This window comes from Xenia sp. Carnegie-2017, unplaced genomic scaffold, assembly GCF_021976095.1.
Source record: "Xenia sp. Carnegie-2017 unplaced genomic scaffold, XeniaSp_v1 HiC_scaffold_6, whole genome shotgun sequence".
NCBI lineage: Eukaryota > Metazoa > Cnidaria > Anthozoa > Malacalcyonacea > Xeniidae > Xenia > Xenia sp. Carnegie-2017.
In genome coordinates, this window is record NW_025813526.1 from 6,003,371 (window position 1) to 6,075,459 (window position 72,089).

At 35.3% G+C, this 72,089-nt stretch overlaps 4 protein-coding genes and 2 long non-coding RNA genes across 10 annotated transcripts in view; 5 read left to right on the forward strand and 1 right to left on the reverse strand.

The window, feature by feature from the left end:
• Positions 1–964, forward strand: part of LOC124457723 — a 2,295-nt gene extending 1,331 nt beyond the window's left edge. The window contains exons 3-4 of the long non-coding RNA XR_006952751.1: positions 1–405; positions 619–964. The exon at positions 1–405 is cut by the window's left edge and continues 306 nt beyond it. This is a non-coding gene — a long non-coding RNA (uncharacterized LOC124457723). The remainder of the gene's footprint in view (positions 406–618) is intronic.
• Positions 965–6,393: 5,429 nt separating this feature from the next.
• On the forward strand, positions 6,394–9,517 carry LOC124457008. Its single transcript, XM_047007308.1, has 4 exons — positions 6,394–6,566; positions 8,325–8,457; positions 8,628–8,821; positions 9,413–9,517. Exons 1-4 carry the CDS (start codon positions 6,399–6,401, stop codon positions 9,515–9,517), a joined length of 600 nt encoding a protein of 199 aa, XP_046863264.1. The 5' UTR covers positions 6,394–6,398.
• A 323-nt stretch (positions 9,518–9,840) lies between these two features.
• LOC124457577 lies at positions 9,841–12,106 on the forward strand. Its single transcript, XR_006952666.1, has 3 exons — positions 9,841–9,872; positions 10,241–10,312; positions 12,011–12,106. It is a non-coding gene; the product is annotated as an uncharacterized LOC124457577 (long non-coding RNA).
• A 9,097-nt stretch (positions 12,107–21,203) lies between these two features.
• On the forward strand, positions 21,204–26,959 carry LOC124457641. Of its 4 annotated transcripts, XM_047007858.1 has the most exons (15): positions 21,204–21,695; positions 21,854–21,962; positions 22,226–22,449; positions 22,898–22,947; positions 23,103–23,187; positions 23,383–23,559; positions 23,643–23,803; positions 24,389–24,497; positions 24,619–24,702; positions 24,908–25,088; positions 25,611–25,769; positions 25,841–25,910; positions 26,115–26,183; positions 26,336–26,477; positions 26,579–26,959. In XM_047007858.1, the coding sequence occupies exons 1-15, from the start codon at positions 21,234–21,236 to the stop codon at positions 26,612–26,614; spliced, it is 2,118 nt and encodes a 705-aa protein (XP_046863814.1). In that variant the 5' UTR covers positions 21,204–21,233; the 3' UTR covers positions 26,615–26,959. The 4 variants fall into 4 exon arrangements, with proteins under 4 accessions (XP_046863814.1, XP_046863811.1, XP_046863813.1 ...); XM_047007855.1 differs by having other exon boundaries at positions 26,336–26,959; XM_047007857.1 differs by having other exon boundaries at positions 25,725–25,769; positions 26,336–26,959.
• A 1,238-nt stretch (positions 26,960–28,197) lies between these two features.
• On the reverse strand, positions 28,198–33,921 carry LOC124457642. 2 transcript variants are annotated; one of them, XM_047007860.1, is made up of 8 exons: positions 33,749–33,921; positions 31,864–31,996; positions 31,500–31,693; positions 30,756–30,903; positions 30,438–30,506; positions 29,990–30,061; positions 29,392–29,869; positions 28,198–28,293 (listed from the first exon to the last, which is right to left on the reverse strand). In XM_047007860.1, the coding sequence occupies exons 1-7, from the start codon at positions 33,914–33,916 to the stop codon at positions 29,517–29,519; spliced, it is 1,137 nt and encodes a 378-aa protein (XP_046863816.1). In that variant the 5' UTR covers positions 33,917–33,921; the 3' UTR covers positions 28,198–28,293; positions 29,392–29,516. The 2 variants fall into 2 exon arrangements, with proteins under 2 accessions (XP_046863816.1, XP_046863815.1); XM_047007859.1 differs by lacking the exon at positions 28,198–28,293 and having other exon boundaries at positions 29,147–30,061.
• A 24,314-nt stretch (positions 33,922–58,235) lies between these two features.
• Positions 58,236–59,236, forward strand: LOC124457009. The gene is made up of 3 exons (XM_047007309.1): positions 58,236–58,329; positions 58,732–58,999; positions 59,122–59,236. The coding sequence occupies exons 1-3, from the start codon at positions 58,236–58,238 to the stop codon at positions 59,234–59,236; spliced, it is 477 nt and encodes a 158-aa protein (XP_046863265.1).
• Positions 59,237–72,089: the final 12,853 nt, after the last annotated feature.

Here is a 72,089-nt window from a genome sequence, read left to right on the forward strand (position 1 = left end):
ATAAGATGTAGTACATTTATGTTATTTGTGCTGTGCAATGATACATTATTATGAGGCTACATCCATTAGATTTTGAAATAAATTGAAAGGTTCTTCTGGGCTTTTGGGATATTGAGTGCCTTCAGTTTCCATTAAATGATGAAAATATTGCTGATAATCTTCTTCATAGGTCTGATTTTCATCATCAACTTTCAGTTCAATCTTAGCAATTTGAGCTTCTGACACTCTGTGCAAATTGTTTATACCTCCAAAACATTCTGGAAAATAAAATAGTACATCTGGCTGTCCAGAAACACTACCATGCCTTGATGGGCGGTTAAGATGTGAGTTCCAGCTGGTTTTAACTTTCTGAAAGTCATCATTCAGTACAGCATGAAAACAAAACCGAAGACATTCCCTTTCAAGGTGAATGCTCATAGTTAGCACATCAGAGTTACACATATCTTTAAAGAAATTTATCCACCAATGGGTTCTCATCTTTCGCAAATGAGACCACCAGTTTTCAATTCGTTGATTTTCAGTAGATACACCATACTGATGTGCTTTTTTCTGCACAATATTTATCATCGCAATTAGCTCTAAAAAAACACTGCATTGCTGCCATTGTTCCGTTTTCAGGTCCACAATATGTTCTGAGGAAAGCTGAGCAACCATTTAACTGCTTAAAAAACTCAAGATATAACCATGCAGGAGCAGCTGGCGACTTGTTGGATTTTACAACTTCTAACCATAGTACTTTCCGACTGTATCCATCACATGCACCATGCACAGGGAAGCCAAAGGGCTTAAACTTGTTATAACCTTTCACAAATAAAAATAGATATGTACTGCTTCAAAGCTATCTTAGACAATAATTTCTATTTGTATTTATACTGTTATATATTCCTTAACACAAATTTTTCTCTTACCATCTGCATGCCAGCAGTGATTTGGTCCAGGTGACAAATATATTCTTTTCAACTTTTTTGCTTATCTTGCTTCACTTGCTGCAGGGTTAAGTTCATACAAAATTCTGCAAACCATTTCTCGGGGTGCATGTAGATTATATATTATCCTTAAAGCATGCCAAATGGTCCTGTATCCTGACTGTTCTCCTGCATTTGCCATCTCCATTTTAACCAGTTCTCTTACAAATGCTTCATCAACAGATACATTCTTTCCCTTCAGATTATACTCTATTGAGTGTTCTAAGACTCATAGATACTCCATGATGTATTGTCAAGAAGTCAAGTATAACATCATAGGTATAGCCACAGTTGAAGTAAAAAGTAATGGCTTCTCTTGTCTGATCTACAACAGGTTGGTTTGCAGCTGGAAAATTAAGAAATACATAATATTTAAATTTTATTCAATTCAAAACATTCAACAAAATAAAGTGATAGTAACCATAAATTGTTCATAGACAATACAATAATGTGAAATTTGTTTTATATATATGTATAAAACTAATAAAGAACATCTATCATTTAGTTGAAACGTAAACATTAAATAGTAATATTCAAATGATTAAAATTATTACGATTTGTACAAACCTACAAGCTGCACAAGCTGATGTCCACATTCATCGCAAAATCTGTTTTGTCTCGACATATGTTTAGGCAATTTTCGCAATTGATCATTATAGCTGGTCATTTATGCATCTTTTATTTCTTAACTGGTAACCGTTATCGCCAAACTACAGTCAGTTGACAAATTAAAGATCAATAGTTAGGTGCAGTTACACCACCCCCACCCCCCGACGTTGAGTGTGTGCACGTGTATTATTTTTGCAAAGGGGTAAGAGAGTGTTCGGTATGTTTATTTGTATAGATAAAGATAATTTCAGCATGGAGAAGGGATTATTTGCTCTTAGCAACCTTTCTTTAAGTGTGGGGAAGTAGCATTTCAACAAGCAGAAGGTTAACATTTGTGTGGAGCAGTTCGTTTTCCATGGCGCAACATTATATTCATACGGAGAACACTCGGGTTTGTACGGAGAAACTTGATTTGTATGGAACAGCTACATGTTTCTTCGCAGAAGCTGTGGCACATACGGGCCACCGTACAATTGCAAATACAAAAATAATGCATTAACAAACGTTCTCGAGATTATCTTCATAATATTTTTCAGAGCATTACCTTGTGAAATAAATTGTTGATGTTTTCGCTCGTTGGATAGAATCTTGACTTTTATTTGCCCTGTCAAACTCGTTCATATCATTGTTGTTGTCGCGGCCCATGCTGGCAGCCACTGACCTGAATACTAATTACCTGGACGGGACATTCACATCCAAAATACTATATTTTATTAACGTGCGGCGGGTATCAAAAACATGGATGCCGTCATACCAAATATGGAAAATTGTGGGTAAAAATGTTAGCGGACACGCGTGCATTGGCTCGCAAAATAAAAATTTTTCAGCCCACCCGGATTTTCACTCTCCATTTATATTTTGTGGGTCGCCGCTGCGTTTGTGGTAACCACTATGCTTCACTGAAAAAGTGCCGTCCTAGTGACCTGCATCTGTTTTGCTTGTTCTAAATGGGTATTAGCCAGATATCTAAAATATGGAATGCCGGATTTAACAATCTAAGGTTGCTCTCTCCATTACCTAGCGGATGACAGTGGCGTATACTATAGGATATTGACAAAAAGTCGTGATACTTAGGGCAATATTAACTCTTCGCTATTTCCTTCTTTCTCTCATTTCAAATTTAATTTGAAATAAAATAAAAAAATTTAAATCTTTATCATTCATGAGGAACAGGGGTCCGTGGGCGTTTTGTACATTGAGGAATTAAATTCACAAGTTCATATATCACGCCATGGGCCAACTTGGAAAATTGTGATTTTTTCATGTGCCATCGAGGAACCAAAAAAATTTCTTAATCATCTTGTTGCTGTTGTAGTACTTATCAACTTTAACATGTACGTCAATCGTATAACTTGCACATTAAAGAAAAAAATCGATTATTTTATTTAGAATTTATGATCAGAGAAAGGTGAAATAATGTTGTGTTTTTACGTCTTAGCCAATCAAAGCAAGGAGAGTCTTACCCTCAACCAATTAGGTAGCGTCGGGGCGAAAGATCATTCACTACACTTGGTAAACAATGGCTAACAACAAAGCTTACTGAAGTTGCTCACTCGGATGACGAGTTTCTTGTGTTATGCATGTCAAAAATAGTGCTAACTCAAAATTAACATTACTTGCACTTGCTTCTTGGTCTATATTTCTATTTTTCACTGCTAAATGTTGAAAACGTTCGTGTGTTTGAGCCAAATGGTGCAGGCCAGGGGCGGATCTAGACCGATGCAACCGATGCGAATGCATCGGTCAAAATATTTAGATATTAAAATCTGCGAGTTTGCATTTTAATGAAATAAACAGCAAATATTATTTTCGAATTATTTAAAACGCACATTTGACAGTGATATATTGTTTAGTTAACTTATAGATTTAGCAGTTTTAAGCTAAAATTTGTTCTAGAAATAACATTTGTGTTCTCCGATAATTTTGTCGTATTCCATGACACAAATAGCGAAAGAAAAGTCGATAAAATTTAGCGAAATTTTGTCGTGAATACATAATTAGTAAGTAATTTAATAGTATTCTGCCAGCACGTCACGGTAGATGGAAGAGGCATCGCCACGTCACAGTAGATTTGCGATGCATCGGTCCCGAGTCCTTTTCCGCGTGAAATCTACTGTGACATCAGCAAAACCATTGTTTTAGGGCCTCACGTCACGGTAGATTTTGCCGCTGAGCGATGCATTTTCCATAATTTTGTGATTGTGGGCACATGGCACCGATGCATTCAACTTTGAACTTCAAAGTTGAATGCATTGTTATTTGATCACTTGATATAACTCGCAATCATCGATCGAAGTCATGGCTGTCGAGAATATCAAACACGATCTGTGTACTCTGCTTCGAGAAGAGAAGTCATTTGATATTAATGGAGTGCGTCGAACCTATGAAACGAGAGCTGCTACTTTTATTTCAAAATCCTCTCCTTGGAATCCTTTTCAAAGGGTAAAATGGGAGAGATATGTCAAGTGAAATGTTAATACCTAAGCACTTGACAGTTCATTGGCAAAGTGGAGAACTAAGAGCTTTAAAGTAAGTAAATTTACCTTTATGCTTGCATGTTTTAAATGTAAATAGTGTACTCATTTCAGACTCAGAGTGTAGTCGTGTAGATAACGACGAACAATCATCATAAAATATACACGATGTCATATTACTTATGCAGCACTTATACTTGTATTCATATGTAATATAATACAAACTGTAATATGCAGGGGTAGGTGCGATTTTAGTTGCATTTTAGTTTATGTGTTGTATGGATTACATTAAAAATGTGAGTGTGAAAGATCCGTTTCTGCCCTTCGTCGAATGAAAACTTGGTTACGTTGCACAATGATCAACGAAAGGTTAAATGGATTAGCCCAAATGCATATTAATGATGATATTAAGTGTGATGTCGAAGAAGTGATTAATACCTTTGCTAGACAAAACCCAACGAGGATGCAATTTCTTGATATCCTGGAGGATAAAGAAACAGATGCTTGACGATGAGCTCCATGAGAAATTCTTAATGCTGATAAACAACCTACATTTTCTTTGAGAGTTATCTTGTTTTCAGCCGTTATTGAGAGGACGAAGACCACGTTTAAACATTGATTTTCTTAAACATTTCATCTTTGCTGTGGTTGGAAGAAGACGATCTTTCAACATTGCTTTTATAATTGTTGTCATCTTTGCTGCCGTTAGAAGAAGACCATCTTTGAACATTGCTTTCATTAAACTTTTCATCTTTTTTACCGTTGGAAGAAGACCACCTTTGAACATTGCTTTTATCAATGCTGTTATCTAACAAAAGACGGCTCATGTTATTTTTTCGATAAAATTTACGCTTAAGATTTTTCTGTCACCTTTCCCAAATCGCTGGAAAATGCTTCTCGGATAGTGAAAATTCAAAAATTTTCTGGGGGAGCATGCCCCCAGACCCCCCTAGCGGTGGCTCGCGCCTTCGGCGCTCGCAATGCATCGCTCAGCTAAGGAGCTGCATCCGCGCCTGGTGCAGGCATTCATGGCAATTTCTGGGGTTAATTGATGACTTTTACTTTGACATTTTGCCTTTTGCTGAAAATGCTAGCTGTTCAGAGTGTTTTGTACAAACACCGGTAATCTGCAAATTCCATTACAATTGTTAAAGTCGCTTTTTCATTGTCCAAATGCTGCGAAGAGAACAGAGCAGGCACATAGGAATAGAGAAACAAAAACAACACAATCAACATAGAGAAATTTCAGTTTTAGCGACTTGTAATTTAGTATGTATGACATTATTTGGTACGAGTTAAATCTGAAAGCTACATTTCCTTTCGATTTGACTTTATTTATTTCAAATATTACTCAGACTAGTATTATTCTACGTTGCTCTTTTTTGACTCGATAAGATGAGAAATGCATTTTGTATGAATTACTAGTGCAAAGTTTCCATGGGAACTTTGTAGTATTGTGGTGAGTAGCGAAAATTCACAAGAGTCAGTAGTCAGTCAGTGAATTAGTCAGTGAATCAGTCAGTGAATCAGTCAGTCAGTCAGTCAGTCAGTCATGTACGACTGTATGGCTTTGTCGATTTTTATGTACTCGCTATAAAAGTGCAAATTGGAAATAAATGCTCATTCACGAAAACTTGCCAAAAACTGGACTTGTTCATCAACTGATGTAAATTGTACGACGTAAATACTTATCGAATATCGTTGCGTTTTACTATTCGGTCCCTTACAATTTAATTAGGTGGATATCAGCGCTAATAATAACGCAAACACACCCGTTTCACCATTTCTAAAACGCTTAAAGCGTCAGTTCTAATTTTTAGAAATGCGTTACGAGGTTAGCACTATTTTCCACCCAGCAAACCGCCCTTTACTTTGAAATATAATATTTTACACAATATAATATTTTACGCAATCTAATATTTTACACAATATAATATTTTATATAATATTTTACACAATCGTCGAAAAACGACATTTTCCAGCCTGGATTATAAGTTTATAACTTAAGGTGGTTGCATGAAAATTTATACTGCAACATTTATCTCTAAATATTTTCATATGTTGATATTAAAAACTGTATTATAAAAAGATAAAATTACTCGCCATCTCAAAACGACCTAGCACCAGTGCATGCATGGTTTCCTTTTAGCTTTTGGTTCTTTCCCATTAGCCGGCATCTTTAATTTATTTCCGATTGTGTAAAGTAAAGGGCGGTTTGCTGGGTGGAAAATAGTTAACCGCGTTACGAAGCGTCAATAAAATGTATTTCGCGCATTCTGATGTATGGGATTCACGAATTTATGAAATACTTTATTTAGTCATCTTTATATTCCTGTTCTGTGATCTGGCCATGGCGGAAAACGTTCGACGTTCAGCATCTTATGATATTTTAAATGACGAACAAAAAAAGATCTTGAAGGATTATTATGATCAAGGAATGATTTCAACAGCAGCTAGTATGAGGGATGTCATCCAAGAAGCTGCGAACCAAGCTAATATGACGTTTGAAAGAGTCAAGGTAAACAAAATGCACGAGTTTATATTTTTTACCCGCGCTTTCTTTTTCATTAGCAACGAGTGATCTTCGCCAGTATTTTTTGATTTGATGGGTGTAGTTATTGTTGCTGTAACTGACATTAAATATAGTGTGCATTTTATATCTTCTAATTATACCCTTAACTTATATATTAGACAGTTTACAAGATGTCAGAGATATATAAACAGATATACTTAGGATTTTCCCTTTATTGGGGAGAGCATTGTTTATTCTCTCACTGTACCACAATACCAGTGTGTTTATTTTTAGTATTGCTTGACAATTGAAAATTGCAACGTTTGCTGACGATATTTGTGAAATTTACTCCACTGTTAAAATTTTAACTTGGTCTATTAAACATAAAATTATTATATTTTTATACTCACACTTGTTTTTACTATGTACAATAAAAAACAGTCTTGTTTTTATTTGTATTCAACCCTCTCAAGCTTTTTATCTTTCTCTGTTGTCAGATGTAATATGTATGTACCACTAGTTACTATATCTTTTTGCATTAAATCGATCTGTAGTTTTCTTCAATAATGCAATTTCTCCTTTATAAAAGTAATAAGATCATAGTATTTACGTACATATACTCATTTCATAATATTCATATCATAGTATAGAGGTGCCACAGGTAATACATCTTAAAGGGGTGGGAAAACTTGGTAATTTTTCTATTTTGAGTATGCCTTCAAGACTGTTGATCACAAATTTTTCGTAGTATTCTGAGTTTGTTGGAACTTAAGGACAGGCATTCTGTAACATTCTCACAAATCTTATAATCAGAAATCTATGGTTTTCCCTTGATTTTCACTTAACAATGGTTTTCCAAAAATTAAATGATTAAAATGCGCATTTTCTCTATAACAAATTTTTAATGCCCACTGGTGTTTCCATTTTCCATGAAAGACTTGCCTGGGATTCATGCTATAACAAACAGGGACCTTATCATTTTGCAAATAATAATCCTGAAATGTAGGTAAATTTGAGAATATTACCATTAATTAATTGTTTTTTAGAAATACATAGTTTTCACAGCAAGTGAAATTTTGCGTTGCATGAATAAATGACTGAGCAGACTATGCTGTATTCATTGCATGTTTTTGAAAGTTTGCGAATGACAGAATCTTTGCAGTTTATGGAGACTCAATAATGTTGAATCTACCTTAAATTGTAAATGCTAGAGATGTTTTTCTAATTTCTACTCTCTGCTAGTCGCCCCATTATTATCTATATAATTGCTTTAAAGGTTTAATTGCATTGGGTGCATACCATTGAAGGTGATCAAGGCAAAATATAAATTAATATACCTTAACAAATTTTCTTATTAATTAGGTTAATAGTCCCTAAAAAATTTATCTTGTGCAGGAATAAGTCACATTTTTACTTTTTTGGCTCTCCTAATTTACGAATAATTTGAGAAAGAAGTTTCATATAGATGGTGGTTCTTAGTTACATACTTAATGAATTCTGTTACTGGTGAAATAAGCTCATGCTTATTGCAGAATTTTCTAATGAAATTGTTTGATTGTCTAGTTTGCAAAGAAGCATTTATATTTTTTAACGTAATAATTTTTGTTGTTTAGACTAAGTTAGCATATCTTATTCTTCAAATAACTTGAAGGCTTCATGTTAGTACTCTATTTGTTCATACACCATGTAGTGGTGTAGTTGGTGTAGTTGGTTAACAAGGTTATTTACTAGCTTTGCTAGCTTTTTTATTGTTATTTCTTCTAGAAATGGATTGGGAATAAAAAGCAGTCCAGAAAAAGAAAAGCCAGCTCTCATCAAGATGAGGAGTTAAGACTGTGCCCTTCAAAGCGTAGAACTACAGCATATAATCTTTTTTGCTCACATATGCTGAACTCAGGTTCTGATCTATAAACTGTATGTTTTTTATGGCCTGCACAATAGGTATCATCTTTATCCCACCAAAAGTGCTAAGACAAAACCTGTGCAGTCGTCATTTAAACCCAAAAGAGTATTTTGTTTCTTTCTGTTGTTAAATGCCTTTTGTAAGTATGCATTTTGTAATTTTAGAGGAATGCAAGCAGCTAAGCTCTAATTCTGAGAGGTTGAAGTTAGCTGTAGACCACTGGAACTTGTTAGGGGCAGAGGAACGTGTGATTTGGGCAGAAAGAGCAAAGGCTGTTCAAAGCAATGACATTCATGACTTGACATTTAAGCAGCGCACAAACCAAGTAAAAAAAGGGAAAAAGCAGCTTTTGTCACAGGTACAGCTGTTATTACCCACTGTACATACAGTATGTACAGTATTATGATATAAGAGAATGATTTTTACTTCAATTGTTTGTGCGTAGATTTAGTTGAACATCTCTATAAACATAACGTGATGGTTTGTAAATTTCAATCCATTCTAAAGGAAAGACAATTTACCTAAAGAAAACTTCTACTACAAAAAAATTTGTAAAAGTTGTTATGAATTGTTAGAAGTAGCAAATAAATGCTGAAATTTAGCCAAGTCTACTGGGTTACAGATCCACAAAGTTAGCATTTTGTAACGTTTGCAATTTTACTGTGGAAAATATTAGCATTGATAGACCAGTGTCATGGATGTGAAGGGGAGTATTTTGTAAGAAATTTTGCAATCCCCATAGCTTTAGATAGATTAGGGTGTACGAGGGCTCTAATTTCCCCACAAAATAGTAGTATACGTATCATAAAATAAGGCCAAAGCTATTATGATAAGTGTTTAATTAAACACATTGTAGATGTGTTGATTTTATACTTTTGTTTACTTAGAGAAAAATTTGATTTGCTGAAAACTTATGCTGTGTAAATTCAATTAAATTTCTCTTTGCTAGCTTACTTACTTAGAAAGTCTTGGTTGTGAAGCAGTTGTTTTATTCTTGGAGCCTGGTGATTCTTGTCTTCAACAGTTTGGAACAGAAAAAGGAATCAACTTTTGAATAAAATGAAAAATTGGTGTCAATTTCGTTGAGTATTTGGGTAAGTGCTGTACCCACACAGTTATTTTCAGAAACTTGTGGGTCTTGGAATACCAGTGCATTATTTCTCAAGCATTAGTGCTGTTCCAAGAATGTTTATTCAGTTGTGCCCTTCGGATTTCTTTTGAAAGTAAATTGCTTTCAAAAGTAATCACTTGGGCTCAGCTGGATATATGAATAATCTCCTCCTTCTTTCCATACATTTTACACGGGCTTTATTTCTTTATCAATGTTTTTTTATTAAATAGATTCTCCAAAACAGGTTGTCAGAAAGTACGGGTGTGTGATGTGATAAAACTATTCAACCAGAATTACAGTAAGTGCAAATTGCATTTGAAATGATTTTCCATTTTCTGAGCTTGTGTCATGGTTGATATTTTTAGTCCATTTTATACACAATTCCTTTTTGACAATCAAGTTATTTTAAGTCAGCATGAATGTTTTACACCATTGTGAAACATTTCCAAACTTATTAAATCAAATCATGGGAAAGAATGCTGTTTCGTAAAAATGAACAATGTGCATTACAGTTTACATATTTAGGAAATATCATTTATTGTGTCTGTCCTCATAGTTTTGTACGTATTAAAATCTCTCCCCATAAATATGCGGGACTTTTGTTATTGTCATTGATTGTTGCTAGCTACATTTATGTATTACCCATCATTGCAATTTACTTTGAAGGTGAAGCTTGTGGGAAAACGTGCCGAGTACCTTATTTAAAAGGAGGATTTACTGTTACTGGTTTGCCAGAAGGTATTACGTTTAAAAAACCCAGTCAGTATGGTATTAAACAGATTTCCAATATTATGAAAAATGTGCAGAATATTCATTTCAAAATAATCGAATCACCGCAAGTAGAAAATGTTTTGACAGAGAATCGTAAATATTCTGATCAAGAGAGAGAATGTTACCGATCTGTGTTGAAGAAAGTTGTTTTTGAAGAAGCCAAAGTATCAATGTGCTTGATACGTAACAAGCTGATTGAAGAATGCGATTTGGTGGTAACTGATATAGATTTGACAAAGTCAGACCTCGATTTGTTGACTGGGAAACTTAAAAATTTTTTCAAACCTGATGCCTTTGCGACTCTTATTGCCAACTGTAAAAGCAGTCGAACACACGAAGGATACATTCTTCCGGTTTATACTGACTCTGATCAACCTTATTGTCTCTTCTATTATCCTGGTGCAGCTGAAGGCATTGAATCATCGTCTACTGAAGATTAGATTTGGGGATATTGGTTAGACAAGACGACGAGCTCAGAACTAACTTATAAACTCATTAAAACCAAGAAAACAAACATTATTGGATTAAACCTAATCTGTTACCAGGACAAAGAATTAGGAACTTTAAGGTTGAAAACCAAAATGTTTACATCCCAAATAAGCATACCTTTCGATTTTCACACGTCTGTTCTGGAATGCCTTGCTAAACAGGATTTCCTGTAGTGTGTTAAACTTTTTTTGTATAGCATGTTCATGTTGTTACCAATTATTGTATGCACCTAAAATATTTGTATTCTTATATTACGCACAAGTGTAGTTTGAATGTTAAGAAATAACTATCGGGGGAAACGAGTAAAAAAATTTCCAAATGTTCTTGTTTACGTTTTGTTGTTTTTCTCACGCTATTTCAACACCACGTCTATTGTCTCCACTATATATTGCCTTTGCTCATTGAATTTATGCCAACTTGTGATTTTGCATGACATTCAGGTACCAGACCAAAATACTTAAAAGTTTTGAGGCTCACAAAAGTCTCAAAAATCTCTAATTTTGAATCAATTAATTAAGCCCATTTTCGTTCTTTGCCAATTTTATTTGTGGATTGTTTAATAAAGCTTCGTAGCTACCCCAATGATAAGTAAAGTCATGTGGCATTTGTCAGAAAATGGGTAAAGCACATTGCAGGTTAAAGGATTAACTAAAAAATATAGACATTGTCAATTGTTAACCCATTACCCCTTATACTAGTGTATATCATTTACAAGAAAAGTTTTAGAGATTTGGTAACAGTTTTACAAAGTTATTCTAATGGAAAAGCAATCATTTCAAATAAAGTATGCAGTTTTAATCGCTTTAGTAATCTATGTTTTTTTTCAAAATCTGTTTATTCTCCATAAAACGATGGAATGTGCTGTAAAGATGAGTTGCAAATGAATTTGCAAACATGTGAAAGATTGGTAAATGTGTTGAATAAGATTGCAAATAAAGATGAAAAGGAAATTTTATTTAAAGTTTTGTTTTCATCTACTGAGAAACGCATTATCTTTGAACGTGATTCAGATAATAAGTTAAGTTAGAAAACACAAAAATCATACCAAGTTGTGGATGAAAGTGGAACTGTTTATGTTAATGATGATGATGAGGAGGATGATTGTTTCAAACCCACTGATCTAAATGATATTGCAATGATTGATTGGACGGATGAAATTTACAAAATATATTTAAGAAAAGATGACGATTTAAAAACTATATCACAAAAATTGCGACAATTTGTTGGATTTTGTCGTGATTTATTAAAAAGTAAAGAAGAAAAGAAAAAATCAAAGGAAAGGAAGCTAAAGTAGAAAAAGTAAATAAGAAATGCCAAAAACTGTACCAAGTAAAAAATGACAAAAAGATATTGAAAATAGTAATGACATTTAAGCTATTTATGTATTGAAAGAGTTTTCTAATAAATTGGATATTCCAATATATGATTGCATTGCTTATCATAGTGAATTTATGAATGAAATTTTAGAGGAAAAAATTGGAAAGAAATATGATTTTATAGAATTTTATAAAAAATATGGAAATGATAAAATTGAAAGAACATATAATGATATATTTTTTTCAAAGTTGATTTTCATCATCCTCCAACGTTTGTGAATGATGATGAGGAGGAGAACGAAGAAGAAAACTAATAATTTAATAATTTAATTAACAATGACTTTATAAAAAGAGCTGCAAGATTATTAAAAGGTGAACATTTAGAAGATAATAAACAAAATATACATAATTTGTATCAAAAAAATATAATCGTTTAAATATAAATGTATGAAAAAAAATTATTTATGGACTATTAATTTAGCTGAAACAAAAGATTTGGCAAGATATAATGATAATTTATGTTATTTGTTATGTGTAGTTGATGTTTATTCAAGATATGGTTTTGTTCAGTTATTGCAAAATAAATCTAGTAAAAATGTTATGGAAAAATTTGAAGATATTGTATTGAAAGAAAATGAATTTCCTAAAGAAATAATATCACACGAGGGAACTGAATTTCAAGGGATTCGAAAAGAATTGTCAAAAAAATATAATTTTACAAATTATAATACTTATAATTTATAAAATTATAGCTACTCATGCTGATAGATTTATACAAACAATAAAACAGATGATTGGAAAACTATTGACTTGTTTCAAACAAGAAACGGAAAAAACATTTACTTATGAAAATACTTACATTTAATTGTGGAAAGATATAACGAGAATCCTTATCGTGGATTACTTTCTGACAATCTTTCACCATATGATGTTTATTTAGATGGAAAAAAAATTACATCAAAAGATTATCTAATATTATGAACAAAAAAAGAGATAAAAATTTAAGTATATTAAAGAAAAATGATAAAGTGCAAATTTCAAGAATTAAAAATAATCTTTTTGAAAAGGAAAGTTTAAGACAGTGGGTTAATGAGACTTTTTATATAAATAAAGTTTTGTTGACGGATCTTGTTACTTAAAAGCTTTGTGATAACAACGATGAAGAAATTCAAGGGAAACTTTATTGTGATGAATTATAAAAGGTTTCAAAATGAAAAATATTACATTAATTAGTAAAGTTAATAATAAAAATTGTTAAAAAAAAACTATATTAATCAGTTTGCTACAACATTACCTGGTCAAATTGATGCATTAAATAATAAAAAATACATAACAGTGTTAAACGTTTTTTATCCGAAAACAGCAAAAACATTAATGAAGATGAATTCTGGTGTGATTTAGAATTAAAATTTTCGAAATATTTTATTCAAACGGATGTTACTACTAAAAATATTGATATAAGTTTATATCCAATTTTAAAGTTTAATTTACCAAGAATTAAAATACCATTGGGAACATATAACAATAAAAAAATTATATCGCTTTTGAATGATTATTTAAATGATTATAATATTTTTTTAAGAATAGAAATAGTAAACAAATATGATTTTAACAAATGGATATACTTGTTACTATGTTCAAGGAAAAAAATCTTATTCTAATCAGGGTAAAAATATGATGTTAAAAATTATATATGGATAAAACCTATACTAAGCAAAATACAATATACTGATTATGCTTCAGGAAATGATACAATTGAAATTAAATTAAATTTTTCAAAAAAATTAAGTTTTATGTTGGGGTTAGACAAAGAAGTAATAAAATATACATTTGAGTCTGGATTTGATTCTAAGAAACGTGAATTTGTAAAAAAAAAATTATTTCATTGTCCATATCTTCCTGATGAGACAGCTGGAATCAATAAAATGTTTATATATTGTGACAAAATTGATAGAGAAATTGTTGGTGATTTAAAAAGGGAATTGTTATGTATTGTTCCTTTACATTATGCAAATGAAAGTGGAGACAATTTATTTGTGTACAATCCTTCAATTATAAAAAAACAATTAATTTCTTCATTTATTAAGAATTTAACTATAAAAGTATTGCATCATCAAGGCAATTATACCATTTGATTCTATAAATATAACGTTGGAATGTCAAATTGATTAAAAAATGGAAATTAAATTACGACCTATTAAATTACCGCAACAAAGTGATACTTTATCTCGAAACTTTTTATTCCACAGATGGATATATTATATCCATTTAATTTAACAGGAATTAATAAAAATAATATTTTATATTGAATAAAGAGTTTAAAACCAAAAAACCTCAAAAAAGGAGTAGTATTAAATTAAATATTTATTCAGCACTTCCATATAATTTACTCATTTTACAAGTGGAAATGTACAAAAATCCAAGAACTTGGTGAAGTAACTAATGTGCAAAATTGTTTACCAAACAGTATAAGAAATTCCGATAGCAAACCAAATAATATTTCATCTTTTTTATTATTACATGAAAAACTTTTTTAATTTAAATGGTGGATTATCTAAACTAGATGCTAGTGTTAATTTTAATATACAATCAATACAAATAATGAAATATGAAAAAGCTCCTTTGATTCTATTTTCAAAATATACAATATTTGAATTGGAGTATGATGATTCAGATAATAACTAATTACTTACAAAGAACTAGATATACTTCTGGACTTAAAATTTGAAGAGACTCATGAATTTCAATGAAGAAAGTAAAAATAATTTGTATAAATACAATGGAGATGTATTAGAGGGTAATAGAATGAATATTGTAATGCATATTATAATTATATAAAATATAAATTTAATTCTATCACTGAAAAAAAGGAATTTTTTTAACTGATACTGCACTTAATTCTTTATTATAAAAACAATTATTAGAATATGTTGTAAAAGAGAAATATAAACTTCCTATATATATATATAAAGTGTATAACAATGTGACCTCCGGCTATCACCCTAGTAAAATGGTGAATGCTGCACTTGGGACACAGGATGTACGGTTACACATTGTATGGATTGTTTTGTAGAGTCCCCAGAGCGCTCAAACCCATAAAGGTGAGCTTTGCATAAAGCGAAAGCGTTCACTATTAATAACTTATAATTATATATATATATACACGTGTGTATATGGAATTATTCTAACTCGGTGTCCGATTCAAAATCTGAAAATTGAAGCAGTGATTCGCAGTCAGTCTCGCTATCAACTGAACTGGTTTCAATCTCTAATGTATCCTCAATTATGTTTGTTGGACGCAAAATAGATAATGCATGCTCTGCTTCTATCTTGAAGAATGGTAATTTACTCTTACTAGCTTCTGTTAAATAGTCATTTAACATATGTTTCAGTGAATACAGTGCATTATTTATGTTAATTAAATCTTTCTTAAAATTTGCTACAGTTCCTCTCACGATTTTGCTCTGAACTTCCCCATTTACATTGATATAGGACTCCAGTTCTTGTTTCTTGTCCAAGTAATAGTGTACTGGTTTTTCTGTTTCCATTTCTAACATCTCTTGTTCCTCTTTGCATCTTTCAAAAAAGTTATGCAACTCAATAGCAGAACGTTTAGCAGTGAACGGTACTGTATCTTTATTTGTTTGAAAGTTAAAATCACAATAAAGTTGCGACCTTGGATCTTTTGCTTCGTCAAATTCAATTTTTCTAGGTAGTCCTTCAATCCAATCTTCCAAAGACTTTAGTGATGCATTATACTTGGCTATTGTAGTTTTAATGGAATTTGTTCTCTGCGTTATTTGTTTGGAAAGTTTAACGGCTATTGCTTGGCCATCTGAAACGCAAGATAACGCTCGGTTCAATAAATATAAGTTAAAGTCATATAGCATTCATAATTTTACTTAAGCAGTATACCACCAATACAGTTTCTATAAAAACTACTATTCAATGGGGTTTTTTTCATAATTCCAATTCGAAATATTAAAAGTATTAAATGACACTCACTTAAAAGGACTGGGCAAGTATGCACGCACTAAAGTGAAAGAAATATACGTTTGAGCATTTTTGTACCTTTTTTGTAAATGTGGTTGACAAAGGTGCTGCGTAGGCAAATATCAAGATGGCTAGAATGAAACAGATCCTTATTGGGCCTGTCCTTGAGTTGGTTTAAGGACTGGATGTGTCTTAGCTACAATACAAAAAAATGACAACCTCTAAGGTTGTTGAAATGTCAGTCAACAACAACAAAAACAGTCCTTCTCAGGACTATACCAACCTGGACGATCTACATTTACAAACATGTCGCGATACTCCCGGGTTCAAACTATTTTATTTACTTTAATGCAAAGAAGCCAAAGGATTTTTAAAAACCAAGTATGGGGCTCAATGAAGGCAACTCCTGGCCTAAATGGATTAATTAGAAACCATTGTCCCACTTAAAAACTCCGTCATTACTGGTTTTAAAAATTCTCAGATCTAGGTCGAGTATCGGTTGTAAAATTGCAGGCAGATGGTCGGTGGCTGGAAGAGAACAGGAAGCTGAGATCAGTGATTAGTCGTAAAGAATGATTGAAAGAGGAAGCTGAAACTAGGGTAGAAGTTGCGGAAACGAGGCATGGAGTTGCAGATAATGGTGAGACAGTTACAAAGAAGTTTGATGGTGTAAAGGTTAAAGGTAGATTGAGGGATGTATAGGGAAATATGGGTGGTCGTGAATACTTTGCTAGTGGTGCAAGGGGTAGGGTAGCTGAAATTAATGTATTCAAAATATGGATTTGTTGATTGCTTGAGTGTTACCCTTTGAGTAATACCCTTTGAGTATTCAACATATGGAGTTGTTCATATAAAAATGATAAAGTGCTTGTAAATTAGACATGTAAAGCTTTCGCAAAAAAATGAGTTAAATACGTTTTCTGTACTTTTATGTTATCAGCTCAAAGATATTTTAGAAGTTAATAAATTGTACAACCTGGATGTCATCCATAACATGAACAGACGTATGAGAAAATTTCCTTCTTCTAATGAAAGTCCTACGTCTCTTGCGAGTTCTTCTGGCCTTTTCTTAGCATGCTTGATTCTTCTGTCATCCTTAACATATTAATATTGTTAGAATTCTCATTGCTCTATAAACTTAAACTAACAGTGTCTTTTCAATTAAACGTTTTTACGACCATGGATATATATGCCAAAAACTGGCATACTTTATATTTCTACCATATTCTTCTAGAAAATTTAATACTGTTTAAATTCTCATCAGTCTTTTAAAATGAAACTAACAATGTCTTACTAATAAAACGTTTTTACGATCATGGCTGTATATGCCAAAAACTAGCATAGTTTGATTTTATCCACATTCCTCAAGACCCTTTAATACTGTTTGAATTCTTACAACTGTTTTAAACTTAAACTAACAATGTCTCTCTAATAAAACGTATTTACGACAATGAGTGCATATGTCAAAATCTAGCATAGTTTAGATTTCTACCACAATCTTTAAGACACTTTAATACTGTTTAAATTCTTATCACTCTCCTAATCTTAAACTAAGAATGTCTCTCTAATAAAATGTTTTTGCAACCATCGATATATGTTGTAAACACTGGCATATTTTATTATTTTACCACATTCTTCTAGACTTTTCAAAACTGTTAGAATCCTTATCACTTTTTTAAACTTAAACTAACAATTTCTCTACAATAAAACGTTTCACTGCCTTGGTTGTATATGCCGAAAACTGACTTAGTTTAGATTTCTACCACATTTTTGAGACATTTTAATACTGTTAAAATTCTTATCAGTCTTTCAAACTTAAACTAAGAATGTCTGTCTAATAAAACGTTTTTACGGCCATGGTTGCATATGCTGAAAACCTGCATATATTATACTTCTACAACATTCTTCTAGACACTTTAATTTTGTTAGAATTTTCATTAATCTTTTAATCTTAACTAACAATGTCTCGAATAAAATGTTATTACAACCATGGATATATATTCCGAAAACAGGCATACTTTATATTTCTACCACATTCTCCTAGATACTTTAATATTGCTAGAATTCTCGTCACTCTTTTAAACTTAAACTAACATTGTCTTTCTAATAAAACGTTTTAACGATCATGGTGGTCTATGCCGAAAACTAGCATAGTTTACATTTCTACCACATTCTTCTAGACAATTTAATACTGTTTGAATTCTTATCACTCTTTTAAACTTACACGAACAATGTCTCTCTAATAAAATGTTTTTACTGCCATGGTTGTATATGCCGAACACAAATTTTTGAAGGCATATTTGACCTCCAGACACGCGTGTAATATGCATAGAAATAGACATTTGGAATGAAAACGACAATACATTTTATAGATACAAAATTGAAACCTAAGTCCCAATCTCTTGCGTGGTTTGTACGTCAGTTCCAGCCCTTCAAAGTAGAATAATGAAGGGGTTTGTACTTCAGTTTCATTCCCCTGAATCTCAAACGTACACGGCAACAATGAATTTGAATACAAATTGCAAAAGCATAAACAAGTAAACAACGTCTTGACAAACAACATTTAAAGGCCAACACTACGTAAAGAATTTTTTTGTAGTTGACACTTTACTCCATTGAGTTTGTTTTAACTTTTACAACTTGTAATTGTAACTTTTACAACTTGTAATAAGAAGGAAAATTACACTGTCTGCTGAAAAGACTATACAATAAAAAAGTATGATAAGAATGTATGTACCCAAAAATTTTTCTTTTATCGAAGGAAATTTTCAAGCGGTGGTCGACAGTGTTTGTCTTTTTTGTAATTTCAGTGGATTTAAAGATCTTTTTTTCAAAGTTCAAGCAAACGCAAGAAAAAAACCCTTAAACGTCCAGTTTCATAAAAGTATTGAGTCTTCAACTTACATTTTTTTAAAGAATTTGTAACAACAAATATATTTGTAATTTTCATCAATTTGATTGTGCTTAAATTAATAAATGGTTGTCATCTACATATCAATAATTAAATATCCTTAAATATTTTAATATGTTTTAGAGGAAAACCACAGCTTAAGAGCATATTGACGATGTATGGGAAAACTATTTCGTAGATATAAGATGTTTTCATTCTATATGTAAATTTTGTGTGAAAAAATTCATAGTAACAAATCCTTTTTATTTCTTTGAAAAACTTATTAACACTTTCGTACTTTAGATAACTTAAAATTTAAAAAAATATTGTTCAAAAGATTTTCTTCATAAAGATTAAGCAGACTAGTAAAATCAAATTAACTAAGGTCAAATTAAAGATCTAAGATCAGAAAAAATGCAAACTGTTTACGAGCGCGCGAGAAATACGAGTGAGGACGAATGGCGAAGACCACTATTTTTCTGGCTTCAATTTTAGGGTTCAGATATTATTCAAATTTTCTAAATATTGAGTTTACTGGCATGAATTCGAGTACGAAGTACGTCATTTTAGCGCGAAAATATTGTTGTGACGTCAAAAACACGTAGCTGTGATCAATTTGAGTGCGATGTTTTGTTAAGGATGGTTTTACTACGACATAATTCGTCGTAATTCATTGTTGCTGTCACGCATCATCGTGCCATCACACTATTCTTGATATAACTCGACCTATTCCCTCGCGACCTTTATACTGGTGAAATCTCAATTTGTGTCTGTCTGTCTGTTAACAATTCCGGAGGGTTTACGGAATGAGGGAGAGTGCATAATCACAATAAGTTAGAGCATTTCGGAACTTCTGTAACTTTTTACTTGATTTTAAATGTCTGGAATCCGAATAGTTATGCCGCTTAAACAACGTGATACAATAGATACTTTAATCAAGTGATCACCGAAATCAATTATATATCTCGTTTGGCGAAAAACACACGAAATGGTTCACCGTGCCATATTTAGCCAACTAGGTTCACATTTCTTATCTTCTGCTGTTTGGTCACACGATTAAAATTAAGTGAGTCCTTTCAAGCGTGTATTGAGAATTTCTCTAAAACTGGTAAAAGTACAACTGACAGTTAATTAGCTAACTCATGAGGAGCGCCCTCTTTGTGGATTTTGGGCAATCCATTCATTGTGTCGTTTAATTTGACAACATTTCTTTTAGAAGCATTGGGTTAGTGCTCTCTACTTAAAACAATTCTTTTAAGAGCCATTACATTATTACTTTTAGCATTCGCCATGGTATTTTCGATCTTTAAAACGATTTTAAAACAGTAGTAGTACAACATTCAACTAGCAATATTTTACAACTAATTAAAGACGTCGTGTGCACTGCAAACAGCTGTGAATGTTGGACATGACTGCCCATTTACAATATAAAGAGGATAAAAAACAAAAAGCTGAAAAATTGAAAAAAAGACTCATAACTCAACAAATGGCATAACATAAGAAGGCAAACACTGCACCTCAGATACCACCTTTTAAAATTATATATTAATATTGAAATGACAAATTGCACTCGTTAGTTTGAAGCAACAGTGATAAAAATAGGGATCCAAGCAAAGTGCAAATTTTTCTAAGAAAAATTCTTCCTAGTTAAGGAAAATAAAATTAGTTTCAAGAAAGATTGGTATCAAACGTTGGCGTTTCAAAAATTCAGGAATTTTTAAAATTTCAAAACGACTATGTAGTTTGTTTTTTTGGCGAATAGCTAGAACTTCCTACAAGATTGCGTAAATAAACGTTAACTTGTATTCGCATTTAAGTGGCGAAACATAACAAGGACATTTGGCACGCCACAATCACACATTCTTCATTCACACATCAAATTCTTTTATAATTACTATGCAGTATACAACATATATATTACGAAATCACTTATAATATACTTTCTTTATTTTGGTTATGTTGCATTTTTTTTATTGCTCAGACACATATCTCAAGTTCATGTGTTCGGAACAACAAAATGTTTTGTTTGCCACCCGTTTCACCAATTCTAAAACGATTAAAGCGTTAGTTCTAATTTTTAGAATTGCGTTACGAAGCGTCAATAAAATGTATTCCGCGCATTCTACAAGATATGTTACACTAGGTTCCAGTTCCTTTAGATAATGTGTAGCTCCGTGCAGCTCCGTACATTTGGTTCAAAATGGCTACTCGCCCCTCAAAGCGATTCAAATCTTGCAAACTTCGCGTTCGATCTATCTCTACGAGTGGCAAAAAAATCACGAAGAATATTGCTCTGAAAGCTTCAAATCATATTTCAAATGAATTAAAGTCAACAAACGTCTCTTCTAGTGCGATAGAACGACATAATTTGTATGAGTTTGATGAAGGTGAAGGTTACTGTGATGAAGAGCATACTTATGCAACAAACTATCAGAACAGACGGGAAAAGGAATTTCAAGGCTGGCAAACCATACGAGAGTCTTTGTTAAACGGAAGAATTGTAGAAGAAGTTTTTCTTAACGAAGAAAAAGGCTCTGAATGTGGTGTGATTGGGGTAGAATTTCGTTGTAACGAATGCGCACACGAAAAATATTTTTGCAAAGGTTGTGCTGACAGCACTCACGAAACAAGCAACTACTTCCATGTGCTTGAACGGTTTAAGGTATGGATGGAAAGAATAAAGATAAATTCAGTTATGATGACGTTTTGTGGTGTATAAGTTTAGTGATCAAACGTTGATTTCAATTCATGTCATCATGGTCATTGTTTCATACATTTGTATGAACTGCTATTGAAACATAGCTTGCATTATGTTTTTAGGATGGGTATACATTACCTTACTTTCCCAATCATAGTATTCTTGCAGCAAGGCATCAGAAATCTTGCCATAGTGCTCAAGCAAGAAATGTCATTTGCATTGACCAATATGGTTTGTTTACTAGCTTAGATATAGTCACTTAATGATTGATAATTTATCAACCTTAGCATTTTGTTGATACATAAGGTCTTTGCATGCTCATTTTTTTAAATCAATATTTCTTCTTTAAATACTAGCTTCATGGTAAATTCTAAATTTTATTGCAAAGTTCATGTTTAATTACTACCTACCCTCTTTCTTTGTGATCTTAGTATGTTTCATTATGATGCTGATGATGATGATAACCAGAACTTGCAGTGTATTTTTTCAAATAGGCCGGCAACATCAGAAACAAATTCTGTTTTTTGAGTGTGAAAAAGATTCAATAACGTTAATAAGATTGAAACTTTGGCCTGGCAGTGCTACTCGTCCCTCTTTAGCTTTTCATTTTAAGATGATGGAGTTGGCTGAAACCTTACTTCTTGAATGTCATGTTTCACTTCGAAAATTCTGCGATGCTCTAAAAATATGGACAAAGTGCTCCTCTTTACCATTGTGGGTAAGTATTCATTTCAACTGTGTAAAAAGAAATACATGTGTACCTTCATTCTGTGTTGCCAACAAGGGGGTACTGCCCCCCTCCCAATATTTCTCCCACATTGGTCTTTATTTATAGATCTTGAAAAGGTGTGTGATATCAAACAGTGCATTTTATGTTTAAGGGACATTTTGGGAGTGTTTCCCCATCTCTCCCCCCCCCAAAAAAAAATCCTGTTTCCACAGCTGCCCATGATATAGATACCCCGGCGCAGTGCAACAGCTTGTTAAAAGTTTGTAACAATTACTAGTTACCTGCCTGAAACATAGAAAAACTTGGTTTTCTTGAACTGTAACCTTAATCTTTCATAGAAAGGCACATTACAAAAGATTAAATATTTCACCCTGCTCCTGCTCTTGTTGTGCAAGCAATTATTTCATATTGTTGTAATTGTTTTATTTCATTATAGATTAAGAACATGTATTCAACACTGAACAGCAACTCATTTGATGAGTTTCGGTTTGTAATATAAATTAGTTTCATAAACTATAATTATTGTGTAAACTTAGATGCGAAACGTACCGTAGAAAGACTGAGGGATGTGATCTTGAAGTCTCATGATTGCTCTGGTAATAGTGCATGTTTGAATTTTTAGTGGTTTCTTTATTTCGCAGGTATCATCGGCATTTGTTGAGAAATGGTTACCCGCTTGTAAACCAACATGTCCCAGGGGGATATTTGTGCCCTCTTTGTCCCAAAGTACGAAATTTATAATTGTGCATCTCTTGCAATTTGTTCAAAGCTAGCTTTCTTATTCTAAAAATTTAATAGACATTTGTTCTGCGGAGTTGTACACATTTAGCCATTAAACACAATATTTAAAAACAGTTGTAGGGAAGTTGTTAATGTCTTCATTCTAAAAGCATCATTGTTATTCAATTCATCCATTGATAGCCTGATGAAGCTGGTACTCTGATTGAATCAATGGATGCTTATTTTGGTCTTGTGAGAAAAAAGACTTCAGGGAAAGTTCAGTTCTTGTCAAGGCATAATTCCATTTTGTTCCACAATCAAGAAGAAGTTGATTCATTTGTTGATAACTACACTTCAAGTGCTGAACAAGCTAAAACTGTAAGTATTTGGAAATGTGGTTGAATTTCAGAAATTGTCTTCACTCGAGTTTGCTATTTTATGTACTTATGAATATTACGAAGCCTTTTATTGTTAAGGATTGTCATGAGTTTAAGGCAGGTGAAGTAAATGACATGATTCGATCAAAAGGTAGAAACAAATTATTCGATGAGAAAGGTGTTTTTGGTTGTGTCTGCCGGCATGATTACCCAAAAGGATTTATGAATATCAAACATGGAGAAAGGTAATTTTTGAAGTCATTAACATATTTTCTTTAATGTTTAAGGCAATCGTTATCCACTTACCATGACCGTACCACAATGACCTACAGCTTATAGTCTGGCTATCTAAGCATCATTTATTACAAACCTGCTTTCATGTGAACATACTAGCCCCACCCCATCCTCCCACCCCATCTTTGTTTCAAATATTGCAATGATTTATAGCATGCAAGATTGTCTAACCCCATTAGAGTTGTCTGTTAATAAAAAGTAGAAAGTCTGGTAACAGTCATGACATACTTTCATCATGCAATGAAGTGATCTTTTGTGTACCGTTTAAAATCTTTGCAAGTGGCAGGCTCTTTCTGTTGTATAGCTTTAGTCATTCCCCAAAATGATACAAACGTGTTATGTTAATTTGATTGTAGCAGTTAGCCCTGGGCTACTAGCCCATTGCACTTCGCCTTTTGAAACTATATTTCAAATTTCAATTGAACACGCTAATGACCTTCGTGAAACTTCTGTTGAATGTTGCTGTGTCTCCAATATTAAGAGGTTTTACCAAAATCATGTAATGTCCTAGCTGCAGTATTTGCTTCTTTTTTTAGGATTGGTTATTCAGTTTTTAGCGTCAAACACCAGCTCTCTAACTCCAACGAAAACACAACAATAAAAATCATGTATGACATTGCATGTACTTTGAAGGCACACCTAATGGTTGGTTTTTTAAAGCATTAATAGTTTATTTTGTTTGCTTATAATGACTTTGTGCAGTAGAGTTCATTAAACCGTAATAAAACCAAGTAAAATTGTATTGACATCTTCTGTTCTTTTCCAGAAAAATGGAAAGCATGATTTTGTGAAGAGAGCCGATTATTCTATTCCTGTCTTCCACTGCTATGGTCATAAGTCCTTGTGTCAGGTTTGTACATTTTATTAATTTTATTTCTCTGATGATATCAATACATCTTATGATAGATTTAAAAGAGACTGTTCTGTACGTACTCAAAATGTTTTTGCTATCATTGCATCCACGTGAACAATATTTATTGGGTACGAAAAATAATGTTCGGTCTTAATAGTAATAGTTATAAGCAGCTAATAGCAACTTATTTGTTGTCGTGTAGATACAATTTAACCCAAGAAGAAAAAAAGGATATGGATTAACTGATGGGGAAGGAGTGGAAAGACTATGGTCATTTCTTCGGGGATTTTCCGGCATGACCAAGGAGATGAGCTCTGGTCGCCGTCTTGATATTCTGACAGATGCTTTACTGCACTATTCTTCTCGTCGACTTGAACAGTTTGGTTGGTGTGTTTACTGAAAGTACACGTGTTAGGCTCAGGGAAATAACTTCTTTTAATAGTCAAGTTGATTTTGAGAACATTTGCAATACGTGTATTTGATAGACAAAAATTTTATCTTGATGGGGTTTTTTGGCCAACAAGTAGGTGATTGAAAGCTGGAATTGACATATATAGGACAACACGATCGCTTCAAAAAGTATCAACACCGTACAATATTATAGACTTTTAGAAGAAAATAGCGTCCCAAAACTTGTACTGTGTAAACGTTTTTTGTTTACTTGAAACCGGTATAGAAAATGCTATATCTTCAATGCACGTGTGTTTTGATCTTTTGCAAGGGCTCTTAAAATTGATTTAACTATTTAAAGAAATCCTGTCCCAGACCCTGATATAATCACTTTAGTAATGTACACACAACTGTTTGATCAGTCAACGTTTTGTAAACTAGTAACCCCTCCCCCCTCCCCTTCTGTTTTTTGTATATTAATTTATTTAGTGCTGGAAGTTGTTGATTTTTTTTAGGATCTTCATTAGCTGCTAAACTTAAAAGATGTCCTGAACTTATTACTAACACGCAATCACAAATACAAGACTTATTTTCCAAGCTAGATGTTCTGTATGACTCTGATTTATTAGACACGTGGATGAAGGAAGAAGAACAACTAATTAACGAGAAGAATTGTATGTAATGTGCCTTTCCATCAACTTGTTGGCTCATAATTTTTATTGGATGACTTGATTATTTCTTGTAGCAAAACGGGCACTTCCGTTAACATGGCAACAAAAATACGTGGAAAGTTTATTGCAACTTTACCAACTGAGGTACTGTAGGTATACAATTTTGATATATAAAGTTTATCAAGTGCATGAATAAATATTTTTACAAATGCGATTCTGTAGTTTTGCTCAATAGGTTGCTGAGATAAATGCGTAATGTCGTCACTGTTTATTTTGTAGTATATGGCTTTGTGTATGTAATACTGAAGTAATTAATCATTACTATCAGATGACATTTTTTCGTTATAGAATGCAGATTGCTTGTATTCAGGAAGTTGATCATGGTCACTTTGCGGATATTGTAAAAAAGACTAAGAAGTAAGGCAAGCCTTTAACTATATGGATTGTGCATTTTTTTATCGCTGATAAAACCTCGTGAATAAGTGTTGAGAAGAATTTCAATCTCCTTAAACCAATAGTCGTTTCGTTATAATATTATCGTTTAAATTTGTTTTGATGTATTTTTTTAGAGTAACGAAACAGGTTGAAAACATTGAGAGAAGAAAGAAAGTGGCGAAGAGATGGAAACCTGGGGAGAGAGAATTTAATACGGCAGCTTTGTCGCTGGAGCTGAAACGGAATGAGTCTTGTTACATGATAATACATAATCATGTAAATTATAGTTATTATTGTTATATACTTAAATATATTATTAGTGCTCTTTGTAAAATGCCTTACTTATACATGCATGTGTATGTTAACCACAATAACAGGAAAAGCTTACGTATAGGACGTGGTCAACCTACTGACCACAGACAACGTACAGGACATGGGTAATCAACTGACCACAGTTTTACGCAAAAGCGGTTAATCGTACGTCATTGTGCAATCACATATAAGCCGAGAATCGAAAGCTGTAGTGATGTTGGTGCTTAGTAGAAGTCCACATCGGAAGAAAGCCTCATGTAAAAGAAAACGAACTATTTACGAAGATAACCAAAGAATCCAGATATATATCCTATCCATCAACGAAAGAGTCACTGAAAGTCTGAAAGCAGTTGTCTTAGATAAGTTTGAACATTTAAACATTTATATTATAACGATTATATCAAATTATTAGTATATTAAATAAATATCTTAAGAATTGACAACAACTTCTCCACAAGGTTTTACTCCTTTTGTTACGAGCAATTGAACCAAAAGCGGCCATTTTATTATTAGTCGGGACGTTCGTAACACTCTGTTATTGAGTCAGCATTTTCTTTAGCAGTTGAAAGGATGTTCCTTGTATCCTTAAAGATTAAATATGCAGGTATTCTTCCTTAATGTAACATTTAAATATACTGCTAAGCATTTCAAACGTCTTTCACTTTAGTGCGTGCGTACTTGCCCAGTCCTTTTAAGTGAGTGTCATTTAATACTTTTAATATTTCGAATTGGAATTATGGAAAAAACCCCATTGAATAGTAGTTTTTATAGAAACTGTATTGGTGGTATACTGCTTAAGTAAAATTATGAATGCTATATGACTTTAACTTGTATTTATTGAACCGAGCGTTATCTTGCGTTTCAGATGGCCAAGCAATAGCCGTTAAACTTTCCAAACAAATAACGCAGAGAACAAATTCCATTAAAACTACAATAGCCAAGTATAATGCAACACTAAAGTCTTTGGAAGATTGGATTGAAGGACTTTCTTTAGGAAATTCATTTTCTTTCAATACAATATCTTCAAATTTTTCCATAACATTTTTACTAGATTTATTTTGCAATAACTGAACAAAACCATATCTTGAATAAACATCAACTACACATAACAAATAACATAAATTATCATTATATCTTGCCAAATCTTTTGTTTCAGCTAAATTAATAGTCCATAAATAATTTTTTTTCATACATTTATATTTAAACGATTATATTTTTTTGATACAAATTATGTATATTTTGTTTATTATCTTCTAAATGTTCACCTTTTAATAATCTTGCAGCTCTTTTTATAAAGTCATTGTTAATTAATTTATTAAATTATTAGTTTTCTTCTTCGTTCTCCTCCTCATCATCATTCACAAACGTTGGAAGATGATGAAAATCAAGCTTTGAAAAAAAAATATATCATTATATGTTCTTTCAATTTTATCATTTCCATATTTTTTATAAAGTTCTATAAAATCATATTTCTTTCCAATTTTTTCCTCTAAAATTTCATTCATAAATTCACTATGATAAGCAATGCAATCATATATTGGAATATCCAATTTATTAGAAAACTCTTTCAATACATAAATAGCTTAAATGTCATTACTATTTTCAATATCTTTTTGTCATTTTTTACTTGGTACAGTTTTTGGCATTTCTTATTTACTTTTTCTACTTTAGCTTCCTTTCCTTTGATTTTTTCTTTTCTTCTTTACTTTTTAATAAATCACGACAAAATCCAACAAATTGTCGCAATTTTTGTGATATAGTTTTTAAATCGTCATCTTTTCTTAAATATATTTTGTAAATTTCATCCGTCCAATCAATCATTGCAATATCATTTAGATCAGTGGGTTTGAAACAATCATCCTCCTCATCATCATCATTAACATAAACAGTTCCACTTTCATCCACAACTTGGTATGATTTTTGTGTTTTCTAACTTAACTTATTATCTGAATCACGTTCAAAGATAATGCGTTTCTCAGTAGATGAAAACAAAACTTTAAACAAAATTTCCTTTTCATCTTTATTTGCAATCTTATTCAACACATTTACCAATCTTTCACATGTTTGCAAATTCATTTGCAACTCATCTTTACAGCACATTCCATCGTTTTATGGAGAATAAACAGATTTTGAAAAAAAACATAGATTACTAAAGCGATTAAAACTGCATACTTTATTTGAAATGATTGATTTTCCATTAGAATAACTTTGTAAAACTGTTACCAAATCTCTAAAACTTTTCTTGTAAATGATATACACTAGTATAAGGGGTAATGGGTTAACAATTGACAATGTCTATATTTTTTAGTTAATCCTTTAACCTGCAATGTGCTTTACCCATTTTCTGACAAATGCCACATGACTTTACTTATCATTGGGGTAGCTACGAAGCTTTATTAAACAATCCACAAATAAAATTGGCAAAGAACGAAAATGGGCTTAATTAATTGATTCAAAATTAGAGAATTTTGAGACTTTTGTGAGCCTCAAAACTTTTAAGTATTTTGGTCTGGTATCTGAATGTCATGCAAAATCACAAGTTGGCATAAATGCAATGAGCAAAGGCAATATATAGTGGAGACAATAGACGTGGTGTTGAAATAGCGTGAGAAAAACAACAAAACGTAAACAAGAACATTTGGAAATTTTTTTACTCGTTTCCCCCGATAGTTATTTCTTAACATTCAAACTACACTTGTGCGTAATATAAGAATACAAATATTTTAGGTGCATACAATTATTGGTAACAACATGAACATGCTATACAAAAAAAAGTTTAACACACTACAGGAAATCCTGTTTAGCAAGGCATTCCAGAACAGACGTGTGAAAATCGAAAGGTATGCTTATTTGGGATGTAAACATTTTGGTTTTCAACCTTAAAGTTCCTAATTCTTTGTCCTGGTAACAGATTAGGTTTAATCCAATAATGTTTGTTTTCTTGGTTTTAATGAGTTTATAAGTTAGTTCTGAGCTCGTCTTGTCTAACCAATATCCCCAAATCTAATCTTCAGTAGACGATGATTCAATGCCTTCAGCTGCACCAGGATAATAGAAGAGACAATAAGGTTGATCAGAGTCAGTATAAACCGGAAGAATGTATCCTTCGTGTGTTCGACTGCTTTTACAGTTGGCAATAAGAGTCGCAAAGGCATCAGGTTTGAAAAAATTTTTAAGTTTCCCAGTCAACAAATCGAGGTCTGACTTTGTCAAATCTATATCAGTTACCACCAAATCGCATTCTTCAATCAGCTTGTTACGTATCAAGCACATTGATACTTTGGCTTCTTCAAAAACAACTTTCTTCAACACAGATCGGTAACATTCTCTCTCTTGATCAGAATATTTACGATTCTCTGTCAAAACATTTTCTACTTGCGGTGATTCGATTATTTTGAAATGAATATTCTGCACATTTTTCATAATATTGGAAATCTGTTTAATACCATACTGACTGGGTTTTTTAAACGTAATACCTTCTGGCAAACCAGTAACAGTAAATCCTCCTTTTAAATAAGGTACTCGGCACGTTTTCCCACAAGCTTCACCTTCAAAGTAAATTGCAATGATGGGTAATACATAAATGTAGCTAGCAACAATCAATGACAATAACAAAAAGTCCCGCGCATATTTATGGGGGGAGAGATTTTAATACGTACAAAACTATGAGGACAGACACAATAAATGATATTTCCCAAATATGTAAACTGTAATGCACATTGTTCATTTTTTACGAAACAGCATTCTTTCCCATGATTTGATTTAATAAGTTTGGAAATGTTTCACAATGGTGTAAAACATTCATGCTGACTTAAAATAACTTGATTGTCAAAAAAGGAATTGTGTATAAAATGGACTAAAAAATATCAACCATGACACAAGCTCAGAAAATGGAAAATCATTTCAAATGCAATTTGCACTTACTGTAATTCTGGTTGAATAGTTTTATCACATCACACACCCGGTACTTTCTGACAACCTGTTTTGGAGAATCTATTTAATAAAAAAAAACATTGATAAAGAAATAAAGCCCGTGTAAAATGTATGGAAAGAAGGGAGAGGATTATTCATATATCCAGCTGAGCCCAAGTGATTACTTTTGAAAGCAATTTACTTTCAAAAGAAACCGAAGGGCACAACTGAATAAACATTCTTGGAACAGCACTAATGCTTGAGAAATAATGCACTGGTATTCCAAGACCCACAAGTTTCTGAAAATAACTGTGTGGGTACAGCACTTACCCAAATACTCAACGAAATTGACACCAATTTTTTCATTTTTATTCAAAAAGTTGATTCCTTTTTCTGTTCCAAACTGTTGAAGACAAGAATCACCAGGCTCCAAGAATAAAACAACTGCTTCACAACCAAGACTTTCTAAGTAAGTAAGCTAGCAAAGAGAAATTTAATTGAATTTACACAGCATAAGTTTTCAGCAAATCAAATTTTTTCTCTAAGTAAACAAAAAGTATAAAAATCAACACATCTACAATGTGTTTAATTAAACACTTATCATAATAGCTTTGGCCTTATTTTATGATACGTATACTACTATTTTGTGGGGAAATTAGAGCCCCTCGTACACCCTAATCTATCTAAAGCTATGGGGATTGCAAAATTTCTTACAAAATACTCCCCCTTCACATCCATGACACGGGTCTATCAATGCTAATATTTTCCACAGTAAAATTGCAAACGTTACAAAATGCTAACTTTGTGGATCTGTAACCCAGTAGACTTGGCTAAATTTCAGCATTTATTTGCTACTTCTAACAATTCATAACAACTTTTACAAATTTTTTTGTAGTAGAAGTTTTCTTTAGGTAAATTGTCTTTCCTTTAGAATGGATTGAAATTTACAAACCATCACGTTATGTTTATAGAGATGTTCAACTAAATCTACGCACAAACAATTGAAGTAAAAATCATTCTCTTATATCATAATACTGTACATACTGTATGTACAGTGGGTAATAACAGCTGTACCTGTGACAAAAGCTGCTTTTTCCCTTTTTTTACTTGGTTTGTGCGCTGCTTAAATGTCAAGTCATGAATGTCATTGCTTTGAACAGCCTTTGCTCTTTCTGCCCAAATCACACGTTCCTCTGCCCCTAACAAGTTCCAGTGGTCTACAGCTAACTTCAACCTCTCAGAATTAGAGCTTAGCTGCTTGCATTCCTCTAAAATTACAAAATGCATACTTACAAAAGGCATTTAACAACAGAAAGAAACAAAATACTCTTTTGGGTTTAAATGACGACTGCACAGGTTTTGTCTTAGCACTTTTGGTGGGATAAAGATGATACCTATTGTGCAGGCCATAAAAAACATACAGTTTATAGATCAGAACCTGAGTTCAGCATATGTGAGCAAAAAAGATTATATGCTGTAGTTCTACGCTTTGAAGGGCACAGTCTTAACTCCTCATCTTGATGAGAGCTGGCTTTTCTTTTTCTGGACTGCTTTTTATTCCCAATCCATTTCTAGAAGAAATAACAATAAAAAAGCTAGCAAAGCTAGTAAATAACCTTGGTTAACCAACTACACCAACTACACCACTACATGGTGTATGAACAAATAGAGTACTAACATGAAGCCTTCAAGTTATTTGAAGAATAAGATATGCTAACTTAGTCTAAACAACAAAAAATTATTATGTTAAAAATATAAATGCTTCTTTGCAAACTAGACAATCAAACAATTTCATTAGAAAATTCTGCAATAAGCATGAGCTTATTTCACCAGTAACAGAATTCATTAAGTATGTAACTAAGAACCACCATCTATATGAAACTTCTTTCTCAAATTATTCGTAAATTAGGAGAGCCAAAAAAGTAAAAATGTGACTTATTCCTGCACAAGATAAATTTTTTAGGGACTATTAACCTAATTAATAAGAAAATTTGTTAAGGTATATTAATTTATATTTTGCCTTGATCACCTTCAATGGTATGCACCCAATGCAATTAAACCTTTAAAGCAATTATATAGATAATAATGGGGCGACTAGCAGAGAGTAGAAATTAGAAAAACATCTCTAGCATTTACAATTTAAGGTAGATTCAACATTATTGAGTCTCCATAAACTGCAAAGATTCTGTCATTCAAACTTTCAAAAAATGAAATACAGCATAGTCTGCTCAGTCATTTATTCATGCAAAAAATTTCACTTGCTGTGAAAACTATGTATTTCTAAAAAACAATTAATTAATGGTAATATTCTCAAATTTACCTACATTTCAGGATTATTATTTGCAAAATGATAAGGTCCCTGTTTGTTATAGCATGAATCCCAGGCAAGTCTTTCATGGAAAATGGAAACACCAGTGGGCATTAAAAATTTGTTATAGAGAAAATGCGCATTTTAATCATTTAATTTTTGGAAAACCATTGTTAAGTGAAAATCAAGGGAAAACCATAGATTTCTGATTATAAGATTTGTGAGAATGTTACAGAATGCCTGTCCTTAAGTTCCAACAAACTCAGAATACTACGAAAAATTTGTGATCAACAGTCTTGAAGGCATACTCAAAAATAGAAAAATTACCAAGTTTTCCCACCCCTTTTTAAGATGTATTACCTGTGGCACCTCTATACTATGATATGAATATTATGAAATGAGTATATGTACGTAAATACTATGATCTTATTACTTTTATAAAGGAGAAATTGCATTATTGAAGAAAACTACAGATCGATTTAATGCAAAAAGATATAGTAACTAGTGGTACATACATATTACATCTGACAACAGAGAAAGATAAAAAGCTTGAGAGGGTTGAATACAAATAAAAACAAGACTGTTTTTTATTGTACATAGTAAAAACAAGTGTGAGTATAAAAGTATAATAATTTTATGTTTAATAGACCAAGTTAAAATTTTAACAGTGGAGTAAATTTCACAAATATCGTCAGCAAACGTTGCAATTTTAAATTGTCAAGCAATACTAAAAATAAACACACTGGTATTGTGGTACAGTGAGAGAATAAACCATGCTCTCCCCAATAAAGGGAAAATCCTAAGTATATCTGTTTATATATCTCTGACATCTTGTAAACTGTCTAATATATAAGTTAAGGGTATAATTAGAAGATATAAAATGCACACTATATTTAATGTCAGTTACAGCAACAATAACTACACCCATCAAATCAAAAAATACTGGCGAAGATCACTCGTTGCTAATGAAAAAGAAAGCGCGGGTAAAAAATATAAACTCGTGCATTTTGTTTACCTTGACTCTTTCAAACGTCATATTAGCTTGGTTCGCAGCTTCTTGGATGACATCCCTCATACTAGCTGCTGTTGAAATCATTCCTTGATCATAATAATCCTTCAAGATCTTTTTTTGTTCGTCATTTAAAATATCATAAGATGCTGAACGTCGAACGTTTTCCGCCATAGCCAGATCACAGAACAGGAATATAAAGATGACTAAATAAAGTATTTCATAAATTCGTGAATCCCATACATCAGAATGCGCGAAATACATTTTATTGACGCTTCGTAACGCATTTCTAAAAATTAGAACTGACGCTTTAAGCGTTTTAGAATTGGTGAAACGGGTGTTCTATCAGTGTCCACGTGTATTTAGAAAATTCTGTCTCATTGCGGTATTTAATGTTCGTAATTTGATTGATTTAATGTGGTTTATCGTGTCTTAAAAGCGCATGCAACAACACCTATATAAGTTTTTGTATCGTTGTTTTCAGTCGTTGTCACGTCGGCTTTGTAAATCACGTTGGGTTTCAGGCAATTGCATTTGTCAGGCATAGGTGTTTCCGTTTCTAGTTACAGTTCTTTGGGGGTTGTTCTTGTTCTGAGTTGTTTCTGGGTTAAGTCTTTTTAAAATAATCTTGTTGTGTCTGGTTATGAAAGTTTTCATGTTTTCGCCGCAGCTGTAGCTTACGCGTATTGTGTGTCGGTTGAATATATTGGAGAGTATAGTATTTGGTGGGAAATGTTTGTCGATAAGTTTTAGGAAGTCGTGGGCGATGTGTGTTTTTAAGTTTCTGCTGTATGGTGGGTTGTGACGCTACGTTTCTGTTGCACGTAGTGTTTACATTGATGAGTTGGGTGGGGAAACTGCTTTGTTTAAGAGCTTGGTTATAAATCGTTGCGGCATTTTTGAAGGTGTCTTTTGTAGTTGTGGTGCAGGTATGGTACCGGATGTAAGCGGAGCTCCTTCTCGTGTCAACTATTTTCCAGTCCGAGGAAGTAAGCAGAGCGCGCGCGTGTAAAGCGGAAACGATTTAAAATAACGAAGGTTGTTACTGGACTGGATGACATGATTAATTGAAATACGATAAAACTTAATTAAAATTGTCAATTGTTTTCTTTTCTTAAAGCAATATTAGATCTGTTATCTTGTTTCCTTTGCAGATATAAAAAATGAGAACACGTTACAATTTTACTGTGTTAAAGTTATTTGGTAATTTTTGTATAACTAAAAAAAATGGCTTTAAAAGTTGACATTGAGCAAGCAAAGAAAGTAAAGGAATCGTCCTTCGAATTTGAAGATGAGAGCAATGTTTTAGATGAACGCCAAAGCAATATACAAAATAAATTGTTAAAGTGTTTTGCTACTGAAATTGGTTTTAAAATATACGAACTTAAGGCAAAAGACTGTGACGGCTGTTGTGTTGATCACTCATCTCAAAGGTGACATGAATGTTTGATGATGCCGAATGATGAAAGGGTATCGATATACTTCGATGATGCAAAATCAGAAATTGATGAGGAAGAAGTCATGAAATCCTTCTTAGATAGTTTACAAGACATAACTCCGATAGTAAATGGGCTAGAACTTATCAAGTACACTTGCAATGATTGGAGAAAAATATTTTTGACAGAAAAAAGAACAAATTAGATTATGAGACGTTGATTTTCTTAAATAAATTTCATTGAAATAAAACATTTTTAATTAAAAAAAAACTAGCAACAACCACTTTGAAATAAAAAGAAATCAATCGAACTGACTGTTCTACTGTATCAATTTTCAAAAGATAAAGAATTATCATTTGAACATTCATACAGTAGAAAATTGATACACTCCACAAATCTCTCCCCCACCTCAGAGAGGTGGTCTTAATGTCTACAGCTTGGTGGGCATATGATCCACATTTCGCAGTATACACACTAACCTAAAATAATGAACAAAATCACAACTTATATTTTCTAAAGTCATATAAAACAATGAAATAGAATTCCAATTCAACTTACTCAAAATCAGTCTAATTGTGTTTGATTGTGTAGCCATTCTTTTTGCTGATGCCTTCGTCGTTTACTTGCCTGAGACTTTGACGTGAGTGCTTTTACATGCAAAATATTGACAAATGCTCTTTCGTTAGCAGTAGTTTTCCAATGGATCGATTATTTCCTTGGCATGCGTGCGTTTCAGAGTGAATGACGGCATTAAAATATTAAAACATTAATTTGCCTCGTATGTCTGCAGGCCTAATGTATTTCAAGCACCATCAATTAAAATGGTGAAATAACGTTCAAGGTATTTGTCAGTTTTGGTTTGGAAAAAATATTATGCATCATAACTGTCTTAAAAATTATAGCTATGAGTCTTAACAAATATTATCTCTGCATTTTTTAACTTGTCATTATACTGTGAAAACAAGCAAGAAGAACTTTTCATTATTCGTGTGGAGAAAGAGTTTTGATGGAAATATGATAAAAAATAACCTTAATTAAACAATCAAAAAACACAGACAAAAACTAATCCTTGCGATAATTATAATCGGCTTCATGGTCATTATGCACAGCTAGAACCCTCGGATTATGAAGCTCTAGGTTTACTATTTTGGTATTTTCCTCGGGGAAAGAATTTTGACGGAAATTTGATTTAAAAAAACCTTAATCAAACAAATGAAAAACAGAGTCCTTGAGATAATTATAATCGCTTTTATGAGGCTTAGACCTTGAAAAAAATTGCATCCACACATATCGTTTTCAAATCATATTTACCGTCCACACGAATATTATAAATCACCAAAATAGGTAAGAATAAGTAGAAATCATTAGAGTTTGTAGCCTGGATTCTAGTGTTGATGCTATCGTATTCGAAAGTCTCCATATTTGTCATTGAAAACGCTCGTTACGCGCATTGCAAAGTTAAATAATTCTTATTTTCGTATCATCAATAGAGAGAAAGGATTTTGATGGAAATGTGATAAAAAAATAACCTTAATCAAACAATCAAAGAATGCAGACAAAATTTAATCCCTGAGTTAATTATAATCGGCTAGCACAGCTAGAGCCCGGATATTTATGAAGCTGTAATATTACTATTTTAGTATTTTTCATGGGAAAAATTTTTGACTGAAATATGATTAAAAGAAGCCTTAATCATATAATTGAAAAATGCTGACAAAATGGAGTCATTGTGACATTTATAATCGGATTCATGATGCTTAACACAGCAAAAAATGTTCATTGGAATGATGACAGCGATCGTTAAACTCAAACACAAAATTATCTTTAAACAGTTTAAACTGACAGAAAAACAAACCTTAGATGGAGTAAACAGTAAAGAAAATCACAACCACCTATGACTTTTGACAAAAAGTAGTCAATTCGTACACCTCTCATTTCATTTGTATCAACTTTGTAGGAGATTATTCAATGCCTAATTGTTACACTTGTTAAAAAAAATGCACTATTTGTTAAACGCAAACTTGTTAGGATATACTTTTCGAAAAAAATCAAATCTACTAAATACGAGGCATACACCACCAAGCAAAAAAGTTCTCTCCTTTAAATCTTTAAATAATTTGGGTGAAACATCTGTGTTTTGTTATTAAATATTGTTATTAAATAATTTGGGTGAAACATCTGTGTTTTGTTAAAACGGTTCAACTTATCTGTATCTAAACTAATCTAATAATTCTAAATGTGTGCTGAGAGCCTGTGAGCTAGCTAATCATAAATTTTTGAGTTGGAAACAATTAAAATCTTCGTTAATCATCAACAAAATATACAAGTAGAATTGCATAAAACTCAAGTACTGCAGATCATTTGCATTAATTTGACAAACGTTTTGCAGCCAGAGATAGAAAAAGAAAAACCGAGGAAAAAAATGGTTTCTATTGGGAAGCACAGATGGTTTTGCAAAAACGGTGGTCTGAAACGTTTTACTTGCAACGAGGGGCGCGTCTTCCTAAAGTGCGCCAAAGAAAAATGTAATTTATTCACGACCGAAGAAAAGTACTTGCAGCTTCTAGGCGTGCACGATAAGAATGTCCTAAAGGAATTCAAGCCGAACCGTTTTCCACTTTGCGAGTGCCAAGTGTTTGCATTTCGGTGGGTATCAAACTTCACCAACAATCCTGGGCGACCCTACTTTCACGGCAAGTGAAAAGAAATGTTCATTCTTTCATTGGGCTGACGAATCATTGAAAGTAACTGGAAAAACTAAAAAACCAGCAGCGCCCAAAAGAAAGTCGAGCACCAAAGTACCAAAAGTGGAAGAATCAAAGCGCTCCAAAATAATTGTCAAAAATTCATCGAATGATGAAAAAAAGATGATGTCCAATGACATAATTTACAAACTTTAAATTTTTAAATTCCATATAATCTTGATGTGTTTACAATATAATCTATGTATAAATTAAAATTTCAAACCATTTCTTGCTTATTACATCATGACTTGCGCAATGACGATCACTTTAGGGGCAAAGTACTATGACAAAAGGGCAAGGTTGGATCAATTTTACATCAAGTTTGCTTTACCAAGATTGATCAATTGTAGTTTCTTAATTTGTTTTGATATGGATTCATATGACCTGCGTTTAAAGAAACGTGCTGAAGGTAAAAATGCTAAGGCAAAACGACTTATAAGAAAAATCCAGAATGAATTGGCTAAGCCAAAATCGGACTTACGCAAAGTCTTACGTTGGCAGGAAAAATCTGCCAAGCTACTAGAACAAAAGTTCAAGCTGCTGAAAAAAAAGAGATGACCGTTTTGCTGATGTCTCCTGAGACACAATATACTTCAATATGTAGAAGATATCTGAAAAAAACGTGAAAAAGTTTGATGCATCAGCGTGTGTTTTCAGGGCTACGATGGAAAGACCTAGAGATGATAAAGTGTACAAGATTAAAGATATGGTTAAGGAATTAAACGAACTTTTTGCCAATACAATTGATCAGGTATAAGAAAATACTTCTCTATTTTCATGCTTTTCCCTCACATAGCTTAAATCAAGATAATGTTCTTTTTTTGCAGGCAGGTAAAGAAGGCGTGTGATTTAGTGACACCTCTAGAAGACAAAAATGCGAATCATGATCCGCCTGAGTGAACTCAAGTCCCCCATAAGCAGGCAACTGTTGCCTGCAACTTAAATGACTTCAAACCGGGTAATGTCGAAATAACGAAAGTTTTGCAGAGTAATGAAAACATCCTTTTGGATCAGTCGTTTACTGTTGATGTTGTTGCTGTAAGACAGCCGACAGGGTCCGGTAAAAAATATTCTACTTCGTTAAAAGTCTTAGATTATAGCAAAGACAGCTTAGTTAAAAAGTCAATTATTACTGTACAAATTAAGGATAATTTCTGCTGTGCTTGCGCTCTTGTTGTTGCAAAGGCCATAGCGGACAAGAATCCAAAACTCAAACAATTTAAGCAGGGTAAAGCTATTAAGAAGCGAGAAGCTTTGAAATTATACAAGAAGGCCAATATTTCCTGTGGTGCTTGTGGTCTCCGTGAATTGTCTAAGTTTCAACTGTGACAAATGCTTTCAGTTCTTCAAAAATGGTTTAAATCATTTTTTTTATAATGTCTGTAAAACGTGCACGCAAAAAGACTGAGTTGAGATTTCAGATAAAAAACATATGTGTTCGGATTGTTTCAAGATTTGTCCCTCTACTGCATGTATTAATCGTCATGAAAAATTGCGTCGGTCCAAAGGGGTTGACTTGCCATGAATGTGTGACAAGTCGTTTCGATGTTAACTGTGTTCATCTATAGTTGACAAAGACAGACAAAACGAACATCGCTATGGGGAAACTGTATGTCATATATGCAATAAGTTTGTACTTGATGATCATTTATGTTTCATGCAAACGGAAAAACCGAAACGCAAGAATGATAGTCTAATATTTTACGATTTTGAGAAAGATTTTTTAACCGGAGAACATGTGGTTAATTTTGCTGTTGCAAAACATATAGACGGTATAGAATTTGTTTTGAAGGGTTACAACGCATTGAACGAGTTTCATTCCTTCATATTTTCAAGAGAGCATAAAGGTTTTATAGCAATTGCCCATAATGCTAAGGCAATTAACGGTGTTTTCATTCAGAGATTGTTAATTGAGTACAGATCGACTGCTGATATACACGTTATTAATTTGGGACATAAAATTATGCAACTGACAGTAAAAGATTATCAAATCCGTTTAATTGACTCGCTGAACTTTTTACAAATGCCTTTATCAAGGCATTTGTTGTTTGCAATTTAGGGATTTATTTCTCGCAGAGACTAAAGTTGATCCATTCTGTTATTGTACCATTGCAGTCTCATCGCAATCGTGTGGCTTGAATTTGTATCTGCGAAAACTAACTGCAACATACAACACGCTCTCAATGGCGGAGGAAAAAAGTTGAAGATGCGGAATTAGGTAGAAACAAACAGTATATTTTTTATTTTATGGCTGTCTCTATCATGCATGCCCATCTTGTTACGATTTAAAGTGGTACTATGACGAAAATTTTGCCTCTCGTTTTTTTTCATAGATTAATAGTGTATGTAAAAAAATCTCTTCTGGCGAAATTTTAGCGCAATGTATTTCATGCTGCTCGAGTTACGTAGCGATAAAACTTGAACTTTAAGAGCCGCCATTAAAATGCGCCATATTTGAATTTTCAAGAAGGAAGGTGCTTATGATAAATTTTCATTTTCTTCGTTAAAACCAGGGTGATCCAAAATGCATTTCCTTTCATCGATTTTGAACTGATACATTTTACCACGGCATTGCTCTATTTCCATGCAGCATCGGCACTCTTGAGGGTTGACAACAAGATGCAACGAACAATGGCCACATTCACACCTTTAATATTGGCCAAATTGTATGTTTCCATGAAGTTATCATAGCTAACGGCAGACGATTCAGATCAAAGTAACACACTAAGAATGACATCTTACCATGAAGTAACATCAACACGGGCATCAAAACGATCTTGCAGCATGTCTTCAACCCACCGTTCTTCTGCAACTGTAGCTTCGTACTCAGCAATTTCATCGGGCGAAGCAAGCGGTTCAATATTATCGACAAATGGCAAAATTTCCGAATTAGATTCGTTCGAATTTGCCGTCACAAATTCCGATGAAGAAATCGATGCGTTTGTCTCGATCGAAGACTCAGAGAGCGAGCTAGATCTCGATGAATTTGACATTTTTTTGCTCTATTTATGTATTACTTTGTATACTTTCCAATGTGCGCTTCATGCCGTGTTAAGACTATGACGTCACAGACCTTTGCTGATTGCAAATATTCAAAATGGCCGATTTTAATGGCGGACATGAAAATTAGACATTTCAAATGTTCATAACTCCCTCGTTATATTATTTTTTTTGCTTACATTTTACGAAAGCAATAATTGATATGTGCTTAAACTATTGAATGCTCAAATGGATGATTTTTTAATGTTAAGTTTTGGTCATAGAACCACTTTAAGAAACGATCATTCCTTTTTTAATGAGAAACAGATGGCTGACGTATTTGATTGAACAATTTGACGACAAAATTCACTTTTACAATTGGGCTACGAGGTTAAGACGATTTGGGAACATGACTATTGCGAACTTAAGGAAACGGACGAAATAAAACATTTTTTGGATACAAATGACATTATAACTAATCTTGAACCAGGCGATGCGTTTTTTGGTGGCAGAGTAAATGGGTTTAAGCTTTTTAGGGATACACAACAAGATGAAACAATTGAATATGTTGATTTTACATTGTTGTGTCCTTACGTTAACAAAACAAAAATTTATCCTATAGGTCATCCAACACTTATTCGCGAGAATTTTAAAACAATTTCGAATTATTTCGGACTAATAAAAGGTTTTAGCACCCAGAAATTTGTATCTTCCTATTTTACCTGCACGAATAAAGGATAAACTTTTTTTCCTTTACGTAAACAGTGTGTTGTGCAAAACTCTTCAATGTGTACTCATTCGGAAAATAAGCGAAGTTGAAGTGTTGAAAGCTATTGAAAAAGGATATAAGGTTATTGAAATTTTTGAAATTTGGCACTTTGAAAACACAAGCTCAGATTTGTTTTGGGATTATGTGAACTATTTTTCCCGTATAAAGCAAGAGAGTTCAGGATTTCCAAGTCGTTTACAAACTTTTGAGGACAGACAGAAATACGTGGCCGACTAGTATGAAAACGAGGGAATACTGTTAAGGCATGATAAAATAGACTACAATCCAGGCTTAAGAGCATTGGCTAAGCTTTGTCTTAACAGCTTGTGGGGTAAATTTTGTCAAAAAGACAATCGACTAAATACAAAATTCATTAATGATCCTCTACATTTCTACAGACGTTTGATCGGGGCCGACATTGAAATGCACGATCTTTGCATCTTGAATGATGATTTAGTCGAAATTGTATTTAAGAGAAAGCATAAGTATGAAGTAGAAAACAAACAAACAAATATCTTCATAGGAATTTTAACAACTGCATGGGCTAGATTAGAACTTTACAATGTGATGGATCTGTGGCAAACTAATTTATTATATGTAGATAACGATGGTTGTTTTTATGTAAATAAACCGGGGAGTCCAAGGCCACTCTTAGGGGATTACGCAAAATTTATTCCCTCCGGGTAAACAATGAAGAACGATAAGCCTTGACTCTCATTATATGATCATTTTTAAAAACCCAAGATATTCTCTAGGTATTTCAACTTTGGCCCGTCAAATGTACCCTAAAAATGTCAACTACATTTTGGAGTCGTTTCAAGACGCTACGAGTCGCGCATACGATTATCTCATGCTCAATTTACATCAATAAACCCCTGACAATTTGCGTGTCAGAACAAACATTTTGCCTGATGGAAAGCACATTGTGTATGTACAAAAGCGATAAGCATCGACGGAAACACTCATAAACGTATCATGTCAAAACGAATGAAGAGCTATATTCCTTACCAACAAGTTCTAGCTAAATCAAAACTAAAAGATCGAAAGGTGGTAATTGAGCATGGACCCTCCGACGTTATTGTGTGCATATGTGAATGTGCTATCAATGTTTTAAAAGGAACTGTCCAGTATCTGCCAGTCAAAAGCGACTGTTGCCAAGGTACAAGAAACACCTGAGAGTGCTAGCTAACAAAAAAATCTCACGAGCAAAGAAGAAAAAACTTTTGAATCAGAAGGAGGAAATTTACTGACTGCTTTACTGCCGCCGGTTATAAGTGTATTGGGAAGTTTGTTCACAAAATGAAACATGTCAAACGTATGATTCTTGTTCCTGAAGATGTATTTAACAGATACGAAAAACAACAAAAACTTGAAACTAGTCCGATCATGATGAATACGATGAATAAAGACACGCAGCTCTCACATATTCTTCAACAAGACGACATGAGTGACGATCAAAGACAAAAACTTTTTAACGCAAACTTTGAACAATTCCTTAAATTGAAGCAAAAAAAAGATAATCAGATACCCATAGTACGTGTGGTAGACACTGTTGATGGGAATGAAAAAAACATAATAAGTGACAACGAAAATCAGACATTAGCCGACTCTGTCATTGTAGAAAGTGTGCCAAAAACTATGCGTGAGCGGGCGAAAGCAATATTGCAGCGTCTTAGAACACACCCGATTATAGTAGCTTGGGACGGTTCTGGACAAATCAAACTTGAGGGAGTCACCATTCCGCAATCAAACATAACAGATCTAATTAGCGATGCTGTGAGAGGAAGGAAAAATTTCCACCCTAAAAGGTCTAAAGAATTCTTTCGTGTTTTATCAAAAATAAACATTCCTCGAGATTTGGTTAGGAACGATATGAGATGGAAGGAGGCTGAAATGGAAACTTCACCACGTGAAGAAAACGAAACATTTTATTCTAGTTCATCAAAAGCGAAATTGACAACGCCCGAAGCTCCCTCTACCCACAAGAAAACTCATTTACGTTGGTTAAGCTATTAATATATCTTGAAGAGGATTTTTTCTATAAATAAAAATCGCAGTTGATATCATTTTCCTCATTGTTGTCAATTAAAATATGTAAATACAAAACGCAAACAATTAAGTTACACAAAGAACTTTTTTATTGATAACTAAACACTTCAATCTTTTATAAATAAGTTTGTACTTGACGGATTTCTAACGTTATGGATTACACTAGTTTCTATTTGAAAATGTTTGTTTACAAAATTCGATACTTTCTTATCGTTTTCCACAGTATTACCATCAAACATGCTTACAATTTTACTCATACTATGGCCTCGCAGTCTTTGGCTTAGGTAAAATATACAATATTGTCCACATACATCGGTCCAAATACTTTGTTATTTCCGTGCATTAAAATCCCAGTCATAATGTTTCAAATAGTCTTGAAAGAATTTATGATAAATCTCAGGCGACTGGTCAAAGCTGTCGAAGAATTCGGCTTTTCGTTCAGACGGAAATTAAAATGCAACCCAATGACTTCCAGGTTTTCCGCTGATATCGGTGTTTGCTATAAGCCCATTCGGATAGCTTTTGATTACTTTAGGTAAACGATCAGCTGGAAAAACACCAAGAAATTTCTCGCTTGTAACAGGATCCGATCTCAAAGCAGACGATATTTATGAGGTCTCCATTTAACCAATGTAGTCCTCTTCTTGTTTGAGCAAACTGTTGTATACGGTTTACAGCTTTTTCCCCTGTTTCCTTTGGTGCTTGATTAACACGAGATGTTGAAGACTTTTTAAAACTTTTCCCTGAGATAACATCATTCAAAACGTTTGCACCTGTATCGAGGGCAATTTTACCTAGAGCTTTTGCGCCGGTTTTTGCCAAAGATATTGCAGCTGTAGCCAATCTACGAAATAAACCACCAAGACAATAACCCATCTGCCCATAACCTTTTTTCCTGGATGCTCCCCAAAAGACAGTTTGTAATCCGTATACTTTTTGCTGATTGAGATAATATTGAACATAACGGTTTGTTCTACTCATATTTTTTTCTTATGTAAAATAAGATAAGGCTTGTTTTCTGAAATGAAGTGTCACTATTGACTTCCCTCGTTCAAATGCGATGTGATTTCCTAACTCGTCCCTTAAGAGAATTTCGATGTCCTTGAAAGATTTTGTTTGCAAGGGTAAGTATTGGATATTAGTCAATGTTCTTGAAACAATGTCCCCATATTTTCCTTGAATAGCAACTGCCTTTAGTAATTTTACATTGACGTCTCCAACAATTTGCGGTTGTACAATGTTGCAATATACATACATCATGATGGATCCGTGCAAATCAGAGGCAACTGTTATTCAAAACATTGTCTCGCAAGGGCACTGAACAGTCTTGGATTAACGCAGATGGTAAATAGAGTAACAAGACCTGCCTCTGATGCGTGCTTAGACCATATTTATTCTAGTCATCCTGCTAGAATTAGAGAAGTAGCCATAGGTAAATCTGGACTTTCCGATCACCTGCCGGTCACTATCTTGAGGTGCTACAAAACCATGGATGCACAACGTAAACAACATTCCAAAATCAAATACAGAAATATCGACAAAATCAACAAAGAGTGCTTTCTGCGAGACTTAAGAGAAGCCCCATGGGATATCTTCTTTGTTTTTCAAGATGCCGATAGCATTGTTGAATCTTGGTACAAAATCTTTAATGACATTCTTGATAATCACGCACCTTTAAAGTTCAAGAGTGTGAAGAAAATCAATCAGCCGAAATGGTTCACTAATGATCTATACAACGAAATAAATAAACGCGATAATCTTCTAAAAAGGGCCAGAAGAACACAAAATGAGCACGATTGGTCTGCTTTTAAACTGATTAAAAACAAAGTGACGAGGAAACTAAGAAATGCGAAGGAACAGTACTTTAAATCTCAGTTCAGTAAAAATCAAAAATGTCCAAAGAAACTTTGGTCTTTAATTAAAGACCTATCTAAAGATACAAGGAATAATGACGACTCTGTTCCTATTGCTGACGAAAACAACAACCTGATAAAGGATGACCATTCAATCGCTGAACGCTTTAACCGCTTCTTCGCTGATGTATATAAACGTCTCATAAAGGCGGCTCCTGTACTTCATTATGATGCTCTTCCTGGTCCTCCAGACAAATCTAACAGTCAAATTGAGAATCTTATTCCGCAAATAACTCCTAGTGAGGTTAACGATTATCTTCTAAGTATACCTACACACAAAGCCACGGGAATTGATGGGCATGGTGCCAGAGTTCTAAGGATTGCAGCTCCTGAAATATCATGCTCCATAGCTAAAATTATAAATCACTGTATTGAAACTTGTACATTTCCCTCACAATGGAAAATAGCAAAGGTTAAACCACTACTCAAGAATCAAGGAAACAAGCAAGATATTCAAAACTATCGTCCTATTGGTATTTTGCCTATTCTTTCTAAAGTCTTTGAAAGACACATCCTCAATGCAATGAACACCTACTAAACAGAAAACGCACTTTTATACTGCTTCCAATCAGGGTTCCGTAAAAACCACTCCACGGATACTTCTTTGTTGTTTCTTCTCGACCAAGTCCTTCTTGACCTTGATAAAAACAATGTCAGCGGCTTAGTTTTTGTGGACTATAGCAAGGCATTCGACTTGATCAATCATGACATTCTCCTAGTAAAGTTAAGATCATATGGATTTCCAGATAATGTTGTAAAGCTATTGCAGAGCTATCTACTCAATCGCAAACAGTGTGTCACTGTAAATAACTCGACTTCGTCACAACTTATGCTAACCAATGGAGTTCCTCAAGGTAGCATATTAGGACCTCTACTGTTTTTAATTTTCGTCAATGATCTTCCCGAAGCTGTTGGATCGGACTCAACTATTCATGCTTACGCGGATGACACCACATTTAAAGCCAGCGCTAATATCGATAATGCACCTTTGGAATTGGAACGACGTCTTCAAGAATACATGGATAAATTAAGTAAATGGTCTAGCAAAAATGGGATGGTCCTAAACGCTGCTAAAACCAAAGCATTACTTATCACTGGAAAGAGGCTACATTCATCATTAGTTGATGGCAATCACCTGTCAGTGACCCTTGATGGGGCCGAAATAGAACAAGTAACCTCTTATAAATTGCTTGGTGTAACACTCGATCAAGATCTTACATTTAGTGACCACATTTCTAGCCTAAAGGCCAAGCTTTCTCAGCGTATTGGTTTATTGAAAAAGATAAAGAGATACCTTCCAATAAAAGAAAGACTTTTATACTATAACGCCTTGATTAAACCTGTCCTTATGTACGGGAGCATGGTTTGGAATACCTGCGACGTTAAAGAACTCCACTGTCTCCTAAGGTTACAAAAAGGGCTGCCTGAGTAATTCTTGGAGTAGACCCTTATTCTAGAAGTGTTGTAAACTTTAGTAAACTAGGCTGGTTGCCTTTTTGACGAAATAAAACTAAACAAATGTGCCATGATCTTTAAGAGCCTCAAATGCGATGTTCCCATTTATATCAAAGATTTGTTCAAGACGAACAGTTCTGTTCACAATAGGTCCACGAGACATGGCAATTTAAATTTAGTGTGTCCCAAATACCTAAGAAATAATGATGGTGGCAAGGCATTCAGTGTTAACGCAGTTAAGTTATGGAACAGCCTTCCCCATGATATCAAAAAAATGCCTAGTATAAATCTATTCAAAACAGCTGTGAAAAAGCATTTTGTAAGCTCATATAAAAACCTGGACAACTTTGAAACAATATTAAGCAATAGTACACTACCTAATTTTAATTTTAATTTTTTATAAATTAATTTTATCTTTCTGAATATTTTTAATATGTCCAGCTATTTTTATCATAGAATTTTGCAATTATTTATATAGTTATTCATTATCAGTTTTTTTGTAATCCTGTATAATCTAGTTAGAGGGCCACAGGTTTGTCAGCTTTTCAGCTGTTACGTGTCCCCCTCTTCAAATAAAGTCCTTATTATAAGGGCTTTTGGTTGTTTTTGAAATCTCTACTTCTTTTCCTCAAAGCCGATTAAGATTGATATTTGTTGATTAAATAATACTTTGTAACCTTGTTTTACAAGGACTTTAACTTTTTCCGTTCGGGAGTCAAAGCTCAATTGAATATTGTTGTTTATTCTGTTGTCAAGAGTCTCATTAATTGCTTTTACAAGGTCGAAGGCTTTTTCATACAAGCCATAGTCGACAAATACCGGAATAGGTAGATCTGATTTGTAAGCTACACATATATGTGTATCCAAACCTTTTTCAACGTGTACCATGTATGAGGATATGTCATTGAATACAATCCTACTTCCCAATTACCATTTAAATTCACAACGTGAGGTAATTTTACACGATAACCAGAAACTTTAAATGAAGATATGATCTTCGCACTTTGCTGGACAATTTGAGTAATCGTCTCAGGACCTGAAAAAATCAGGTGACACAACGGTGACTCATCCCGTTGAGTCACCTGATTTTTTCAGGTCCTGAGACGATTGCTTAAATTGTCCAGCAAAGTGCGAAGATCATATCTTCATTTAATTTCAATTACCGCACTGCATAAAAACATTCAAACCAGAAACTTTATTATCTGGAAATACAGGCAGAGATGCATTACTAGATAATGTCAAATAAAAGTGTGTTCCACTCATCATTGATATAAATTGTAAAATGAAAGAGATCAAGCACACAGTTACGTTTTATACATGTATTTCGGAAGCAGGTACCCAAGAAATAAATTTATTTGGGTAACCTGACCACTTTACAAGATATTATACATTACCCCTTTGCTTCGTTTCTTAAGTATTTTTTCAATGTCGTAAACATCATCTTTCTTGATGACTTTTTGAAGTTCTTTTTCATAAAACGTTCCTTTAAGTTCTTCCCCATCATAATCCTTCAGCCTGTATATAGGAAAATAACGTGGTATTTTTTGAATTACAGTGAAAATTTCCTATGAAAAATTTGGTAAATACCCCTTCTCAAACTTTCGTTATATTTTACTTATTCGTACTTGATCGCCAATATCAAACTTATATTTCACATGCGTATGTTTATTTAGTTTGCTATCCCCGTATAGATTTTGCCAGATTCGATCTTCATTTTCACTTGTAACGTTGATCGGTTTTTCTTTGATGCTACGATGCATACTAATATCTGATTATAAAAATAAATCAGATTGGCCAACATGTCAATGTATCGCATCGTTTTATTTGCGGTAAAGTATTGCCACATTTTTGCTTTCAGTGTACGTATCAAACGTTCAACAATCGATGCCTTTGTCTCGTTAAAAGTGTTGAACAATGTAATGTTTTCTTCTATCACGAGTTTCTTAAAGTTCCGATTTAAAAATTCCGAGCCCTGATCCGTTTGAATATGAATCGGCTTGCGTCCTGATGATAATATCTTCTGAAAAGCGTTCACTAATGTACGGCCTGATTTGTTTTTCAGTGGAATAGCCCAAGCATACTTTGAAAAAACATCGATACAGATAAGAAGATACCGATAACCTTCGTTATACTTTTGTAGAGATTGTAAGTCTGCCAAATCCAACTGCAATTGAGCATCGATACCGCTCACCAGAACGCGATTTCTTTCAAACTCTTTTCGAATTGGTTTATGTATTGTATATGCATCTTGCTGGCACAACCATTCTTTAACTTTTTTACGACTAATATCATATATTCTTTCGGTTTTCACATCATTATACAAACGTTCAAAACCCCCATAGCTTCTTCAACGTTTGGGGTCAAAGTACACACTGGCTAGGTACTTGTCGATATCACTCATGGTAATGTTCTCAAGATAATAATTTTGCAAATAGGTGTCAATTACTTTTAATTACTCATAATTGAGGGCTCAATGTCCTCGTTTACAGGTGACGTTTCCTCTACTGTTTTATCTGTTACAGCCATAACTGCGACAGGTCCATAATTTTTGACCGTTTTACTTGTGTATCCTGCTTGCAAATGACCCTCAAGATTGAGATCGTTGCGTCCGAAACTTATACCCAAGCAAAGCATTTTCTGACGATTATGATTTTTATCCCTTTTTGCATTTCTATTTTCACGTTTGCTGCCACCGATTCCCATTTTCACATTGACGTGGTCATAAAACAACTTAAGTCACAATGCAATAACATTGAAATTTAGATTATTTTTTTTGTCAAAGCATTTACATAGTTGATTTGTATTTCAGTTTACAACTAAAATCAGCATAGTCAATGAGATGTTGAAAAAAAGGAGGACGTTTTGTCTCCGTGTAAATTAACATTAGTTCTATCTAAGTAGCACTAAACAGTTTGTCAAAATATGTTATATGAGAGTTCGAAGGTCCACAGTTCTTTAGAAATTTAAAGGCTTCACATATTCCATTCCAGACATGCTCCCGATTAATTGTTTCGACTGCTCTAGATGCAAAATTAAACCAACGATCTTCCTCAGTCATCATTTCTAAAACGTTTTGATATTCTACGCAAGGGTCTGCTTTACTTTCATCCTTTTCAGCTCTTCCTAGCTCTTGAATCTTTTTACTTATAAAATTGACGAAAATCAAATTGATAAGATCGCTGTGACAAACTTCTTCAAACTCAACAGTGCCTGCATATATCTGATTAAACATGTATGCCATATTTTTTGTTTTTTTTTCAAAACTTCCAAAATCAAAGCAATAATGAGCAACGAAAATAACATTTTTTAAGACAACAGTTCGACTATATTTTGAATCGTGTAGTGAAATATACCATGAGTGCTTTCAGACATTTCATTGGATGCTTTAACAAATTAGATAATATTTCTTGTCACCATGTTTCTTGTCACGTTAAGTTTCGAAAAAAGTGTTTTTATTTGACAGAAAACAATACATTATCGTCATACCGTTGAAAACGGCATTTTATTTTGTCATTTGTTTCATTTCCTTTATTATGATAACCTATCACATTCAACATTTGCCCGCTAAGTTCGTTTCCGGTTTACACGTAAAGAGTGACTTTGAAGTCAACCTCTACAAGCTGCTGAACAACAGCGTCTTCGGCAAGACGATGGAGAGCCTCCGAAAGCGTGTCAATGGAAATCTGCTCCGGCCAAGCGAGACCGAGAGACTCCGCAAACTTATCGCCAAGCCGACATACAATCGGCATCTCATCTTTGGAGCTGCGGGAGACCTTGCAGCCGTTCACATGAATAAAAGCAGTCTGCTGCTCAAGCGGCCGGACTTCGTGGGCATGAGCGTTCTCGACCTCTCGAAGCATCTGATGTACTACTGCTACTACAATCATCTCCAGGCGCAGTACGGGTTGTCAGCAGAGCTCCTCTACACCGACACCGACAGCCTTGTGCTGGAGATCCAAACTGAGGATGTGTACGCCAACATGAGACGCAACGCCGGTCAGTACGACACCAGCAACTACCCTAAAGACCATCCGCTTTTTAGCACAGCCAACAAGAAGGTGCTGGGGAAAATATAGCACGAGTGCGCTGGGGTGCCTATCTCCGAGTTCGTGGGACTCAGGCCAAGATATTCTCTATCCTGAAAGCCGATGGTCTGGAGGAGAGCAAAGCTAAAGGTGTTAAAAAGGCCGTCGTGAAAAAGCATATCAGTCATGCCCAGTACAAAGAGGCGCTCTTCGAAGCAAAGCGCTTCCGCCATGGTATAGATATGCTGCGCAGTCGCGGGCGTCAGATCTTCGGCGAATATGTCAACAAGACATCGTTGAGCCCACTAGACACAAAGCGCTGGATTGCAGCCGATTTGATCTCTACTATAGCATACGGGCATAGGGAAGGCGATGCGCAGGTGAATATCACATTGGACTAATCATCACATCAGACTAACAGAAATAAATGCCTTCCACGGCTAAGCCGGCGGTGTTTCGGTCCCAAAGGGCACCACAGCCTGTTCGACCTGGTGGGAGGTCACACTCCAGATGGGATCGGTCGAACTACGCTGTTCGCCACCCTCGAATTCACCAGGCGCATACAAATACCGCACCATAACATCCGATGGCAAGCGTTGCTCTTTGAAACCAACTTAACGAAGCGACGGCGCAGCGGGTTTGGCCTTAACGCTCTTCTTCCGAATCACAAGGGAGGGCTTTTCGCCTGTCAAACGAGTAGTTTCATTATTGAGCGCTTTAACCACCTCAGGTAATCTTGATACCCATTCTTTGTTCCGAGTTCTGGGCTCATCCAGCTCGCAATGATACTGGTAACCAAACAATCACTCCGCCAATGTTCGGTTAAATCTTTCTACGATCCCCTGATCTCTATGAACTCCGACCCTACCCCGTCCAATCTTCACACCATTTTTATCACACGCTTTTTGCGCAGACCCCGTGGAACTCCGAGCCAGGGTCGACTTGTAAAACTTTAAGCCATCGAAGAGGCCCACGGGCATAAATAGACTCTAGCGCCTTCACAACCTGGGTCGCTGTCTTGTCTGTGATTGCCTGGGCCTCCTTATACCGACTTGCTACGTCGACGACCGTCAATGCGTATTTGAATGTGCGTCTTCCGACTTGAGCGTGAGGCAGATACAAGAGATCGGCCTGGTGGACCTCATTCGGGGTGCTGATGTCAAACTTAGGTCGGGGGATAGCACTTCGCGCTGGTGCGGGCAAGTACATTTGCCAGATGGCCTGTTTTGTTAGCCATTCGTTAGCCTCATCCTCAATGACCCCAGCCTCTTCAGCCAGCTTTGGGATAGCAGCACGGCCGCGCCAGTACCCTGCAGGACTGTAGTACGCCGTTGCGAGGCGTTCTTCAACGCTTCCGTCCGTAGAAACGATCATTTTTCCTCCATTACGACGGGACTCGCTTTGGGAAAGAAAACTAGAAACAGCACTACAACATACACCAGAGCGCCCTGCAAGTTTGGGGTTGACGTTATGATTTACAACTATACCACTTATAACTGGTTGCAGTCTTTTGCAACGCATAAAAAACCCGACCGTCATTTTCACTTGACTATGTGTTGTGTTCACCAAGCTTTTCTGATTTTATCAATTTTATTCGCGGCTCTGTTTGTCAAATCAATTGGATTAATACCGAATGGAGGCGAACTATTCAAACCTCTTATTCTCCCTCCTTTTTTATTCAGAAGTTCACTTTTAGAAAGAAAATTGGAGACACCTCTGTCACAGACTCGGCAGCACCCCGTGAGCCTAGGTTGGCTTTTTGTATATTAGATTTTTCCTTTGACAACAGGTTGTCGTTTCTTACAGTACAAACAGTAAGCGATGGCCATCTCTATATAATGCACAAAAATTCAGTCTGATGATTAGTTTGATGTGATATGAAAAATGCATCGCGATGTTTGTTATTAGTGCGCTCTTAGAGTTTCTCTAGCAAACCGTTTTACAATACGCTCGTTACGCGCAGAAGGGCGCGAATCGAAATCTAACAGAATATCTGTCGCAGACCGATTGTGAACCCGATTGTGTAAGAAAAGAAGGCAGTACCCCCACACATAATAGAGCGCCGATCCTGTATCTCATTGCTAGAAGTTTAGCGAACAACACGTTTTGACCGTTCCATACACTTTTTAACTACGTCAGGTGGTTGAAGTCCGAAGCTGTCAAAGTGATCTACACAGAACTCATCAGCAAAGGCGCAAAGCCATTGAGTCCCACCTCCATCGAGTAAGTCTTGTAAGTTGATTATAACACTTCCTTCAGCTTTAATAGGCTCTTTAGGAAGCATGTCTTTTGAGAACGCCCACCTAAAACCTTTAGCTACTGCTTTTAGATTACCATTTACTATACGATTGATATCTCTGTTTGATAGCGGCTTCCACTTCCTCACCCGCGTCACCACGTCCCGGGGAGATATACTCCTTCTCCCGACGTTCCAAATCTAAGGATTTTTCCTAAGACAGCCGCTACGATGGGAGCAGCTATACCTGCAAGCAAAGAATTGAGGAATCAACCTTTTTGCACGCGCATCATGGCTGTAATCTGACTCTTAGACAATTTTAGATCGATTCCAGATCCTTTGGGTCTTGCACCCATTATTCGCTTGATCTGTGTATTAGTAAGCATAAGCATATCAGGACCTTCAAGAGCTCTGTTGGTAATTCGCAAAGTTACTCTACTTTTGTCCCTAACTGCTTTTGCCAAGGTAGTTTTCTTATCTTTTGAAGTTTAACACCATGAACTAGGTATCCAGAACGACCTTTCTTACCAGAGCTACTACCGAAACCAAGAAGACTGTTATTATACTCAGGTCCATTGAATGGTGTGATACCTCTTCTTCTTCTAACTATACCACTACCAGCTACTGTTTTTTGCGTGCTGCCGGTGATAGCACCTGGTATAGCTGCTAGGCCTAGAGACGGTAACACTTTTGGTATGAGTTTAGTGACCTTAGGTATGAGTTTTCCAACAAGATTTCCAATAAAGCTACCACCTTCTATACTTCTTGACCCAGGAAGATAAATACCAGCGCCTTTAAATTCCTGAGTGATTACTCGCTCCATGGCGGGTCTGAGAGCTTTAACAAATATTGCGTTATCAATGTCCGACATTTTGTGCACATGTAAAACAATTTGCGTATATATACTATGGAAAAAATTTTTTAATCTTAAATATCAACATATCACATCAGATTAATCATCACATCAGGCTAATCATCACATGAGACTAACAGACTAAACCATTATGTCCATTTTACGGTTAATCGCATTGCGCCGAAGGAAACGCTCGCTAAGCACGAAGCAGTACACGTGGTACGCCCGTTCACCACCAGCATTAATAGCACTATTAAAAGGGCCACCTAAGATCCAACGAACATCAATGTTTGCCGGAGCTTTTTTCAAAGCTTCAGGATGATGCCTAACGTCGAAGTGGTAAAATAGAAAAAGGGTTGCGAAGTCTCCTAAGTTTACTTGAGAGCGTGTATCCGGGTCGCTGAATTTCATTGCAGCGTCTTGGAACATCATGTAAGCCCTGCTGTAATTTCTTCAGCATCTGTGTAATTGACTTCAAGCTCTTCTTCAGGATACTTATGATTGTTATTAATCCGCACATGAATCGAACGCAAATTAGCATTATCAAACACATTTATAGTTTGTTCTTGATTGTCTATGCGTTCTGCATCTTGGAACGATACGAAGATGTGTGTTGGTAGCTCTTCACTTCCGTTTGTCGTCACACGCCACGAGACATTGGTTTGACCTCTGGTGAATCTCTCTCGGTAAATACGCCTTGCTCAAAGTATAACATGCGTGTGTAACCAGCAGCCAACTTGCTTTCTATCATGGTTGAACTTCGATCGAAGGTCTGATGAAAGGAACCCAGAGCGAAAGATGTTTTATCTGAAGTTTTCCAGCATCCACCCCATTTGCTCTATGAAGCGAGTTTTCAGAAGAAGCGCGAGTGAGATTTAGATTGAACTTTATACCTATGAAAGCTGAATCAATGTCTTTGGCGAAGGCTAGGATGTCAGCGAGGGGAAGCATGATGGTAACGTCTTTGGCGCGCGCGCAGAGCTGGCGGCTACTGGCGAAACCATTGTTGAAGTTAGGGTTCTCTATTGCATTGAGTTTTAAGCTAAAGTTATCCCGGAAGTTGCCGCCATTCAAAGCGACACCGTTACCTACATTAGCAGCAAGAAGCAATTGAGGGTTAGTTCTGTTTACATGTTTATTAGAAACAACCCCACCGGTAGCTCCAGTGTCGCGGTACCACAAAGCACTTATGGCGGTGCTCCTGGACGAATCATCCGAATCAGTTACAAGCTGCATGATCGTGTTGACAGTTGAAGCATACTGACTTATTTCTTCAACGGTCTTGTTGTTAACCTGGATCTAGACCGTCTCAAACAGGCACCAGCCACCATTTGCCAGAGCGACATTGTCGGCGGCAACATAATTGGTGCCATCGTTCTTTACCACGCGACCTCGAACTTCAAGAACGGCTCTGTGAAGCCATATAAGCTGGTCAACGTTCTCAGTGTCGATATTGATATTCTTATAATCGAAATGTGGATCGAAGGGAAGAACTCTTTCGTACTGCAGACGCTCAACAGAGTGGTCAACGATGGGCTCGTCAAAGAGTCGAAGCGCTGGGAATATCATGTCCGTAGCCATTGTTATGATAGTTTGTACTTCGTGCAGTATATATATATATTTTAAAAAATTTGCGTCTGCCGATCATCAGACCGATGTTGTTTAGTTATTATTATTACTAATGTGATGATTAGTCCGATGTGATATTTAGGCATACATCATGCCGTTACCTGACACGAGGTTGCTTAGAATAGCTAAGTCTCGAGAAGTCAGCTGTTGCTTAGCAAGGTTTTCAGCGCGCGATACTAGAGCTTTTCTAGCTTCAGAAGTCCCAACCAGCTCATTAAGTTTAGCTCCAGCTTCTTTCTTTAAAGCAGTGCGAGCACTTTTTGCGTGCGTTTTTGCATTACTAATACCAGCCTCAGCCCCAGCACGAGCCACTGCAGATGCACGTGATTTACCTTTTCTTGCCACTCCATTAACGTCTCCGCGGGCGAGATCGGCAACAAGACTGCTTACGTTTTCAGGCGAGAACTGCTCTTTTGCAGTCGATATAACGGCCTCTTTGGCTGCTATAGCCGTGTCACGAATTGCTTTTTTACCAGCCGCCACGGCCACATTCTTGATTTTTGGAGCAAACTTGCATACGCGAGATCCTAAGGCTGCAGCTGCGGACTTCCCCGCACTGAATAGCGCACCCTTTGCCTTACCAGCAAGGCCCACGAGGTTTCCAATCAATGACCCCAACAGTTTTTCGACGAACTATACCACGTCTAATCATAGGAACTATCATTTTGTTTAGTATATTATATATATGGAAAATAAGCCATTATGGCAACAGCTTCTGAATCGGAATCCGCTTATGAGCGTGTATAATCACATTTTTGGACGGATGTTTAAAGTGTAAGTTACTTGATCACCATTTAAATCAATTTTATTTACTCACTGATCAGTGATTTCCATTCTCACTTTATTAATAAGGCTAGTTTTTATGAGTGGTAAGTAGGCCGGTGGACTTGGACTTATTTCCAGTGGCGTAGCAAGCGTCTGGCTGGTCGGGCCCAGCCCGACCAAATATTTTCCCAAAAATGAAAAATTTGTTTTCTTTAAAATTGGAGTTGCGAAAATTTTAAATTCTGCGACTCTTTTTGGAATAATCCACAGTCTATTAGTGTAATATTTGTCAAATTGCGTCGTTATTAGCAAAATTATCATATTTTTAAACGTTACTTAGCAACAATGACTAGTGCATTTCTAGTGCCAGGCATTACGCAGTTTAGTCGGGCTCTAAAAATTCAGCCCGACCAAGTAGTAAAATCTATTGTGGGATTATCTGCAATCTGATTGGTTGACAGCAACTGAGCAAACTCAAATGCGCTGTTTCGCAACATCTAGTCGGGCTCTGAAAATTCAGCCCGACCAAGTAATAAAATCTATAGAGGATAATATCTGTAATCTGATTGGATGAGAGTAGCTGTGAACACACTCAAACGTTTAACATCTTGTCGGGCTTATTTTCAAAAGCATGACTTGAAGTTTGAGCTTTCGAAATATACGTTCGGAAATCGTGATAACTTACATTACAATGGCTTCGGCTAATGAAATCGATATAATAAGTGAACTACAAAAGAAACCCTTTCTGTTCGACAATCAGGCGAGCAAAATATACTCGTAAAGCAGCGGCCAATTTCAAATTTACAAGCGACTACAGGCAATAGAAGCTTTCAGGAAAGTTGGTACTCGAAGAAAGATTGGCTTTGTTGTAGCTCAGAAAAGAATGCATTGTTCTGTTGGCCTTGTCTTTTATTTTGCCCTGGATCGTCATCTTCATGGACGCAGACGGGATTCAAAAACATGAAGAATTTCCTATCCGATTGTAAGAAGCATGAGAAGGAATAATCGCACATGGGTGCCTACAAGACCTGGAAGACCTACGCTTTTCAGCCTCGTATCGACTGTCTCATGTCACAAGCTAGACGTGAAGAGATTCAGCGTCATAACGAGGAGGTAAGGCAAAACAGGGAAATGTTGAAAACCATAACAAAAGCTGTTTTATACTTGTCTAGGCAAGAGCTTGCATTTAGGGGGCATGATGAATCTAGTGGCAGCATGAATAGAGGAAATTATAGAGAGCTACTTGAAAGTTTTGCCAAGATGGATTCTGTTTTTGAAAGGCGATTACATAATGGACTCGGTCGATTTCGACGTATGAGGGTTCCACAAAGTGGAACATCCTGGCTACTTAAATTATAGTGGAGGCAGCTGACCAGACTACAATCACTCCTACCTTTCACGTAACTACAACGCTGATATCAGCGTGACACACAGTGTGACAAGGCTGCAACATTGCAGATGCAGATACAGTCCATCCGAGGATTTCCTTTACCAAATTTCCCTCACATGGCTTTGGTCAACCCGGGCTAGGTTTACAGACACATTGCCAGATGTGCCACGAGCCGGGATTGAACCCGCGCCGTCTGGCTTACAGCTCACGCAATTAACCATTCAGCCACCCGCCCCATCCCATTGTTCAAATGGACAAAGGGGAAAGTGTCATTGAAAGAGAGCTTGGGTTTGTTGATGTTAGTTGTGTCAGGACTGCGAATGCTATATCATCAGTGGTTAAGGGTAAGTTAAGTCAATATAATAATGTGAAAGAGAAATTTATTGGACAGACTTATGATGGTGCATCTGTTATGTCTGGTCATCTCAATGGTGTTCAAGCTCATGTTCAGCAGGATTATCCTTATGCTCAATTTGTTCACTGTGCTGCCCTTGGACTAAATCTAGTATTATGTTAAGCTGCATCCTCCATTTCACCTGTTAAGATTTTCTTTGTTAATATTAGTGCTTTTTGCACCTTTACTAGCAATTCCCCCAAAAGAAAAGCTTTACTATCATCCCATAGGCTTGAGTTTCCTAGTCCTGTTGACACAAGATGGTATTATAATGCTCATGTCATCAATGTCTTGCATTCTAACTATGAGAAACTGATAGACATATTTCAAAATCTTACTGATAATCAAGTAGGTTGGGATGATGAAACGTTAAGTAAGGTTACTGGTTTACTTGGCTACCTTAATGGCTTCTTGTTTTGTTTCTTGGTACATGTTTTCCAGAGAATTCTTGAGCAGTCATCCATACTTTATTCTATCTTGCAAGACAAGGACACTGACTTTCATTATGGATTTAGTAGGTTTGAGAGATTCAAGGCCTTTGTTGCTTCTCTGAGAAATGATACAGAATATTGTCAGGTGTACGACCTGGCTGTTGAGAAAGTGGGACCACCAGTAACCAGGTATGACCAACGGCATAATTACAAACAAATGTATTTTGAAATTCTTGACACAATTGTGACTATGCTGACCGAGCGATTTCAGGATATGGAGCGTTTTAGATTTTTGACCTTGTTAACCCTAGGGTGTTTAAGATGTGGAAAGGTGAAGTGCCCTCAGAAAAGATAAATCTTCTAAAGGAGGTTTATGGTGATATGTTTGACATACCAATGTTAGTTAGCCAACTTTGTTTTATTTAGAGAGATAAAGACTTTCACTGTGATTCATGCGATGAATTATTGAAATATATTTTTCAGTTCCATTGTCAATCTAGTATTCCAGAAGTTGTAAAACTGTTAAAGATAAATGGGGTTTTGTCAATTACAAGTGCTTCAGTTGAGAGGTCATTTTCTTGTTTGAAGAGGGTAAAAAATTATCTGAGAAATACTATGAGCCAAGGACGTTTTAGTTCTCTTTGCAGGATTTCCATTCACAAAGACATACTGTCAGAGAAAGAAGACGCCAACACATTGCAAGACGAGGTAGTAAAGAAGTTCATTGAAAAACCACGAAGACTTGCTTTCTTATACAAATAGGTATTCATATATGGCTGATAGCAAGCTGATGATGTCTTACGTCCATGGCACGTGAGAATTTTTCCGGGAACTTTTTAATGCAGTCAATGATGATTGTCATTTCAGCCCGACAATGAACGGCATCACAACTTTTGATAGTTGTTGATGACAAATCTGAGCATTTTTCGGTTCTTTTGTGAAAGTTTCTTTACAAGATGTACATAGGTATCTATTTATGTAAGTGGTGTTGAGAAAATCAATCACATATCTGCAACTATTTTTGAACTGTTTCTCTGCTTTACTATAAGATCCTTCGGCAATTTAAATTAACCAAAATTGTTCTATTTCCTGCATAAATATCACGCATTTGCTTTCTAAGATAGGCGTTTCCGACGTTCTAGGGAGTCTAAATTCGGAAAATTTTCTTGCTCGGTGCCAACCATGGTGGCGCCTCGTGAGCCCAACCAAATGTTTTTCGCTAGCTACGCCACTGCTTATTTCCAACAAACGTCCTGGTCCTCGGTTTGGAGAAAACGATTTAATAATATCACTAGGATTCCTGTTTACAATACTTGAATTAAAAAGCGAGCAGTGAATATTGATCTTCTGTACATCTGTAATGTTAATTCGATTCTGACTTAAAGTCTTTCCTCTAGTAAGATCACCTCCGCCCACAGCAAACCCAAGAATAGGGCCTATGCTGTTATCTATGTCAAAGGGAACTACAGGTCACCTTTAATAGTAATCTCAGATTTAGATGTGGGAACATTTACTGAGAGAACAAAGGGTGGATCACGTCTTATGATCTCATCTTCATGTGCGAGCTTTACCCCCAATGATTCCATAGCATCTTCAAAAGCTTGATTGATGTCGGGAATGTTGTAAGCGCGTGGGGGTATAGAGATTTTTAGCCGTTTAATTAGAGTCTTTTTAGGCTCTCCTCTCTGTGCACCATCAGTATCACCATAGTTTCCATTTCTAATCTCAAACTCAAGTTGATTGTTTTTAGCAGTGACATTTTCCCACGAATTCCACAAACTAACTTCAGTAAGAGCCACTTGATATTTTTTGCTAGCGTCTAAAGGTATAGGTGGCCTAAAGCCAATTTGAAAGTCATTCGCTTCTCCACCGTTCGCCGCAGTGGCTCTTTTTGAGTTTATCTCAATGCTGATTTCGTCTTCTAATACTCCAGCCATTATGGTTATATTGATAGCACTTAACGTAACTCAGACTAAGCAATAGCTCTGTATAATATATAAGGAGAAATTTTAACGCACGTATGTATTTCTAATTTTTCGGTAATAACTTTTCGATATCGCACTTTCGTCTAGCTTCGAAACTCGCTTCAATATCGTTCTTCAACTCACGAGAGTCATTGCCAGCCTCTAAAGACTTGCAGGAAAGGTGGAGGCGGTCGATAAGCTTTGATGGGCTACTATAATAGTGCACTCCAGTTCCTGTTCGTGTTTTTTTAAAGAGTTGTTTGGGGCGACTTCTTTTTCTTTTAGAACATTGTAACGTTCGAGTTTTTTCACCTAGCTCTCGGTTAGCTGGAGAAGCGGTTCTTCTTGTAGACGGGCCGATAGATTTTCCAAGATTTTCAAAATCTACGTCGTTTATATGCTCACCAGCCTCCAACCGATCAAGCAAATTTGAATTCTCTATAACCTTTCAAGATGGTTTGTCTTTTGTTAACAGGACTTGATCATCTAGCCGTTGGGCAAGCTGCTGTTGAATGTTCTCAACGGCTTGAGTTACTTCTTGCAAGCCTTCAATTTTTTCGTCTTGTTTTTTGTTAATAGCTTCTGCTACAGATTTTTCAGCATTAACAATTGCTTTAGACGCCCTTTCAAAGAATTCTCCTTCATGCTGTCGAGACACTTTGAAATCGACTTGGCGCCGCTTAAGTTCCGCGCGGTTTTTTACAAACTCTTAGACTAATTTTTCGCGCTCTTCCATAGATGCAACTGACCTGAACATACTTGAACTTCAATCTCAAGAAAGATAAATGTTTTTATCTTATTATATAATAGGACAAAATAAATGGACGACCCATATAGTGTAATGAAAAATTATAATCTACCTAAAACACAGTCGGTGCTAGCATCTATTGATTCACAATCTCAAGAAATAAACCGCGTTTTACCCTGCCAGCGCCTGTTATTAATACAGAGGAGTCCGATAAAGAGTCACGTGAATTCTCGCGAGGATCTATAGACAATTTTATGTATCACGTGACTCTCACTTTAATAAGGTAAAAACGTGTATGTATAAAATCTGCTCTAAACACAAAATTCCATTCAGCGTAATTCGATTGAACCATGTAATCTGTATGGCGGCTGATATGTCTTGGTCTAATGGAGTGCCTTTAAATTGCCCCTCTTTCATAGCAAATTTCGTTCCGATTTGTCAAAATTACGACGCCTCGGGTTGGTCTGCTGAAACCGTCGAGGCTATAATGCAGGCAGTTATTCCTTATCTTCCAAAATATTAAAGAGCCAACAAGAATAAGTTTAATGATGCCTTCAAAGAATGAATTACCGCTTCGGGGCTACCAGAATTCCGTCAAAACGCTTCCGATAGCGAATAGGAACCTCCTCTGCAGTACGATCGATTACAAAGTAGTCGCACTTCTTTTCAGTGGCTTCATGATAAGCAGCCGCTAGCTGCTCTTTTGTAATACCATTAGCGTGGTCAGCTGCGATTTCTCTCACGTCGCGCTGGTCAAGACCTCTCATAAGCAAAATGCAGCCGGTATTTCGCCGAATATACTTGGGGACGTCATAGTAGCTTTGCGCTAAGTATATGGCTGTGACATTCTTATGTCGACTTGCTGAGAAATTCACTTTGATTGGGTTTAAGCTTTTTGAATCCAGCCGAATATCGTCAGGGACTACTGTGTCGGGATTAGTGTCCAACTCCTCTACTGGAATTATATCATCAGGCTCTCTTAATTCAACACATTCTTCCAGGCCGATGCTTTCGTAGAACTCTGATAGAATCTGATATTTTTCCAGGTCACGATTGTTGTGTAAATAGTTAATTTAGGGCAACCAAGCCAACGCATAATCATGTTTATTAAAAGGTTCGTTTTACCGGAATTAGTAGGGCCTACGATTAGATAATGGCTTTCGGGTATCATCCAATGGTGGCGCTTTGATTTTTTAGCGGTCGGTGGGTCGAAATTTATGAGTGCCATATCATATCATATCATATCACACTAGTCATCAAACTAATCATATCACATCAGACAAACAGACCAATTTTTCTGCATTCATATATAGTACTTCCACAAAAAATGGCAACTGCAAGCGCACCTCCAGTCGAGCCAGTAGACGTTCCTGGGCCAGTACTACGGATATATCCGGATTTAAAACGTGAATATGAATACCAAGGGGTAGAAGACGTTCTTTCACCCCGTTCATCAGTCGAAACGAGCAACTTTCGCCTTGTTCGCATTTCAAACATTGAGGCAAAGCTCCACCAAGAGGGTGACGCTCGTCATAAGCTGCGTAAGAAATACACGCGCATTATTTCAACACTCGACACCTTATCTGCTGCATCGAGTGCTTTTACAGTCGTAACAGGAACTGGAGGTATTGCTCACACTCTATCTGGTATGGGCGCACCGGCTGGGGCCGTTCTTGAAGCTCTTGATGTAGCTGGCGGGTTGATCTCAGGTGATGGGCGTGTTGTTTGTAAAAACTCAAGAAAAAGGCTAAAAAGCACGACCGCGTAGCCCAAGCTGCTGAGACCATTCTGATGACAAAATGTTTTATGCAGTGCGGTGTTTAAATAAATAAAGGATGATCGTTCATTTGAATCAGGTGACTCAACGGGATTCGAGCCCATTACCTCTGCGGTGCCGGTGCAGTGCTCTGACCAACTGAGCAATGAAGTCACACAGTGGTGAGCACGTCAATATTGTTGGGCTCATGTTTTCTCGTGAAAGGAATGTAGTATGAATGTTCAATTGCTTAAATTGTCCAGCAAAGTGCGAAGATCATATCTTCATTTAATTTCAAACACCGCACTGCATAAAACATTCATACGACATTCCTTTCACGAGAAAACATGAGCCCAACAATATTGACCTTCTCACCACTGTGTGCTTTCATAGCTCAGTTGGTCAGAGCACCGCACCGGCACCGCAGAGGTCATGTGTTCGAATCCCGTTAAGTCACCTGATTTTTTCAGGTCCTGAGACGATTGCTTAAATTGTCCAGCAAAGTGCGAAGATCATATCTTCATTTAATTTGATTCTGATGACTGTTGGTGATATTGTGTCACGTGCTCTCAGTGACAGCCGAGTCTCACATGAAGAGTTTGAACAGGTTCTAGATCAAATGCGGCATTTTAACGAGCGTAAGCGCGTTATTCAAGATGAATTCGACGATCCGATGCGTAAGAAACAGGCTGCCGTTGTAGCTTCTCTACTCAAAGAGATGAAAAAGACAAATAAGTACTTACAGCGTGAAAAGAAGAAGCTGTTGCCGCCGCTGCTGAAAGCGCACGCCGTGAAGGTGAAGCTGAAGCTTTCAAAAAAATCGCGGGTCTGGATGAAGGCTCGTCATAGATTTTTATCGCAGTCAAATATAAAATCCAGTATTAATAAAAAAATTTTTCTATTATATATAGTACGTATATAAACGTCGCATGAAACTAATGGCAACTTTAGTAATCGGTGGAACTGATGATGGTTATGGATCTGGAAAACCAGGACGACCAGGGCCTAGAGGCCTAAGAGGAGTTAAGGGGAAAAGGTGACACAGGAGCTGCGGTGGCTCAAGGAGATACGGGTCCTAGAGGAACAAAGGGAGAAAAAGGTGTGAAAGGTGATGAGGATTCTAAAGGAGCTAAGGGAGATAAAGGTGACCCTGAGGACAGAAGGCCAAAAGGAGAGACAGAACCTCGAGGGCTTAAAGGGAATGACGGAACTGATGGGACTAATGGACGCGATGGTGCACCCGGGTTCACAGGAGCTCAAGTGCCTAAAGGAGATACTGGAGCCACAGGGCCTCAGGGGCCTAAAGGAGATACTAGAGCCACAGGGGCTCAGGGGCCTTAAGTACGTCAAGTACCTCAAGGACAACCAGGAGCTTATGGGCTTAAAGAAGACAAAGGAGATCAACCTGTTTTGAACTGTCCTAATGGATTTTACCCCCCAGGTATGAGCGGAGTAAATGTAACTTTAGTAACGTTTCCTACTGGAAAAACAATCCAAAATAATAAAATAGCATTATTAAACACTTGGTTTGAACGGTCTCAAAACGAGTGGTTTAATATTAGATCCACCGTACTTCAACAAAATTGGGGACCCTATGTTAGTTTCGTACATGATACCACTAACAAATTGATGTCATTTGTTAGTCAATACCCATTAACTGGACGCGAAGGTATGAGCTACACTATTTAGAGTATTCTTAATAGATTAACAAAATTTTTTATAATATATATAGAATTACAATGTCTAACGCATCTGAAACTTCGGTTCATGGATTTGAATCAACAAACGATCTCTTTCGCCGAGCAGTAGAAGTATACTTACGACAAAATAGAGAGAAAATTTTTGAAGAATTCTAACTAGAATATAATTCTAATGCAGAAAAAATAGTCATATCTTCTTGGAACTATTCAGACGTAGATAAACCTACACGTGAGGCTCTCGAAGCTTTGCTACGTCCGGCAAAAAAAACACCACGCCCGTCGTGTAAAACATCATAGAAGACGTGAAAAACATAAAAAGCGACTAGAAATTCAAGTAGATGTGTACACTCAAGTTGGTACTTCAGTCACTGGAAAATAAGGTTCAGATTGGACCGATGTCGCGATGTGTGATAAGGGTGAAAAAGATTCTTCTTCTACAATCACCAACGAAACCGCTGGATTCTACCGAATATCATTAAGTGGAAAATGTTTTACAAGTGCAGGGGCGCTACGAGTACTTCAAACTCCTAACAAAATACTTGTCTTAAGTAAAACAAAAACACATCGTATTGGTGATGTCAGCTCTGAATGTAGCTATAGCGATTTTATAGATGTAGACTTACCTGCTGATGCAGCATTAGTTGTTCAACAGATGGGAACTGCTAAAGTAATTATCACACTCACTATAGAAAGTGTAATACCCGAATCTTCAACGGGTATTTAATGAAGATTTGCTACATGAAGCGCTAGACGAGTCCGAAGGCTTTCCTTCATTATCTAGAACTGAAGATTCACCCGTTTGGCAAAGGGTGTGAACCGGACGCTGGAGGCGTCGGAGTTTCAGTTTTTGGAGGAATTGCACTTAGAAACTGAAGTGCGTTATAGCGTATTAAAGTTGGGTCGCTCATATTTCCATACGCAGCTTCCCAATCGACAGAATTTGTTATAACAGGCGGTCTAATTTCTATTACGTCATTAGGCTTAATGAGTTTGCGCTTACATGGTGCCGAAGGAGGTTCAGGTGGAGCTGTATTAGTACGCTTTCTTCATGTAGATGCTAGTGGTTGACAAGCTTCAAGGAATGAGTTTAGAGCTCTTCCACTTATAACACCCTGTTTATATAGTAGCAGAATCTCTCTAACAGTATCCATCTCGATTCTATATACTATATAAATATCATTCTTCTAATTGTATCGTACCTGTATGTATTAGCAGCCTGGTTTGTAATTTAAGATGTTCTTCTCTTTTTCTTATTATTATATTATTCAATTTTTTCTCTCTTTCTCTTCTTTCTTTTTGCTCTTGTCGTTTCATACGTACTCATTTGGATTCACTATTCATCTTACAACGTACCCTACTATACGCTACTTCTAAATAATAGACCCCGACGGCCGGTTGCGCGGGCGCGGGGGTGGGCCGGCCGTCTTTGGCTCCTGCCATTGTCCAGGGTTTGACCTTCGCTGTAAGGATGCTAGCATACGTACGCGAACTAGGGCTGGGGCGCTCAGATTTATGTACGCAGACTCCAAGACCGGGGTTACGCCAGAACCGGTAGCCTCCAGACCGGGGTTGCGTTAGAACTGGTAGTCTCTATACTACTACAAAACAGGAACATGCCGAAATATATTTCTTGCAAAGGACTATAGGTAATTTCAAAATTTTTAACTTATTCCAATGGAAGACATGCTCTGTGATGCTTCATTATGGCCTGTAAAAGTAAGTAGTTGTTGTTTCTGTTCAACTAAAACAGCAAATAAGTTATGTTTAACTTATAAAATAAGACTACTTAGGCAAAATACATTTATATGACAATAATTCCACCTCACAATTATTTACCATTCATTGTGACTACAATGCACACGTCGTCACTTGGAATAATGGATAATTCATTTTCAGAGTGACAATTTATACACTCTTTGCAAAACAGAAATGGTGCATATCGTTCTAAAAAGAAAAGTCTTTTTTAGAATGCCTAAAAAAACAAAAAAAAACATAAAAAAACATAAAACATAAACATACTAACTAACAAACCCCAACTGCCCATTCAACAAGAATGTTTCAGTTGTGGAAACTGACTGGTAGAATCCATTATACCAAACCACATGGTCAAGTAGTGCTTTAGTATTATGGGTCACAACATCACAACTTGAGCATTATAAGACAGTTGGACCACACTGACGACACCTGATTACTGCTCTCTTTTCTTTATAAAAAAGCACATGGTTTCTTGGGGGGGAATTGCATGACATTTAAGGACAGCATAAAATATATCAGCTCTACTCTTCTCCCTTGCAGCATCCACTGATTGCATCCTTTTAACCATCTTGATATTCCATTGATAGATTCCATCTCATAACTTAATTCTTCACAGCTAGCAATACAATTCTCTAAATTTTGTATATTGAATAAATATAGCTCTCATTTGTCATAGCAACCAATTTAACAAGTTCTACTCTAAATAATCAAACGACTAACTTAAGAGGCAAATTATCTTACGTTATGATATAAACCTTTTCAAAATGAAAGACATACACAAAAATTTGAATAAAAGCAACAAGCTTGGGTTAGTAATATTTGTGCTTGTGTCAATTACTATTGTATCAATTTTATAAATTGTGGGTCAAACACAGAAATAAAAATTATTTTAGATGATTGCAGTGATTTGTCTTATGAAATATCAAGTACTTATGCAGCCTAAATTTATGCAGGTTTTGACATGATTCAGTGATTATTTGGTAATGAAGTTAAATCACTTTGCTATAATGTTTAAAATTAACTAGACTCCATCAAAGCTCATTGCTCAGCATAAATATTTTTACAATGTCTTAAGCTATAAGAAAAACGAGTAAACCTGTTAATTATGAACGGCCTTCGTCAAGAATACTACTGTGAAGGTACCACAGGATTCATCCTGACACTCATCCTGACTATCGTCCTCACAATCACCACAGGATTCACCACAACCATTGAGCTCTATAAGACCTGGAGGGGAAAAGGCGCCTGGACCCCGTGGTCAAAATCATGGCGGTAATGGCGGATTTTGTTTGTCAAGACCTCCACTTTGAGAAATATTTTTAACATTCGCTCCCTCCCGAATCCGGATCTTTATTACTGCTTATATTAATGACAACCAGCGAAAAAAACCACGATACTGTAAGCATAAAATATTGAAAATAATGCTTCAGGTTTTTGTGAAATAGACACACACATTTAAACAAAGTAAATCTACTGTAAAATAACGTATATTTTGTCCAGTAATGCTTTAGCTATATTAGAAATAAATATCAAACGCCATTCTTTACACTGTCAATGTGTCGTTAAGCGTAATGCATATCCATTAGCATTTCTTGTTATTTTGACTATTTTTTTAACCGCTTGGTGCAACTTTCTTTCTTAAATAGATGGGTAAATCTTTGTTAGAATGTCCAAAAAGGAGTTAGAAAAAGTTAGCTTACCCCTACAACTTAAGTCGACTGAAAATATATTATAAGTAGGTATGTAATTTTTGTTAAGTTTTTTTGGTAGTATTGATTCTGGGTGTCTTAAAAGGTATTATGATATTCTGATAAATCTACTGAGAACTTATGAAGAAAATATCTTGAACTAGGAGAGCAAAAGAACGAAATTCAGAAATTCTATAATCATGTTGCTGGTTTTGTTTTGAGCCAAGATATTAGAAACTGGATTGTCATTGACAACCATGGATCTACTACTGAACAGAACTACATTAATTTCCCATTGAAAATACTATTTCTTAAATTAAAGTGCATTGGCTTTTATGACATAACACTTTTCTTATTGTTACATCAAGGCAAATCTGTTTAAATAATTAAAATGTAGGTGAAGATATTTAGCATATTGTATAATTGTTATTGTACAGTCATTTATAATATTATGGCCTTGTGTAATGTATGTCAAGAACTTATTAATTCTCAAAAATGCTAACCTTCTTGCACTACTTTTCTCCTGTGTTACCTATATAGTTACCTATGCAGTTACCTATACTAATTTTTTCTAGGTTCAAACAACTTGATAAACTTTTGAATTTTACATTATGCCTTTGAATTTTTCTTTTTGTTCTTTGGTAAAAATATCAGTGAATGACTTAGAAATCAAGTTTATCTAAAATAGTATATTGTACAAAATAATTATACATAATTGGAAAAGTCTCGAAATTGAAGGCAGATGTCGCTTCTTTTACTAGATTGCTACTCTTATTCTTTTGAATGATATTGTAATTCTTCAAAAGACTAAAGAGTTCTTTGCCATCATCAATTTTTGTTTCTTCCACATTCAAGTTCATTGCAACCAATACATCTTATGTGAATTTTTAATCACCTGAAATTGAAAAAGGTATGGATTTTGTCAGATGATTCAGTACTATATTTAATGTTTCATGCATGTCATCATAAGCTTTTCTTGAGCAAATATTTCAAGGTAGTAGCATAATTTGGCACATTATTGAACAAAGTAGTTTTTATCTTGATTTTAATGTTCTAACCTGTTTACTATAACAAACAATTCATTTACAGAAACACCAGATGGCATTTATAAAACTGTTAGCATACAGCAAACCTTTACACACCATCATCATGATTGTCCATAATCTGTTAAATTGTCCAGGCTAGGTGTTTAATACAGCTATTTTTTATTGTACGACATGTACCAAACAGTTCATTAATTAATCCCGCACTGCATTTGATTTCAATACAGCTCTGTCCTTAATATTTGCTTCATATTTTCAGAAAAATATCATGAAAAAATCCTCCATTTCAACTCAGTTGAAACAAGGAGTTTTACAATATGCATATCTCGATAAGAACTGGTTGCTTTGCCTCGTCTAGCAACCGATTAAGTAAATAACAAATAAGACTGGACAAACATAACTTAAATTATAACTTAGGAGTAAAAAAATTCACAAAATATATACCATCACACTTCAAGTATTGACTTAAAACAAAACACTGAACACTTTAAATAGTAAACAATCTTACGTTGCTTACCGGTGTCGTGAAATGTTTCCTTTTCAGGCATTTCTTCAGCATCCGTATACCAAACAAGTTTGCAGCATGTTTTAAAGATAAAATTTCTAAAAGTTTTTGTGCTTGGCATTGATATTTTATACAATCGCAATTGTGGTTGTTAAATCCGGGTGGCGAAAAAAATTTTTTATTTTATGAGCCCGCGTCTTTCCGCTGACTTTGACAACCAAAATTCGCCATGTTTTTGACCACGCAGCCGCGCGCTAATAATTTATAGTAATTTGGTTGACATTTCCCCTCCAGGTCTTATAGAACTCCATGACCACAACATCCAAAATTAGCATAAAGTGTGAAGTTGACACCAGAGTCATTTTAACATCATTAATTAACATCAGTTTCAGAACCAATATAAAAAAACCGTATTTCTTGCTACAAAAAAAAACAAAAAACGCACACGTGTTTGGTTCCGTTGTAAAGACCAAGTTGTTTAGACAATGATTATACTGTTTTTATTTTGGTCGAAAGTTACATGCTTGTAAATGATGATCGTCCAGGTTAATAAAGTCATGAGAAGGACTGTTTTTGTTGTTGTTGACTGACGTTTCGACAACCTTAGCTGTAGTCATCTTCAAAGTCAGATGAGGAGTAAACGTCAGGTTAGCCGTATTTGTTATCTGGTTCTTACGTCATTGTATTGTGTGTACAGGAAATGGGTGGGTGTCAATTGTGTATTCGGCAAAATGCATTACTTACAGTACTGACTATAGACAACGGCTTACATTAGAAAATTGGTTCAGACCCTTTGCAGTGACGTCACGCACGCCTAGCAACTGCTGCTGGGGGAGCATCTGGAGGACAAGCACATGTGCACGCTTTATATGTCAATATGGCTAGTAACATAAAGTCAGCACTTTCTAGGTCAAAGAAAGGTTTTTTGCCTGGATATATAGAAAATATTCAGTGTAAGGATAGTAAAGCGCGTTACAAAATGAAATTAAGACATTGCAATGGAGATGATCCGTACGAAATACCAAGAAATCAATGGCTCGACAATATCGATCTGTGGCCTGTTGTCAGCTACATTCATGTTGGCATTTATTTATTACTTTCGGTCAGTGCGTACACGAAAGAGCAGTTAAAATCTATAAGAGTCTTGATAGTTATCAAAATTTTGTGAATGGATGGGTGCGTGAAGTGTTGGTGAAAAAATATGACGATTATTGCTTGCTCAAAGCAGCTTGTCGCACCAACAGAGATTCACCTTCCAAGAGTCTGATCACAAGCAGTTGCTATCCAGAGCTGAAGAAATGTTCAACTGCAGCAACAAAATGGAGTTGCCAGCATGAAGAGGTGGCAAGAGACAAATATCTGAAATATCTGTAAACACACACCATGAAAATGTTTCAGTAACAAATAGTAGGTTCTGGATTCATTTGACCCATGGATCCCTTGGTGCTTCTCAAGATGGACTTGTCTCTTCCCAATGTTGTGGCAATGGGATTTGTGAAATAAAGGTTGTTATACATTGTGTCTATGTGTCATGGTGAAAAGGTCAACATAATAATTACATCACCTATTGATTTTGTTTTGATAGTGTCCATTTTGCCATAAAAATGAGACAATTGAAACTTCAACAGATGAGAGGTTTTTTTTTCATTGAAGTAAAAAGTGATGGCTCAAAACTTAAAAGAACTCGTGCATATTCCTATCAAGTAAGTACATTTGTAAATTATTCTAATTTCATTTAACAACCTTAATGTATAGCAATTCACGTTCTTAAGTTATTGCTCAGTTGTCATGCACTGGTTTCAGCTAATGTGATTTTGTTGTGTGGAAAGAACAAGACTTGTTTTCATAAATTCTTTTAACAAGCTTAATGCATAGAAATTCAATTTTTTAGGTTATGGCTCGCTATTTCAAATGCTGTTTTTTTACCCTTAGTAAAAGCTAGCATCTTGATAGTTGCACAGTACAAACCAACTGACTCCTGGATATCAAAGCCTTTATCAACTAAGATTACATTTCCAAGTAAGAGCTTATCAAGAAGACCACTGTTCTCAGTTAAATGTTTGTCACTGACTCTCCCTCCCAGCCAATGGAAACAAAGCTTACTGTACAATGGGGGAGTG

Bases quoted from the DNA above. Each gene is read 5' to 3' on its own strand.
- LOC124457009 (XM_047007309.1), top strand. From the start codon at position 58,236: ATGGACAAAGGGGAAAGTGTCATTGAAAGAGAGCTTGGGTTTGTTGAT. The intron at 58,330-58,731 runs GTAAGTTAAGTC...ATAATCAAGTAG, and splicing joins TATATCATCAGTGGTTAAGG to GTTGGGATGATGAAACGTTA. The intron at 59,000-59,121 runs GTATGACCAACG...TGTTAACCCTAG, and splicing joins GTGGGACCACCAGTAACCAG to GGTGTTTAAGATGTGGAAAG.
- LOC124457641 (XM_047007855.1), top strand. From the start codon at position 21,234: ATGGCTACTCGCCCCTCAAAGCGATTCAAATCTTGCAAACTTCGCGTT. The intron at 23,804-24,388 runs GTAATTTTTGAA...TTCTTTTTTTAG, and splicing joins AATATCAAACATGGAGAAAG to GATTGGTTATTCAGTTTTTA. The intron at 25,089-25,610 runs GTTGGTGTGTTT...GATTTTTTTTAG, and splicing joins TCGTCGACTTGAACAGTTTG to GATCTTCATTAGCTGCTAAA.
- LOC124457008 (XM_047007308.1), top strand. From the start codon at position 6,399: ATGGCGGAAAACGTTCGACGTTCAGCATCTTATGATATTTTAAATGAC. The intron at 6,567-8,324 runs GTAAACAAAATG...TATTTCTTCTAG, and splicing joins TGACGTTTGAAAGAGTCAAG to AAATGGATTGGGAATAAAAA. The intron at 8,458-8,627 runs GTTCTGATCTAT...TTGTAATTTTAG, and splicing joins CTCACATATGCTGAACTCAG to AGGAATGCAAGCAGCTAAGC.
- LOC124457642 (XM_047007859.1), bottom strand. From the start codon at position 33,916: ATGGCGGAAAACGTTCGACGTTCAGCATCTTATGATATTTTAAATGAC. The intron at 30,507-30,755 runs GTAAGTGCTGTA...TTTATTAAATAG, and splicing joins CAATTTCGTTGAGTATTTGG to ATTCTCCAAAACAGGTTGTC. The intron at 30,062-30,437 runs GTAAGTGCAAAT...TTTACTTTGAAG, and splicing joins ACTATTCAACCAGAATTACA to GTGAAGCTTGTGGGAAAACG.